This window comes from Tiliqua scincoides, chromosome 1 (genome assembly GCF_035046505.1).
Source record: "Tiliqua scincoides isolate rTilSci1 chromosome 1, rTilSci1.hap2, whole genome shotgun sequence".
NCBI lineage: Eukaryota > Metazoa > Chordata > Lepidosauria > Squamata > Scincidae > Tiliqua > Tiliqua scincoides.
This window is the reverse complement of record NC_089821.1, coordinates 49,672,409-49,733,356: the sequence shown is the minus strand read 5'-3', so window position 1 is coordinate 49,733,356 and position 60,948 is coordinate 49,672,409. Positions and strand designations below refer to the sequence as shown.

Below are 60,948 nucleotides of genomic sequence, written 5' to 3'. Positions count from 1 at the left end.
CTGTCAAGCAGCTGTGTTTGGCCGACCTCAGGTCAGCTGCAGTTGGTGTCCATCTGAAGTCAAATAGTAGGTCAACTTTTTATGGTAAAAATGGCAGGCAGGCATTCAACACAGATTCATGTACGAACAACATAGAACAACCGGCGAACTCTGGTTTTCTCTCTGCCAGGCCAAACTTCTTCCTTTTCCAAGCACTAGCTTGAGGCTTGCTAAGTCTCTTCCCAGTCTTGCATTTTGCTTATTTTCAGGTCACTCCAATCCAGCAAAAAAGGTCTGAGTGCCTAAGCAACCTTCTGCAGGTGTTGCTGATGCAGAAATGTGTCTGACAGAAACCTTGTACAGCTTTCCCAATGTGTTTTGTATTCTGTACAATGCATACTAAGCCCAGCCTTTTTGCTTAATTAGATGCCACTTGCAAATGCATGATAATTCATGCCAATAATCCCCCCCAAGATAAAAATGGCAGTGGGGGGCAGAGCTTATCTCTTTATCTACTCTCATATCAGTCTTCTAAATCACAACACACATTCCAGCTGTTTGAGGTGGAACACACATGTTGGAGGGCTTGAAACAAGACAGGTGAGCAGGATTGGAAAAGGGGAGCAAAACAGTGGTGCAGCTTTAAGCACCATTTTTTTGGAGAGGTGGCACTTGTCACCCTTTTATAAATCAAAACTTAAAAACCACCTTTCCTGTGTTCTTAAGATGAAACTTGTAAGTAAACAAGTGGTTTTTGAGAGTTTTTTCTTGTCTGACCACTGAACAAGTTAGAACAGTTAATAGGCGCAACTTTGCAGATGGATCCTTTTGTTCTTTCAAGGATCTTTTCTACCTTTCTACTTGCAGCATGAAGAAATTGGTTTAATAGGTGTGTATGATAGTGACAAACAGAAGGAATGTATTGCAAAGAAATCAGAAAGCAAAGACACTCAGCCTTGAATACCTTATCATAATTTATACACTTTAGTATATACAGGATGGATATAAATGTACTTGAGAGAAAAAATTGACAATCAGGAAGTAAACCAAATGATGCAATGGCTATTAGTGCCCTGTGATGTTTTAATAAATATTGTGAGTAGGGTGGTGTGAGCTATAATGAACTGAGTAGGAAACATACAATGTTGTACCCACTAGTTGGAGAGAAAAAGAATTGTCCCATCATTGAGTTTCATTTTCCTCCACTTCTTCACTTAGTGTTTTGAATTCAGTTCCTCTTTTTAACCCCTAAATAACATTTGTGTTCATGTGGCTTGTATTTATTTTCCCCCTCTCATTTAAAGGGGCTTTTTCTTGATTTACACACACAAAAGGCTCAAGCCCTAATTTCATCAAGATCATGGACTAGATATATCTGTGTGACAGACTTAAACTGGATTAACAGTCATTCCCTCTCCTCAAGAGCTGGAGCTAAAGATCACTAACAAAGAGGTTTTCAGAATATTCTGGGGAACTCTGAAGACTCCATGATTACGTGTCGAGAATTCACTAATGGGTGGATAAGCTTTCCTGAAAGGCAGCTTGATCACCACCACCAATCTTTCCCCTGCTCAGTGCCATGCTCCTAGTTGCTGCTGCTGTCACCTGGAGCAACAGTGAGGCCAGCATCCCCCGTGATTGGAAAATGTCCCCTAGAATGCTTCTGAGTATTCTTGGCAACATGCAGGGAGTTCACGTTTAGGGGCTTCTTGACAAACTGATGTGGAGAAGGTCTCCTGAAGGCAGAGAATTTGAAAAGCACAGCTCTATTGAACTTTGCAGCACCTTCACTAAAATAGTTCCCAGGGTTCTTTGAAGAGAAAACTAAAATAAATTTGTAGCATGGATACGCCCTGCATTTTACACTTTCATGGAACTTATTAATTTCTTTTAAGAACTTACCTTATTTTTCTTCAAAGTGAATACTGGGAAGCTAACAAAACACAATATAATTAATAAAAACCAAACAAACACACAAATACAGCAACACAGAAATGATTAAAATAGCAACAGATTCTTAAAGCCCTGTGGAAAAAAAACCCCTCTTCAACAGCCAACTAACGACAGGTCAAAAGGGAGTGTGATGATCTTCCTGGGTAGAGAGTTCCAGAAATGCAGTGGCCCTACTGAAAAGTCCCCATCTCTACTGCCTGCTAACTGATTTCAATTCAAGGCAGGCTAAGAAGCAGGGTTTCAGATGCTGATCTAAGGGCTCGTGCAGGTTTTGATGAAAACCTGGCTCCAGAGCATTTAGGACTTTGAAGGTCAAAACAGTCCTTCAAATGAAGCACTTTGCCAATGGAAGCAAATTGGCAACCAAAGCAGATGGCATAAAATCAGTGTGAGATTGGCCAAGTGTTTTGCTTCAGCCAATAATCAAGCAGCTATGCCACTGTTTTAAAATGTATCCCAGCAAACAAAAGCCAGTGCACAAATTGGCCACCTGATTAATGTGCCTTATTCATGAGACACTTTTATTAATTGCTTTATTAACTACAGTTGTGCAGTGACAGGAACTGTTATTGAGAGTAAGATCGGTGATTTGAACAAAATTGCATATTCACGAATACAAATCACTCATCCCTAATTTTGAACATTGAGGGCCTAACTATGCCTAGTTTGATCCTGGTATGGTTTATTTATTTACTTGGTTAGTTTACAAAACAAATAGCAGCCACAGTGGGCCCAATCCAGATTGGGACCACAAGATGGGAAGAGGGGCTTTAGCCTTTTGGCCCTGCCACAGTCCTGATTCAGACTGGGCCACCCTTCAATTGCTATTTTTACGCACACATGGTTTTTAAAAAAAATATTCATTAACGGTCTTGGGCAACTCTCCTGGCATTTCAAAGCATAGGCTGTTGGCATGGAATGGAAATTATTTTAAAAGTAACTTTTCAAACATCTCCAAAGGGACACAAATATCAATGTGCAACTATTTTGGATGTGCATTATAAAGGTGGTACAGAAAAAGGTCCTTCAAGACAAACATTTTAAAACAGTGCCAAAGGTAGTATAGATGAGCACATCACATTCAGTGGTAGAATGCATTTGCTAGCCCTCAGAACACTGCCAGACAGTTTTTGTTCACACAGACGAGCTTTGTGGCTGTGCGTCAAAGTGTAATATCAAGGACGGTGATGATTTCATTTAAAATTAAGGAAATACAGATGATTGCAGGATCAGAGCCAAAGGCTTATTCATTTCAATATGCATTCACATATTTACCCAACTTTAAAACCAGAAAGAACCTGGCTCAGGAAAAAAAAAAATTACCTTCAAGACAGTCGATATGAAAGCTCTTTCTCATTGGAGAAGCACCAACTTTAGACCTCCAAGAAGGTGTCCACAATTATAACTGGCTAAAGTCCCTCCCCTTCTCTTCAGCTTGAAGGACAGAGGCTCTCCTTAACTTTGGATAGAATTGGAAAGCAGCACCTTTTTAAAGATTCTGTCAGATTTGGCTTGATGAAAATTAGTTCCTGCCACCGTACCTAGCTTAGTGCTGGAGAGAAGCATCTGCCCCTATAGATGTGCATTGCCTTCCAAGAGTTGTACAATGTCACCAACAAGACCTTGCCTATCCTCCCTTTTGAACACTTTTAACCCAATCCTATCCCCCAGTAAAGCTGGCGGAATGTGTGCTGCACTACCACATGCTGTCACAAAAGTGCTATAAAGTGCTTTGTGACAGTGCAAAGGTTAGAAGCGCTGGTGGGAAAATCAGAGTCTTTGCACTGGTGCCAGCACTACCAGGACATTTGCAGGATAAGGTAAGTCTGACATAGGGGTGGAGAAGAGTGGGAAGGGGTAGAAGTGGGTGGGGGAGGGCGGATCTGACTGGGAAGGAGGCAGGATCAGCAGCACTAGTACACACCATATCCTATCCTCCTTCCTGGGCCTGATCCACCAACACTGATCAACTTGGACTTGCACCAGCTATATTGCTGGTGCAGGTCCAAACTGACCCACTGTGGCTGCTGGGATTTACACTGGGGCAAAGGGACAAATATGCCCTTACCCTGAGGAGAACTCCAGCAGCTGAAACTCCCCTGCAAGAAGCAGTAGAGCCCATGCTAGCTCAGCTGCATCACCATGTGGGAATTTAGTTAGAATTGGACTGTTTTGAGAGAATTTCAAAATGTTATCATAAATTTCACTGTTTTCCTATAGACGTTAAAAGACTAAACTCCCACTCCTTCAATGCTCAGACCACTGATTGTTAATGAGAACATGATTAACTTAAAAAATACCTGCAGGTTTTAAAATCAGAGCAATACCATTCTGGGTTATGGAATCCAGCTATGTACGAGATCAAGGAGGTAAACTGTAATTACGAGAACAGAAGATAAACCAAGATGCGTATTTAAAGTTGGGTTCTGCATTTTCAACCAGCCAAATGATTATTGTCCCTTGGCTCAAAAATGGCCAATCACACAGATGGGCCTTAATTCTGAAAACTGTTTCGGAGGATACCCTACATAAACCAAGTCTCTGAAGTACAAAAAGTATATAGCCCAACACACAGATTTGGAGGATTGAACTCAAAATATCTGAAATATTTAGCAGTTTTTGCAAAAATGTGCTTTATTTTTTAATTCCAACTTACTTTAAAGTTTAGAAAGCAGAAATAGCAGGTGCTACATGAATGAAGGTTGCTAGCAGCTCTTTTTCCCATGGCTAACATTTTCTAATACATCACTGTGCCTTTCTTAAAAAAACAACACCAACGACCATTCTAGTAGAATTTGACAATGTTCCTGTCTCAATTTGTTTTCAATTATGTTTGGATAAAAAAGGGGGAATGGGCTAGGAATAATTAGGACTGAGAACAAATATTTAAGCAGTCATTTTTTTGCATAATGCTTAGGATGTGTTATGTCAATTTGCACAAGACTGTCTTGTCCTGTTTAAGCAGTCGGGCATTCTTTCGTTTGTTTCAAACAATACGGAGTTTTAGATAAATCAGAGAAAAAATGTGCTTTTATGAAGTCAATTTTTAAACACACACTTTGGTATTCTGAAGCAAATGTATTTATTTATCAGTATGTGTATAACTAATTTGGTATTTTCACATAATTACATTGTGTATGTTGTAGAGATTACAGTATGTGTCAATACAGAAAATCTGCAGAAAAAACAATTAAACTTGAATTTGTTTCGAATAATTGTGTGGTGTTTCTTTACACGTATCATTTTGGCTATTCTAATTATTTTCCATGCTTTCTAAAATTATTCACTTTCCAAATAGCAAGTAACTCCACTTTCAAGTTCAAACTTTTATTTCTGGCGGGGCCCCTGTGCTCTCTGCATATAGGCAGAAATATATCTGGGATTAATTTTGCTATAACCTTCATAATGCATGAAATATCTGCCTGTCATGCAGCTGTAAAGGCACAAGCAGAAAAGAATGAATACTATATACTTCTACCCCAGTCATTAAAAATGCCTGTATTTCAACCCAACGATCTATCACAGTTTTTGAAAGTAAGATTAAACAATACACACATATACCCAAAGGAAAAAATGTGTTGGAATATTATCTCACATTTAAATAACAGAACATAAATAAGGTAAAAATAAATATTCAATAAAAAAAATATGCTTACATTATTTCCAGATCCTATCTTTGAATTGCAAACTATTCTCAAAGTAGGTTGCTGTGCAGTCCAGTCTGGGTCATAAAACCGTGCTGAACCAATGAACAAAACTTCATAGAAGCAAGCTGACAACTTGAATAAAGGAGGGAAGCAACCAAGTCTACCACCCTGAGCTCCATGGAGGAAGGGTGATATAAAAATGAGGAAAATAAAAATAAATAAAACCAGAAAAGTTCCTGTTGAGCTACTGTTTTCTATACTGCTACAGCCCATTCTTACCAGGCAGAAAAGAAACTAACATTAAGTAATTCATCCTTCCTCTCCTTCATCCTTCCCATTTTCCTCTCACAAGAGCAAAGTGTTTTAACTTTGAATTGACCAGGACAGTGTCTACAGATCAGCTCAAGTATTGCTTGCTGAGAGATTTCCAGCTATCTACAAGAAGATGGGTACATCTATATGAAGCATCAATGGCGATGTGCCTGCAGTGCTAACATAGTAAAAGACTGTATTGGAAGGAAGTGCTCTCTATTCCATCTTTCCCTTTAAAATTGATCTCACATACGGAAAAGGAACCCTTACAAATGACAATAAATAACCAAAACTATAACTTACAAATACAGGCGTCCCCCATATCCACAGATTTGGTATCCATGTACTCAGCGCCCCTCTGCTCATTACCTTCCATTTTTTCATTAGCAAGCAGACATGTTTCTCCCTAGCGTGCAGGCTACCTGCCTGCTTGTCATGTTCCTGTTCTAGCCTCTGTAAAAGCAAGAAACATGCCTGCTTGCTAATGAAAAAACAGAAGGTAATGGGCACAGAGGGGGCGCTGAGTACTTCTCTATGCAGTATATATAGGATTCCCTCATATTGGCGGTTTCCATATTTGTGGGGTGGCTGGAACAGATCTCCCATGGTTAAGGGGGGGAAGCCTGTGTAACTAATATAAATATAAATATAACTTTAGAAAAACTTTTTTATATCAGTGGCAAAAGGGTTAAGATCTTCCCTCTCCTGCTGGCAGCTTAAGTTTAGCACTTAGCTAAACAAAAAAACTGAGAAAAACTACACATGACAACCAAGTATCACTTCTAATTTAGGCCTCAGAAAAGAAGGGTTACACTGCCTTGCATCTTTACCTGTTGACTGACCCTTGGATTCCCCTTATTTCCATGGGCTTACACTGGGTTTGCATCCTGGTTTCCAGCAGATGCTTTCAGCTTGTCCACCTGTTAACACATAACAGCCACTGGCTGTCATTTTTATTATTATTATTTTTATTAATTTATACCCCGCCTTTTTGCCCAAACGGCACACATTGGCTCCTTCAATTTTTTTGTTGTTGTCATTACACACAGGTGCACTTACACTGAAGTGCATTTTGCAAATGCACATCTCAAAGTTAAGGATTGCAATGCTGATTGCTTATTCCCCCTAAACATGCATTAGTGTGCAAGCAAAAAAGATAACATTATTGATATTACATATTGTGAAAAGGAATTTACACAGAAACGTCTTGTCTCCCAACCAAGAAAATGAGTTAGTATTTACATGAAAGGCTATAATTTTCTCTTCCTGATACGTGAAACAAATGTGTCTTTGGGCAAAAGACCATCTGAGCCATTCTGGCAAATCCAAAAGGCAGCCCCTCTTGTTTTAAAAATATAATATAAACTTGAAATGCTTTGCCTTGCTCTTTCTAGTGATAAGGCCACTCTACTTTTGGCAAATAAACACAGCAATAAAAGTTGCTAGAACACCAATTAGAAACCTCTATGGAATTACTCTTGTACTTTCCCACAGGGCTGGAAGGTGCAATGAAGCTAAGCTTCAGATCACAAGACACTAAGACTGAAGGAAGCAATTCTGGAAACAATGGGGAAAATATGTTTTCAAACACCTTGGGAGAGACAACAAGCGAAAAAATGGCGCTAGTGTTCTATTCCAAATAAGCAGCAACTGCAGAGGAACCACAACTGGTTATGCAACAGAGAAGTTAAGCCTTTGTCCGCTAAGCAAAGATCAGTCTGTAGAAGGGACAAGGCTAGGCATAAGCCTCAGTGTCCTAGCAACTCCACTCCCTTTGTGTTTCGCTTTCTTAGCATGCCCACTTGATCAGGACTGTCATCGCTTTGGCCCTTGGGTGCCTGATCTTCGTGGTCAGAATCCAGTGATGCCTCCTCTTTGGCCAGCTCTTCTGTTTCACTGCAGCTGTCGGAGTAGAATCCGGCATTCTCTGCTATAACCACAGGATCGTCCTGTTCATAGTGGCAACAGTAGCACTTCTCAAAGTTGTGGCCAGCCCCACTCTGGTCCTCAGATGTGGTATGCCGGCCTCTCTTACTCCCAGCTGTTGGGTCATCGTTCACTATGACGAGAGCAGACAAAAGGGTTTCACTACACAAACACTCCTCATCGTCCACAAACTCCATCCTCTCAGCTATCTCTTCCGCAGAAGGTTGATTTGGGTCAGGGTAATCCACAAGGATAGTGTCCTGTCTGCGCTTGAAACAATCAGAATTATCATAGACAGGATAGGTCTCTTCTGGATAACCTTAGGACATAAAATAAATTGGTCTTAGATGGAACAATAACTCCAAAGACCTGATAACATCACTGGATCTATTCAAAGAATGTCCAAATCAGAATGCCACCTGTACCCTGAACACAAATTCTTTCAATTAAGTGCAACCAGAAGGGAACTGAAATGCAGTCAATAGACTGGAACTTCTGGTTTATTTACAGTGTCTTTAGAATGAGATATGGCTCTCCATGAATGCTGAATCTCTATGAGGCTGGTGCAGGGCTTTCTAACCCTGATTTATCAACTGGAAACTAGTCTTAGAAGTGAATGCTCTCTTTTCAAATCTGTCACTAACTGTGATCAAAGTTGATCAAGCTTTATTTGAACAAGTGAACATAAAAAGCTTCCTCATATGGAGTCAGACCACTACCCTGTGTAGCTAATTACTGTCTACAGTGACTAGGAGTAGCTGTCCAGGGCTTCAGATAGGGTCTTTCACAGCTTCACCTGCAGATGCCAGCAACTGAAACTGAGACCCTCTGCATGCAAATTATGTGCACTACCATCGAGCTATGGTCTCTCTTTCCCTTCATTCAGGATCACATGCAAGCTTATTTTTTTTCTTGGTTTGTGGTAAACTCCTCTAAGAACAAACTCATCTTTCCTTCTGAATAATGGAAAGGTTTCCTTTACCTTCCCAATCCTGCATATAAGGAGCCTCTTCTGCTTCTTTCTCTGGGGAGATACCATCTATGAGTTTGCCTTCTTTCATGACCTTCGTAATTTCCCGGAGTTGCTGAAGAAGACGTTTCTCTTGATCCGTAGTGACGTTTTGGGCCCTGCTACAGAACATGCATCAAAACACAGCTCAGCCCTATCAATGTTCAATGCATTTTAGAGGACTGAATGGAAGAAAGTATGGACAAGTCTTTGAAGGTGTGATGATTCAAAACAGAAAGGCAGACAAACTGAGTAGTACTTACTGCTATTCTTTGCTTAGAGGAGAACAAATGCTTGCTTAAACTTGAAGCAAAAGCTAGACAGCAAATCTATTAGAGATGTTGGATCTGTGGGCAGCCTGTACAGGCAGGGGGTTGGACTTGACGATCCTTTCCAACTCTTATGATTCTAAATTAAATGGGAAAAAGGCATGGGGTTTTTAAATTAAATTAAAAATTCTAAATTAAATGGGAAAAGTATGCAAAGACAGGCATACTTAATAGCTCCCATGGAAAGACTGCCAAAGTAAAACTCTTGACCTATAGGAACTAGCAACCACAGTCACATCCAACAGTCCCTTGCAGTGGATGCAGGCTGTCCGTTTGCTCCAGCCTACTCTCCCCTAATCACAGTGTCAATATGCACACTGACAGAACCTGCTTTCTCTTTACCACCCTGGTTATTTAATACTGTCTCCCTAGTAACCACTGTTTCAGAGGAATAACTGTGCACTTTTTCACCTCTGCATTACAATGTAGTATGATTATCCGACTTTTTAAATCAAATGGTCAAATATTTTTAAAAAACTACCTGCAGAGTGTCCATCTCATGATACTTCCAAGGTGCTAAAGTGCTGAAGAACAATGATCCATCTTCTGGAGTAATATCTCAAAACCTTTCAGCTGTGGGCAGAGATGTCTTCCAAATGTAATGCAGTTTAGCATAACAAAAAGGAGAAGCAGAGACTTCACAACTGCACGCTCTCACCCCTCCCCTCCTGTCCAGTGTTGATGAGCTTACTATCTGGGTGCTTGACAGTTTGCCACTTTCTCTGAACCTGGCAAAGTAAGGTTCAGACCAAAAGGCAATCACAGTCTGTCAACAACCCGGAAGCAAGTTAAGAAAGTGATGCATACAAAGTGCAGGAGGGAGTTGGCAATCCAAAGCTCACGCCTGTTCATTCTTAGAACAGCAAGCCATGCTTTGCCATTGTGCCCTGAACAGACCCATAATCTTGTTCACAACAGCCTGTGAAACAAATACATTAGATGCCCTTCAGCTGTTCGTTGTCTAACAGAAAGAAGAAACTCAAGATTATGGTTTTATGCAACTTTAGTTTTTACACTAACGTGGTAATAAGGAAATATGGGTAGTTTTAGATTCAATCTCAGTAAATAAAAGTCCTTACAATACATCATATAAAAATAAGATTAAACTGATGTGATGGTTGCCTTTCATCTCTACCCTCTGACCAAAATATTTTCATTTCATAGATATCTTCCTTCCGAGGTGAAGGTTCAGTGGTAAACTGTTGAGAAATAGCAGAACTTCTGGAAGAGAAGTGAAAGGTCAGAGAGCCAAGGGAGCTATAGAAGCCAAGGTCCCTAAGAGGAGGGTGGTTGATTTCCATATGGGCTTGAAATAACCAACCACATCTCAGGCTGCCGCATCCCTCTGTCTCTTGTATTTAGTGCTTAATTTTACTGCACACAGTAAAATATGTTTTTGACACTAAGCAATAATAATTATACATATTTTTATTATATAATAGACTCAAACGCATTCGTGGTTGGAAATAAATGGAAACCATGACCTTCTCCATATTTTCATCTGTTGAAAAGGATCAAGTGACACATAATTTTTATCATTTTCTCCCATGCTGATTAAATATCACAGAAAAGAGGAAAGCATTCAAACTACTTATGTAATTTTCTTTCAAATGAAAAGAGACCAGCAGATAGCTCTAAAGCAAAGGGAGCGTGTCTGCTTCTGATCTCACAGATCTGGAACAAAGAAGACAACCTATTGGTTTTAACACAGTCACAGGCTGTAATTCACAGCCCCATGTCAAAAAACTGTGCAGACTGAGAGGTTCAATTTAGCTGAACTGTGAGGTTCAGGTTGTCTTCCCAACTGAAGACTCCACCCTGCTCAAACTGTGTGGCTTCTCTTGAAAATGTGCGATTCCCCTCTGTGAGGAAATGGAATAGTGAGCTTGGATGGAAGCGAAACTATCCTCAGAAAATCATTCACTCTCACTGTGTATAAATGAATGTACAAAGAGCTAAGGGAGGTAAGTATGGATATTTATCTCTCCATAGGACATCTGGCTGTTAATAAGTCTCCTCATTTCACCAACTGTTTTGCTAGTGTTAGTTCGAGGAGAGAATTGATCCAGGTCAGGAAATAGGGATAGGAACCAGCATGGGCTGCTGCTGAGGAGATACATCCCTTCTACCTGCAAACTGCTCCCTGTCCCTCATCCCAACCTTACCCTGAACTGCTCATGGCCTACCCTTACCACCACTTTACCCACTCTATTGTAGCCTGGGAGGGCCATTGGGGGGCATGTGGAACCTATGGCCACTTACACCAGTGGCTCCAGAGCTCCTGAAGGCAGCACACTTTTCATGCTATTGTAACTGGACTTAACAGCAACAGATCTTGTGATCTGTTGCCATAGACCCAGGTTAAGATTGGATTGTTAGCTGATTAAACCAGTGTTTCTCAAACTGTGGGCCGGGACCCACTAGGTGGGTTGTGAGCCAATTTCAGATGGGTCCCCACTCATTTCAATATTTTATTTTTAATATATTAGACTTGATGCTCCCATGGCATGTGACTGTATTTGGGGAAATGTTACAGACATGTACTTTTAACAGGCTGCCATGTATATGCTTTTTACAATAATGGTCAATGGGGTTTTCTCCTGGGTAAGTGTGGGTAGAATTGCAGCCTAGGGTTGTTAAAAATTTTCCTGCTTGATTATATCATTTCTGGTGATGACATCACTTCTGGTGGATCCTGACAGATTCTCATTCTAAAAAGTGGGTCACAGTGCTAAATGTGTGAGAACCACTGGATTAAACAATCCAGTTTAAAGAGAACTAGATTAAGAAGGGCCATTTCTAAAGATATTGCAAACATATTTAGTTTAAGAAGCTCATATTTTAAAAAGTGTTATGATGGGGAAGGAGACATCCCAAAGTACAGAATCTTTTAACCAAAAGCATTCACTGAAAAGGTTAAAATGCATATATCAAAATACATGTGCTCATAGGTTTGCATTATGCTTTTTTTCCCTGCTGGACCCAGTGAGAGGCTAATACAATGACTCTTCAATGAAGCTTTATCATAGAAATCATATAAGAAAGAGAACAGTAAGTTGGTTGAACTTATTAACCAGGAAGACTCTACTCTTGGAAAACCAGTGGGGATTTTCTCTCCAATCTTTATAATGCATACCACTCTTAACCAGCACATTGACTGGTGGCATGTACATTTAATTTTCTCTTTATCTAAATTTCAGGCACACTACATAATATGCAATCCCAATGAAACAGAAAAAAGGAGCCTGCATCCTCTTTAAATTCTTCTGTTTGTAAATTAGCATCTCAGCTAACTCTGACAATTTCTAAGGTAATGTGCGCCTTTGCAGAGCCTGCAACTTCCAGACCTAAGCTATTGTATGGAGGTCTTTTCATACCACATCATTAGAGAGGGAGAAAGCTGCAGGGCTGGCACGGCAGAAGGCACAGCTCCTTAAACAAAATGCAGCTAAAGAAATGAGAGAAAGCGGTATTCGGGTTTTCAGGAAATACTAAAAAGCTGCGTTTTCTGCTTATGGAACTGTTCGCCTCTGACCCCAAAAGAGAAACTGTGCTAATCTTATCAAAACTCTTCTAGCTTTCCTTAAAATTCTTCACATGTTTCTTCTGAACAAGAAAACCACAAGTGAGTCTAAAAATTCTTTTGGGGGCAAAATCTGATGGCAACTCCAATTCCAGACCTTGTTAACTTTGCAGATGATGCCTATGCCAAGTTTCTGGGAATTCCTCCCTCCCACTGCAGATCCCCAGGACACATTCCATGCTATTTCTGAGCGTTCTTCTACCCACAGGAGTGGTTTTTCAGCAGGCTCAGTGTATTGAGGAAGGGAGGAAGCAGACTGGGAAGACTGCCCGCTTTTTGGAAACCTAAGATGAAAACCACTCAGAAAAGTGGAGCATGATAGAAATATTTGTAGTCTTTGATCTGTATGCATCAGGTATGAACATTGCTTGAAGGCAGATCATATTAATCTAATCCCCCATGAAAAGGTAGCAAAATAGAACTTCATTTATATTCCGCTTTCTCATCAGTGTGTAACAGAAATGGGAAGGGGCATCTGAACTTCTGTGACCCATCTGTAATACAATAGGAAAATGTATTTCCTGCTAAAAAATGACATTTCTGTGTGTGTGTCGACGTTGTCCCTCCTCTTTCAGACCAAATAGAAAAGACAGACAATGTTTACTTGGTTTACATTTGTTTTCAAACCTTGGATTCAGATTGGGACGCATTCCCTAACTATGGTATTAACTAAACCACTGTTCCCTAGGTTTGTATGTAAGATAGCAAGTAGTTTAGTTAAAAATGAAAGTAAAAGCTTTCTCTCTCATTTCTGAGATAGGAGTGGAGAGCATGCAAGCCTGCAGGGCACACAGGTTTACTCTCAGAGCAGCAAACCAATTTTTCCCATTGTGTCTGAACCAGACCTGTGTGTATTAGTATGGTAGGTAATGCAAGGATGGTTTAGACATCCTTAGACAAACATAAAGCCTATGGGACAAATATGGCCCCTGGAAGCAATTTAACTAGCCACTGTTATAACTGGGGTCTCGCAGCTTGATAATTGGGCACTCTCATATTCTGAAAATATGAACAAGATTTGCACATTTTCTCTTCTGTCATTTGCAGCTAATGAGTTTCTGTGTGAGAACAAAGTGCTTATTTTCTGGCCATCATCTGTCTAATAATGTCACTTCTGGCCCTCAGCAGGCGCCATGAATGCTAATTTCTGCCCTTTGCATGAAGTGCGTTTGAAATCCCTGGTTTAGTCAAGAGCTTAGTTAGGAGTATATTGGAGTATCACAGTTTGGATGTCTCTAAGGTTGCAATCCAGACAAGTACTTGGGCCAGCGCAAGTCCCTTGTGCCAGCCCAGGAGGGTCCCAAATGTGCCGTAAGGCACAAGCCTCCGCACCGATGGAGGCACCGGGTCTTGCGTTGGCCAAGCTCGGCCAATGCAAGACTCTGGGGTGGGCAGGGAGAAGGTGGGAGGGAGATGTTCTGGGGTGGAGGAAGGGCAGGCAGGGGCAGCCTTGGGGGCACAAGCCTCCACGCTGATGGAGGCGCTGAGTCTTGCATCGGCCAAACTTGGGCAATACAAGACTCTGGGGTAAGCGAGGAAGAGGCAGGACGGGCGGGGGGAGGGTGGGTGGGGAGTGGGACTGGGATCCAGCAGTTATGTTGGATCCCAACCCCCATTCCTGGGGAGCTTGAAGTCGCTCTGCTCTCTTGAACCTGTGCCACCTCAGGAGGTGGCGCAAGTCCAAGGAGACCCATTGGGGCCAAGGTGCCTTACGCAGACGTAAGGGGAAACGTTTCCTCTTACCTCTGACTGAGCTACTTTGGGCCCCTATCCTGCACTGTATACAATGCAAGCCTCTTGGCTTGCCTGTTCCAGCGCAGGATAGGATTGCACCCTAACCTGCATATTGCCTCTCTTTTCTTCCTCCACCATTAAATTCTTAAGATAAGTTCCCCACTATTTCATATACCCATTTACTGTGCACAAGCTGAATACTGGCTGTAGATAAAAGGATGGAATTCTTCTCTGAAATCCAGTGACAGAAGTGAGTATAAAGCCTCAGAAGTGTATCTACTTACAAAGAACATAATAAGAGAATTCTTATTTTCTATTTACAATCTCTCTTATCAACAGGAACCACAAGTTAGTAAAAACAAATATCATGGGTGTACATTTCTTTTGGGTGTACTGAAATCCAACATTTTGATTTACACACAGAACTGGAAAAAATATCAAAGATAAGCAAAGCAAACCATGACAATGTCTCCAAAAATGAAGAAAGAAAAATAAAAAGAAAAGCCTTTGAAATATTTCTATACTGATTTGAAGTGTTTGGTCTTTGAATTTTTAATTTGTTTTCAATTCAAATAAAAATATATAATTCATCTTCTTTTAAATATGCTGCATTAAAAACACATACCTTTCACAGTTGGGTCCCACTCTGTTGATTAATTTTTCCATGGCTTCTTCTGTCTCTTTCAGTTTATCTTGAAGCTGGGCAAGCTCATAGTCAGCTGCAATAAAATATACCTGATACTTGATCAAGAGGTATCAACAGTAGCAGCTCTGAAAGTTCACTCCATTTAATCCATGTTGCCTGTCGGAGTACATACCGAGCAAAATGGACTTTGTTCCAATGGAACCAGGGTTTTTTTAACCAATAAACAACGAACAGAAATAATCCCACACACTTCCCAGGTAGAATGGGAGAAAAAAGAAAAAAGCCTCCTTAAGGCTAGGAGAAGCATATCTAATGTACAGAATGGCTCTAAACCAGCCACCTGCAGTGTGACTGGCTGCTTGTAAACGCTTAGAGACAGGCAAGGCTGTGAACACAGCATGCCACACAATTTAATGACTTTAAAATATTCAGTACAAGAGTGAAGCTGTTATCCCATTCTTCATCAGAATAATTTTGATATTAAGTAACATGAAAAATCAAAGCAGCTCAAGGATTCTTTATTGTCCTGATAACATATAGACTGTTTGAGTTGCTGAAGAAGTGGTTTCTACCACTTTCAAACCAAAGTGGTTTGGACCAGGATCCAAAAAGCATCATCCCACTGAGCATGTACAAAGGATTTCTGACTTCTTTTCCCTTTGAAGCACGTCTCCGATCCAGATCAAGCTCCCTCAGATAGCGTTTTGTCATGCAGTGGAGGGTGAGAGTGCTTTGGTTCAAGCAATGCAACAGTGGTATCAGCTCTGTATTTGGCCCCTGTTATAACTGGACTCTCCCAAGCTCAACTGCTGAGCTGCAAAGTGATGCCTCAGCAGAAGTAGCGCTGCTGAAAAGGTGGCCACACTCTCCCATATCTTGAAAATATGATCAAGATTTACATATTTTCTCTTCTGTCATTCGCAGCTGATAACTTCCTACTTAAGAACAAAGTGTTTATTCCTGGCCACTATTTCCTTAATGACACCACTTCCTGCTAAATGATGGCACTTCTGGCTTCAGCAGATATCATGAATGCTATTCGGCTGCTATATGAAATGAGTTTGACAATCCTGAAATTCAAAATCTCCTTAGATATGCAGTATGGGGTTAGGAGCTCCAATATTTCCATACTGGAACACAGAGTATGAATTCCTTGTCGCAGCTCCCCTCTCTTCCCACCCCATATGTGGTGAATACATCACAAAGTAGACTTGTCAAGAATACACAGTGAGAGAGGAAAGAATACAGAACTCCATTGCATCTAAATGGCAGATCCTTGCAGTGAGAGGGGAAAAAAATCAAGCAAGAAACAAAGACCCTGGTTCTTCTCTGCCTTTCTCCAAATACATCTGTGATTCTTCTGTCTTCCAGTGCACTAGCTAACACACATGCAGGAAAAGACGTGCCCTACAGTGTAAGCAATGGGCAATCCAGTCTACCTGTTTAAATTCATTATTTAAACTGACATTGATCTGCACTTGTAGGGAGCATGTCAATGTTTTGAAAAAACTCAGCTATCTGGAACCTAATCCTATATGCCCTCTGCATAGCCAACATTCAGAATCGCATCTTAACGAGTGATAGGCAATGTGAATTGCCTATGGCCATACAGGTAGGTTTTTGTAAGGTTTGTAAGGTTTTTCATCTTGTTGGTTCATTTTTCTATTTGTGTGTTCAATGCTCTTAATATATTGCATGCCATCTTAGAAACAGAATAAAAATGTAGATTATACTGCCTCCTCTACAATGGTGAATTTATTCTTCACATTTCAGTCAATTTTGGATGCAATTTCAACTCAAACTTGGAAATCTTACTTACTGATTTTTCTGTTCATGTTTCCAGATGGTGGAAGAGGACATTTCCGCTCAATTGTTGTGGTTTTCCCCTTTGAAGAAAGCTGTTAATTAAAAATAGTTACCACTATGACAATGCTAGCAAAAGTGATAATCAATAAAACTCATCATGAACGAGAAAAAGTGTTCAAATGTGAAAAACAGTAATAGCACAATCCTAACCTGCTCTGGGATAGCCAGGCCTCATGGCCTGTGCTGTATCCAACACAGGTTAGGAGGCAGCTGGAAATCACCTCGGGGTAAGGGAATGTATTTCCCTTTAACTCACGTAAAGCCTCAGTTGTTCTTATGGGGCTTCTTAGTTCTGCACCAGCTAAGTAGCTGGTGCAGATCCAAGAAGCCCAGTATAATTCCAGGATGACTGGAAGCAGGGTTATGATATGGCAGTGGCCTTCTCCGCCAATCCTGCCCCCCTCTTGGGCCCAATCCGTCTCCCGTTCCACCCTATCCTGTCCCCAAACAACCCCTCCCTGCCTCCAAACTCCCTCCTGCCACCTTCTCCCATCCCCGGTGATGGCTGGCACAGTTACCTTTGTTGGTAAGTGCAAGAAATGGATATGATACCAGTAGACTTGCACATCTTTGTGCTGGCGCTGCCAGCTCTCGAAGGAAGCCTTCATCAGCTCAAGGGCATTAGGATTAGGCTGTCCATCTGAAAACTCTACCACAGTGAAAAACCCACTTGCCTAGCCTGTGGAAACCAGTGGAATTCAGGCTAAAATCTGCCAAGCAATGCTCACACTACATTTTAAAACTAGGAATGTTTCAGGGTATCCTCCCTATGCAGTGTGACCAGAATATCAAAGGTAAGGGGAATATAGCTTATGAAATAACTTTCATCATAAATCCTAGTTTATTTGTTTTTCTTAGTGTGGCAAAGATGGATTTTCTGGCTATTCAAAGCATGACCTCACAGCAGCAGAATCTGCCACAAAGTCATGCGCCTTCCACTTGTACAATGGCTTAGTGGTGGTGCTTTAACTGCGCTTAAACAACCCAGCTTGGTTCCATAACCCATGCCAGTAGCACATGCCACAGCAAAGGTTATTAAAAGGAAAGAATCAATCTGTTGCTCAGCCATTTCATTTTGTCCCATGAATTTTCAGCACACTGAAACATATATAGCCTTTTCATAATGGCTTTTCCATTAAAGATAGTTCCAGATTCAACACTTTCAAAAGACTGTAACTTTAAGGCTTAGGTTTGTGCTCTTACCTTAAAAAGAATGTACAATATGTATAAAAGGATCCCAAAACCATATATTGGTATGACTTGTCCTACTAGACCTCTCCCACTGCCGCCGCCACCTCCACCTCCGCCTCCGCCACTAGCACCCTTGGCCTTGGCAACTGCTTCTGCAAGGTGAGATCTTGGAAACTGAGTAGCAGTCAGTCTGACTTCTGGAGCTATCTGATGATGCATTGTGGGAGGATACTGGCTGGTTTTTCCTGAAAACAAAGTGAGAACTTTTCTGAAAAGGAAATTTATTTCTATTCTGTGAAGATAAATCTTAATGAACTGTTCACAGAATCATGTTTTTCCACAAGGGGAATGCAAATATTACACACGAGTTTAAATGCCTGAAACTTGTCCCATCACATGAACTAGTAGCACCCAGAGAGATCATGTTACAAGATTACCATGTAGTAATCATCTTCTGAATTGGTGGCATGAATCCATTTGAACTATGAGATAACTGAACATACTTAGGAAATCTTAATATGATGGGATGTTACCTGGGACAGTTCGCAAACGCAAATGTTCCCAGGTCACTATATCAACACACCTCCTTGGCTTATGTAGCAGACTGGGGAAATAAACCAGAACTGAGGAATTACAAGTAGAATATCAGCTAGGAGGTTTAGTATGTGGAGAGAAGAACCACTGACATTGCCAAACTTTCATTTGGTGTCTTGAAACTCTGAAGGACCTACTGATCAAAAGACAAGGCGATGTTAGTAATTAAATAACTTGCAAGTGAGAAAGGCTTTGTCAAACACCACTAATGAATCTTTGGCTAGGAAAGCAGTCCTCCTCTGAATTCCAATCACAAACTGTTAAGTACTGCTTTTCTCAGAGGTGGTAATGTGAATAGCTTTTTACTGAATACAAGTAGCAGCCAAGTTCTTATGCCAATGAGCTTTACAATCTGCTTCCAAAATGGGTTTATCATTTTTACAGGGAAGTCACTAAAAAAAAAAAAATTACTTATGTTTATAAGAATTTATAAACATGAAAAAATTTCTGTATATTAGAGAAAACCATGGAAAAACTCTGGGCCAGTTCAGAGGATACTGCCTGACTGGTCCTTTACTCCTCCAAAGAAGACATGTCCACTCACATAATCTCACAGGAGTGGATTTACAACTTAGATCACACTGGGAGGGGGAATTCAGGCAAATCTCCTCAAGACAGAATGACAATGCACCCAATGGGAGGAGAGATGGGCACACTTGCTCCTCCATAGTGTGATTCTGAAGAATCAGCAGATGTATAAACCAAATTAGTCTACTACTGTCTTTCACTTGTATTTGGCTGTAGTAATTCTAAACCATGCTTTGCAAGAAGTAACCACAGAATTATAGGTTCCTGTACAATTGCTTTTATAAATTTTGTTTTTGTAGCGTACATAACCTAGGGGGCCGTGGCAATATGCCCAGACATGAAACATAATGCACACGTATAGAAACATTACATAATTTGTATGCACATATCAGGCTACATCAGAGCAATGTAATGATTAGAACATCAGATTGGGACTTGGATCCAGCAATGGGCTTGGGCATTTCAAAAGCAAGTTGTGATATGACATGGGGAATCTATCACTCAACAGGAAGAATGGTATCACTGGGCATGCCCATTCTTTTTAACACATAGTAGCAGTGGTTACCAAATGTTTTAACACAGGGACTCACTTTTAAAAATTACACTCTACTGGGATCCAACTAGCTTTATGAGAAAAAAAACAAACCCACAGTTTCACTTTCCCAACTCAGTTGTTCCTATGGAGCTGTCTGAATAAGTTTGTTCATGTTACTAAAGGGGAGGGAGACCACCTTCTGGAGCATTATATTGAGCTCCACATTCACTGGATCAGGGCCATTCTAGTGGCCTTGCCATTCCCCTTAGCCTGGCCTTCAATAAGAGCCAGGCATGGTCATTTATTCATGAGTAAACACACATGTGGCTCAGTTTCATAGGAATCAGTACATTTTCCTTGTCAGCTCGGAGGGTGGGGACTGCCTTCTCAAGTGTTTTTGGGGGCGTGTGTTCATCAGATTGGGACCATTCTCATGGTGTTATGTTCCTCTCAGCCTGCCCTTCAGACTGAGGCATGGTCACCTACTCATAGGTAAGCACCCATGTGTGGCTCTGTTTCATTTTTCATAGTGCTCAATACATTTTCCTTCTCAGCCATCGGCTTGTCAGTTTCGGTTTCATGACCTACCAATCAGGTCGTAATGCACAGGTGGGTCCACAGTTTGGGAAACATTGCTGTAGAAGCAGGGAAACTAAGAGGGAGTTCACAGAAAAAGGCCACTCCAGCTGTCATACTGGTCACATACAGAATGGTTTCAGAGCAAATGTTTTGAGCACTTTTGGGTAACGGGTTGGGGAAACCGAGAGCCCAATCCTATCCCACTTTCCAGTGCTGATGCAGTTTTGAATAGTCAGACATTTCTAGGTAGAAAGGCAGCTTATAAATACTGCAAACAAATAAAACCAATGGAAGATAAGCCAATGTTAGATTTCGGCTAAGACAGTCTCCTGAACAATTAGAATGGAAAGCTTGCTGCATGTTGACATCCTTATCAACAGAAGAAGGAATCCATGCTTCTCTCATCCATGATTATACAGAACACAAGTCCTCTAGGCAAAATAGTTACACTACAGTTTACATACTACAGCAGGTCAAAACTTTTCATGAAATGGGAGAGACATTTCTTCCAAGAACTAGCTATAAAAACTAAATGGAATGGAAAAACTAATACTCCATCTTTCGAATTCCAGAGAAGATTAATCAAACCCCTGTAAGTCAGATATTGCAGTGTTCACAGCCAAAAATGGCAAAGGATCTGGGCAGACAATGGTGTGCATGTGCTTACAGCATAGTCAAATCCTTGCTGTTTTGCTGGAGAAAGGCATTCCAGATATTCCCAGACCTACTGTTCTTTGCACAGTTATCTGCACTTATTTAAAAATATTCAGAGAACATATTTAATATATACTTGAATAAATCATTGCCTATATCTTCTGCAGTAAGAGTACAACTGTAAAAGATGAAAAAAGAAAGTAATGATACTGTGAGGCTAAATAAGACAAAAAGCTGCAAGTACTAAATATCTAAAGGATGTAGATATGTTTAGAGAACTAGGATAAACCAAAAACAGAAATATCACAATGTTATCCATTATAGAAACTCTTCCTGGACATGAAAAATGTTTGGTCTTTATGTACAGTTACAGAAATCAACTAAATGACACTTTAAAAAGTAATGACAATGGTGACTGCAATATATTGAACACAAACGCTGATGGATGTTGGCTGCCCAGCAGAAATTAGGGAAAAGGAAATCACAGGAAGGAGGAAAACACAATACAGGTAATTTAAAAATGATCTTTTATTCAATGAAATATTCAACATAATGTCTAAACAGCAAAAGAAATGATGAAAATGGACATTTAAACAAGCATGTATAACAAACATCACAACTACAGACACAGCAAACTGATGCTGCAAGTATTAAAAAACTTACAGTATCAAAATAAAAAATACTAAGACACCACTTTAAAATAAATCCAGTTGTGATCTGGTAACTGTAGCAATGCTAAAATCTTACTTTCTGCATATTCTCACAGTATGCAAACCTCTCTATAAGCTCACATAATACAGAAAAACCCTTTGAGTACTTAAATTTCAGTTCTACAGAGTGGGAAGTAGCTGCAACATACTAGTAATAGATTTGTTCCATTTAACTTACTACACAACCACTAAATAGCCATAACAAAATTTAGCAAGACAGACCTATTCTAACAAAAGGGAAACCTGCATTAACTTTAAACATTCTTAAACCAAATTGTCACAGAATTTCTCCATTAAACCTTAGGCTCACTGGGTAACCTTAGAAAGTAGCATCAGTAGCCTATCTGTAGCAGGGATGTGGGGTGGGTGGGGAGGCAGGTGAGGCAGAGCCTCCCAATGGAGTCCTTTGAAAAGTGCTGCCGCCATGTGAGGTACCCAAGCATCCACAACCCATGTGCAGGGCCACCACCACAGAGCATGTGGGTTGTGGGTGCTTGGGCACCTCACATGGCGGCAGCACTTTTCAAAGGACTCCATTGGGAGGCTCTGCCTCACCTGCCTCTGCACAAAAGCAAACCTCTTTTAACTGCATTGTTCCAAGGATGAAAAGAGGGCTGTGCTTTTAATGTTCTCTGTATGCTACTCCAATTATTTTACTCAGTTAGAACTACTTATCCATTTCATCCCAAGAACATCTACAGCTGGCCTTGGGGGCAAACCCCACAGCTGATGGGGTACTGTAATCTCAAACTTCCTAGCTGCTTCCCAGCTCCATGTGGAGAGCCAGGGTGGTGTAGTGAAGGTGAACTCAGACCTGGAAGAACCAGGTTCAAATCCCGCTTCCTGGGTGACCTTGGGCCAGTCACCGTCTCAGCCTCACCAGGTTGTTGTGAGAACAAAAAGGAGGGGAGCAGAGCAGCCGTCCACGCCACCCTGAGCTCTTGGAGGAAGGGTGGTATAAAAATGTGAAAAATAAAGAATAAAATAATAAATGTGCCTTTCAAAATTTAACAGGGCTGCCAGTGGGTGCAAACCTACTCCTATACTCACTTACCTGAGAGCAATCCCACTGAAATCAGTGCCACTTACTTCTGAGTAGACATGAACAGGGGTTGCACTCAAAGGCTCCCAGGTGGGTGGGGAGGAAGGAGAGTGCAAGGACTGACAGGTGTCCTGCCAAAGGACCTGCTGGGTGAAGCGCCACTAGGAGTGGCAGGCATTTGAGAACAGAGCAGGCAAGATAAAGCATCAACCCCTTTCTGCCCAGCCCACATGCTGGGTCCCTGTTGCGTGTATGCAACGCTGGGCACGCGCAGCTCAACTTCACTGCCCCCCCAGCGCTCCACGGGCCGCCTCATGCGCTGCCACCTGGGCGCCAGCAGCAGCCCTCAGAGGTGGAGGGAGGGGCGCTGGGTGGCCGCCGAACCACGAGGCGGCCGCTTACCCTCGGGCGCGGGGGAAGCGGCGTGCGCGGGCTCCTGCTGCCTCCAGGCGCGGGAGAGGAAGGCCTTGGGCAGAAGCAGCGCCACACACAGCACCAGGCACGAGGCCAAGGCCACCTTGCGGAACGTCGAGTACGCCATGGCCACCCTCGAGCCGGAGGAGCCCCGAGCGGAAGTGACGCAGCCTCCTCCCACAAGGCCACACCCCCTCTCTCTTCCGCCCGCCTTTGATGCTAGGAAGGGGTCGAAGACCGGTGGTTTGCAACGGTCACAACAGCTGCGCGCATGCGCTTTCAAGGTCACTCCCCGCTCTCTGTCTGCCACCGCCTTTGGAATGGGGGCGGAGTCGGAGACGGTTGGTTCGCAACGGTAACCATACTCGCACGCATGCGCTTTGCAGCTCTCGAAGACACGCCGCTCGAGGCTTGCCCGCGAAGGAGCAGGCCAAGAGCGAGGCAGAGAGGAGTGGAGTGCAAAAGGTGGGCGGGGCTGTTCCTCAGGAGCACACGCCAGCGACCCCCTCCAGGTTGGGCTGGGTTGGACTCGGGCCCCGCCCCTGAAGCAGTGACGGTTGCTCGCGCCCACGTGACTCTCGCCCCCTTGTCTGCCTGACCACGCCCTGCCCCTCCCAGCTTAGCCTTCCGAGCAGGTGAGCGCAGGTGGTGATGTACCTGTGCGCTGAGGTGGCTGGGGGGCACACTTGTGCGGCGCCTCGCGCTCTGGCCAGTGCTGCAGTTGGTCAGGGATGGGTCTAGGCCTAGGCTAGGTCTGCTGCAGTGGCACAGATGAGGCTGCAAGCCTACCCACACTTACCTGGGAGGAAGTCCTATTGACTAGAATTGGACTTACTTCTGAGTAGACATGCATAGGATTGGGCTCAGAGTAGCCCCTCTCTGGGTTGCTTGGGACAGGAAGGTGCTTGGATTTCAGATTGGTCTGGATTTCGGAGTAATTTCCTGAATGGGGGGCCTGCACTGTAAGTCAGGGACATGCAGTGGGTGGGGAGGCAGGTGAGGCAGTGCCTCCCCTGGGGAGTCCTTTGAAAAGCACCAACGCCGCATGAGGTGCTCAAGCACACTCGCGTGGGTTGAGTGTGCTTGAGCACCTCATGCGGCGGCTGCGCTTTTCAAAGGATTCCCCAGGGGAGGCACTGCCTCACCTGCCTACCCACCCACCACAGTAAGTACATCACACTCTGCAGTGCACAATGCGAGCAGCCCCTCTCCCTCAGCATCAGAGCCATTCAGGGCAGCAACTGTTGCTGCCCAGAATGGCTCTGACACCCAGGGAGAGGGGCACGTACTGTGCCCCCCTCCCCCTCTCCACTTCTGACCGTGATCCATCTGGGTGACTACTGGCCTTTTTGACATTTTTCAACAGTGTCAGTACAGGTACACATCACAGAGCAGAGAACAGAATTTATAGCCTGTGCCTGCACTGCATGTGGGAATAAGCAGAAAACTTTCAAGTGTTCGCACCACAGGAAGTTTTAAGAAAAAAAGTCTTGGACAAAAATGTCTGAATTTTGGAATAGTCCAGATTTCAGTTGTCCAGATAAGAGGTAATCTACCTGTATACAGAGCAGGTAGAAGACAAGCAAGAGAGGCAGAGAGGTCATTACCTTTCTCAACAAGGTGGTGTGGCTAGAAGCTGCACTGCTGCTCAGTGGGATTCTGGTCACCCAGTGAGGATGTAGGTTAGTGTGCAGAGGCAGCACCTGCTCCATTTGCAGGCAAGCCTCAACAGCTTCTTGGGACAATTTTTGGCAGAAAAAATGGCAGGGGTGCAAAGGGTTAAAGCCTCCACCCACGGCATGGTCCCAGTTCAGATTGCTCCCCAACCCTGCTGCTAATTTAAAGCAGGCCCTGACCCTGCTGTTAATTTAAAGGGAAGCAGAATGCAGGAGGGCAGGTGTGTTGAACATATCTTTAAGATTGTGATCCCTTTGGGAACCATTTGATTTATATAAACTGCTTTGTGAACTACTTTTGTTGAAAAGTTTTATATATATATATTCATAAGTTCTCTGTGGGGTCCAGTCCTTATGTTGCTGGACTGACCTATTGCTTCAGCTCTGTATTGGAATCTGAGGAATTATTGGGGAGGGTGCAGTCACATAGGAAGAATGGTACAAATGAGTGTGGCTCAAGAAGAATGGAATTTGCGTGGTTCTGCCCATGTGATCCTTGCTCTTCTTCCTTGGTTTCTGTGTTTCTTCAGTCACCAAATAAATGGAGGGTGAAACCTCAATATGCTGCTGTCCATAATGTAATTGTTGCATGAGCTCTTGAGATTTTTTTTCATTAGTCATGGAGAAAAGTGGTGTTTGAGGTGTAAGAGTGAATTAAGCAAAGGTCAAGACTGAGAATTATTTATTTTTTACCAGATACTTTTACCCTATCTGTCTGCCCCCAAAACCTTTTACAACATGTGATACAATGGTCAATTAAAAAAAAAATTAAATCTTCAAAAATCAGGCCCAGGAGAGGATAGGAAATCAATATGTACCCTTAGACACTTGACTGCTGTGCTTCATTGAAGACCATCAGTCAGCACTTTCTGAAGAAGTACTATGTGCAGAGCCTGATGATATAATCAAATATAGAGGTAGATTCACAACTTTTACAAAGGTTGCCACCTTCTCTTGAGAAATCTCCATAGCTGCTACTGGCATCTAAAGGTTACATACCTTTGGTGCAAGTAAAGACTGCCAACCCTCAGAAGTGGCCCCATATACCCAATGCCTTGCTTCTTCCTATCATAAAGACTATTTCATTACCTTAATATTGTTTTGAATTCAGATTCTCTTGGCTTATTTTTAACCACACTGGAACGGTTAGATGTGTTGCATAAAAACGGGAAAATAATTTGAATTCAGCAACATACAATTAGAACATATGGTAATTTTAATGTTTATCTGGATTACATTCCATTATATAGGTTTCATCTACAATCTGTATTCTAGCAGCACACCAAAAGTCTATCAGATTCACTCTCTGTTTCACATTTTGGGTGCAGAATTAATTCTGAGGTAATAACATGAATTAATTATCCCAGTATGTCATTGACAAATATTGCAAATAAACTTAGGCTTTTGATAAATCTGGGATTTGGGTTTTTTTGGATCATAAATTTAAGTAAAAAGGAAGGACCTATGAATGAAAACAGCCCAGGAACCTTTGAGATTGTTTTCTGCCCACATTGTGGGCAGAATACTCTCACCGTTGTGAGAGAATTGTATAAATGTGACATAAAATAGTGATGATGCTGGGCAGCCCAATCCTGAGCTGCCCGGGGCGCCCAGGCTCGGCGGCACCAAGAAGGCTGCCGCCGGATCCTGCGTGCCCTGGGCTACCGCGGGAGGCACCTCGGGAGAAGGGGACTTTCGTCCCCTTCTCCCAGGTAAGGTAAGCAGCTCCGCAATGGGAGCCAGAAGGTCGGCAGTAAAGTAAAGGTGCTCGTGTAGGGCGCGGAGCCCAACACAAACGCCTTGGATCCTGTGGAGCAGAGCTCCGCGGACCCGCCTCCCTCCCACCCTCTCCCTGGCACGCCTCCCGCCAGCCTCCCCGCTCCCTGGAACGTCTCCTCCCCGCCCCTGCTTACCGTGCCGCGGCTCTGCAGTCTGGGAGACCACCACACCGCGGAGGCTGGTCGACTGCCCCGTGCTAGCTCAGCACCGGCTGGCGCTGGACTAGCATGGGTGGGAGCCCTGCGGTGAGGCTAGCAGATGTGCCTTACGGCAAGTTTTGACAGTGCTCAGCAGCACAGAGATGTGTTTTCAAGCACAGGATTGGGCTCAGCCTACTACCACCATGCTGTTTTTCACAAAGGGAAAATGAGTCTTTAATGAATTTCCTTGAAAGTAGAAGAAATTCTGTCTAGCCTTTCCTGCTTCCTGTAGCAGTCATTACAGGATCCTTCTTGCACCCCAGAACTGATCAAGTACAAACAAGCTGAATTATATGTTCTTGAACAAAAAGTATGTTGATTCCATTAACATTATTCAAGGAAATAATAAATGAATTACTGTACAGTACTCCTGCCTTCTGATGCAATACTGTACAAGCCAGAAAGATACACAGTTCACAGCCCAATCCTTAGGTGTCTGGAGCACGGGGCTGCTGTGGCTGTGGCATCCACTGTGCCCCAGTCAGCCGCCGCCATCTCCTTGGGCGAAGGGGACTTTTGTCCCCTTCCCCTAGTAAAGGATGTAGCACCGCAATGGTACTACTCGATTCTACAGCAGCCTCGGAGCTGCTGCAGAATCAAAGAGTTACGTGTCTGGTCGTCTGGTCCAACATGGAGCTCAGGATCCAGTGGAGCTGAGCTCCTCATGTCCTGCTCCCTCCCCCGGCTTGCCTTCTCCTCTCCCTCCCCCACCATGGAACGCCGCCTCCCCCATGCCCACACCTTCCTCTTTGATGCCTGGCAGTTCAGGCAACCACAGACCAGCAGAGCACTGGGTTTTCACAGGCACTAGCCCAGGACCAGCTGGCACTGGGCTAGCTCTGGTGCTGGGCCGGCGCTAAGCCTCACAGATGTGACTTACGGCACATTTATGACAATGCGTACCAACAGTAAGCTGGTGCACACAGCTCAGGATTGGGCTCTCATTCCTGAGGATTAATATGACATTTCTTCCAGGGTCAGAATCAGCTTTCTGGCCTAATAGCCCCAGAACTTTGGCCCATGGTAGCCCTGCAGACAGCCCCCTATAGTAGCCCATGGGATCCCTTCAGGCAATGATCCCACAATGTCAGTTTGCCATTTCAGCCCTGTAGGCTATGCAGCCTCTGGCCCACTCCAATGAATACAGTGCATATGCTATATCTCTTCTGCCCCCTTGCCAGTTTTGTTTGCTTGGTTACTATTGAGTAAAAAGGGGGCACACACTAGAATCATTTTGATGCAAAAATAAAAGAAATGGACTGCTCCAATTAATTAAACAAATTGATATAAAATGCCCCTGCTTAAATTGTACTTTGCATATCCATAATCTCTGCAATACATTTTATGTATACTTTACCCTTGGGTAAAAAATTGTGAGCATATAAATGCTTTCTCACATAATCTTGCTAAAGCACATTCCTGCCTATAAATATTCATACTACTGCCAAAACATTTACAAGGTTTCCCCAAAGGTGAAATATGTGTAATGTACTTTGCCTTCTGGGTATAAATATTATCCGATATAGTTTGGTTAATATGAATACACTAATTATTCTTGTAACCCTTTTAAAAAGGGTCATCCTCATGATGTGAATTTTTAAAAAAAAATGTAATTACAGTAATTGGATACTTAATCTAATTAAAATTGGCTTTATCTTTATTGGGAATTTTTCTAAAGACATAGAATGACAATTGACTTTTTGATAATCACTGTTTTTCTTTCTGCTGGAGGATGCATTTAGGATACTAGAAAGCAGAGAACACAGCCTTCATACCATCTGCCTATTGCTTTTAGAGGCAGACAAACGCTGTTTTTATCTATTGTAGGAAAAACATTAATGTTAATTATGAGATAGGGGTATTCTTAAATGTTATGATGCTATTGATTTTCCCTGAGACACAGCTATAGTTGATTAAAAAGATCTAGGTAATGCTCACTGCAATACATGAGATTTCTCAAAGTACATGATGGCCACGCCTGGGATCCAGTAATGGCCTAATCCTATATGGGACCAGTGCAATGGCTGCAGGGCCACTGGCACAGCAGCCATTACATCCATCGTGCCTTCCTGGGGGACTGGGTGAGAGAGGTAAGAGAGAATACACTTACTTCTGTTTTGCTGCTGTTTTGGCCATTGTGTCATCAGCTCTTTGGCTGGAATAGCTTTGAGGATATTTCGAGGGACATGTCTGGCTTGGGATGGGGGTTTAGAATGCTGCAGACATGGGTGCTGCCACAACCTGCCCATTCTGCTCTGATCTGTTCTGGGCTGATCTATGCCTCCCCCCACCAGCAGAACTCCACTTGCAGCTACTATGTGCCATGTTGCTGTCAGTGCATGGCTTTCCAGCTGTTGCACCAGTGAAAGCGCTGCACAGACCGAGCAGTTGCTTTGCCAGCTCGTCTTTGCCTGTGCAGTGGGCTCCTAGGATTGGGCCTTAAGCGCAAGTTCTCATTCAGAAAAAAACAGGCATTATTCATCCAACAGACTTCAGCAGTGTGCAAAAATATTAACACAGGAGTTAGTGACTAGGTTCAGACATCAGTCTAAATTGTGATGGTGTTGCCAATATCTGGATTGAATCTTGGGTTGATATCCTGGCTTGTTCACACAAACTGTAGTTAGAAGAGGCTGGAATTTGCTGTGTTTGGATGCATTGGTCATTCTCACATTGTTTTAAACCTAGGCCAGAAATTACATATTTCTCATTCAGATGGGAGGGGGAGCACGAGAGCCCAAGATTCATGATAGTAATGCTAAACCATGATTAAACTATCATGTAGTGTGGTAACTGAATTCAGCCAGTGAATAGTGATTATATGCCACTTTCCCATGGTGAGCTTGCATCTTTATGAGCCCAAAACAGTTTACATGAACATAAAATACTACTGTATTAAATAGCAAAATACAACATCACCTTAAGAAACACTTCAACTAGCAATTCATTACCAAATGAAATTATCTTCCAACAGCTGGATAAACGTACCATAGCTAACTGCACTTCAAGGCCCCACAGCAGTCCAGTTTAAGAACAGTTTAGAGTTTCAGGGGTGAAGTTTTCTCTTTTGGTTAGCATAGATGCTTTACCATCGGCTCCATCTCTTCTCCAAGGCTACACTAACAGCAGAAAGGGGAATATTCCTCCCAGGTGTTCTGGATGCTAGTACTGTTCTATTAGAACCTCTTGAAACATTCAGCCCAATTTTCCCCAACCACTGAAGACAATGCAGAGCTACAGCCAATGGTGGTGGTGGGGTGACCTGAAGACCAACCAAACCAAACTTTTTACTTACCTCTGGGTAGGCATCCTGGCTGTCTGTGAGTATCCTCAGATCTACTCCAGCTATGTAGTGGTCATAAATTTGAGGAGAGAAAGGGGGCAGAGTGGAATGAAAAATTGGGGGTGGGATCTGGCATGCACTTTTGCCTCTGGCCATTTGCATCAGTGACCTGGCTTTTGCACTACCACAAAGGGCCTTGAGATGCCAGATCATAAGTTCTGGCAGTGCAAGGCCTGAATAGGATTAGTCTGTCTGTCTTCAGTAATATGACTAGCATGCTTCCTAATATATAATCTGTTACCCTTACAACAATCCAAAAGGTAATCTAGTATTAGTATCTTCTTATTACAGATGTGAGCTGTTCCATCAGCATCATAGTGCAAACCACATCTGGAATACAAAGATTTTAATACTGGGCTACCTTACAGGTTGAATTTGTGGCTGTCAGAGAGGAGATTCAAACCAGGCCCTTCTTAGCTCACATCTCATTTTCTCAAGCATTATGATACACAAGCTCTGGAATTGCCCACTTCTGTGAATTGGCTTAAACTATCATAGCACAATGATTTAAATTTCTATTGCTAGATATTGCAAAGAGAGTCCTCCACTCATGTTGGAGTGCCACCTTGTCTACGTTTTAATTGGTATATCTCCAAACACTCAATGAAGATTCTGCGTTATTGTGAAATGATCTGTCATTAGTTCTCTAATGAAACATACACCAACACTGGTAATTTTAGGCAGCAATCCATCCAATCCAGTAATGGTTGAACAGAAGCTGAACAGATTAAGCAAAATTGGAAGCTACCTCTTACTGAAAACTGAAAACTAGTTAGTCAATAAGTAGAGGTGTTTGTTTTCAGTGAGTAAGATAGGATTACAGCCTAAGAGCCCAATCCTGTGCCAGCTCAGTGCCGCCGCACACTGTCGCAAACATGCCATAAAGCACATTTGTGAGTCATACCACCAGGTGAGTGCTGGTGGTAGCCTAATGCTGGCTGGCGCCAGGCCACCGCCAGATGGGCACACAACCTCCGCCGCTCAGTGGTCGCACAGACCTCTGAGCAGCGGAGAGGTAAGTGGGGGAGGTGGGGAGGAGGCGTTCCGGGTAGAGGGGTAGAAAGTGGAGGACAGGGAGGAGGAGTTCCGGGGAGGTGGGGAGAGGTGGGGGGAGGCGTGTCGGGGAGGGGAGGGAGGGAGGCAGGACCGGTGGAGCTTCTCCATCAGATCCAAAGCCTCCATGTAGGGCTCACTGCTTACAGAGAGGCTCTTGATTCACCACCCACCTGTGGGTTGGCAGTGAATTGAATAGCCTGTTGTGGGGCTACTGCGCTTACCGGGGGAAGGGGACGAAAATGCCCTTCTCCCGAGGTGCCAACGGCAGCTGCCTTGGGTGTGCAGGATGTGGCGGTAGCCATTTTTGGCGCCGCTACAGCTGCGTGCCCTGGGAAGCTCAGGATTGGGCTATAAGTCTTACTGAACGCAATGGGCTTCTTTCTGAGTAAAGTAAATAACACCATTTTCAAACACCTCTATGAATAAAAAAGAGCAATAGGAAAAAAATAAACTTACTTTCCAAGTGGAGGACATTGGTGAGGTAAAGGGAACAAACTGGAAACATTTCATTATAGATAACTGAAAATGCATTCAGTAAACAAGAAAAAATTTATCTGAGGTATATATTTACATGGCCACCATGACTACCACCACAACATTTTATTCTCAGAACCATATGCAGTAGTGACAGTTTATCTTCTCTATTTTGCAGAGCAAGAGATTGGACATGGAGAAACAAAGTGTGTTTGTCAAGAAAATGGAGGATTTGCTGGAAACAGAATATAGGACTCCTTTTAATATCTTGATGCCTTTTAACAACTCATGTGCAGACCTTGAATCTGTTTTGCAGTGTAATGTGGACCATATTCTTGACCCTTATATCATGCTGTTCTGTGGCCAGAATCAGGTCTCTGTTTAATTTTCAGTTCCTGCTGTTCATTGTTGTTGCCCCCACCCCAGAAGTATTATCTTCATTGCTCCAATGAGTGCAGAGAAATAAATTCAACCCAGCTTTGAGGGAGGTACCGTACTAATTTCTTCATCATTTCCTTCTGAAAAGTTTGCCAGAGTGTAACTTGATAAAATCTTCCCCAGCCCCTCATATGCACATCACTTGAATTGTTTCAGATCCACTTGTTTTTAATATATGCATGGAAAATGCTATGTTATTTTTACTATTCATTTTGTACAGGCCCACTATTATCTTCATTCATGTGCCTGTAACCCACAATAATGGAAGGGTTTGCTGCTGTCACTGAAAAATTGAGACTGCTCCTTAAGACATAAGATGCTGTAGAAGTGCCTATTGGTGACCTTGGCCTTACCCAAAGTTCTGCAAGTGCCCTGTATGGGAACTGGAAGGAATTCTGGCAGTGGTGAATCAATACTGATACCTGCTGCTGGTGCTGAGGTGTTCCATTGCTCTGGCACTGAGACCAAAGTAAGGTCTAAGGTAAGGCAGCAATCCTACACGCTTGCCTGGGAGTCAGTTCCATTAAAATAAATGGAACTTATTTCTCAGTAGCCATGCAAAGACTTGCATTGTAGGTCAATCAAATGGACTTACAGAATAGCAGGATCACCTTGTAACTCATATTGTCCCAGTATCGCTTAGTGTAGGAACAAATGTTGCTCTCATCTGGTGCAGTGCCATCCGCCTTGATAGTTCTTCGTTGCTTACTGTCTATCATAGGCTGCAATCCAATTAGCATAGTAAGACAAACTTCTATGTAAATATGCATAGGATTGTGCTGCCTTTGGGGACAGGGACTTTGTAATTTTGTGAAGCATCATGTTTGCTGATGGTGATAATAAATACGAATACCTGAGCTACTTTTCAATTTTGCCATGAAAATTTCTCTGTAGCTTGAACCCTTTCTTACCCATGCACAAGAAGAACTTGGTCTAATAAAAGATGCTCCTTTGCTCTTTTTAGGTTCCTTCAGATCTATTCACATTCCAAGTTTTGCTAGATTTCCATTTTTTCAGTAGTCTAGCCACAGAGACATCTGTAGAAATGGCTACCCCGGAACAGTCAGAAGACACACAGAAGCAAGGGTTCTGGCTTCCAGAAGGTGGCAGCATCCATCTAGAAAAAACAGCCAAGACCAGCTCAGTCTGTGATTTCCCTTCTATAATCATTTGCCAGCAAAGCGCTGATAATTTTTTGTAGAGAGACAGATGATCAGATAATGATACGTCAATGATTGTCAAAAGCTATAATGATAGCACTCATTACAACTTTTGGAGTGTGCCTGCTTTCTCATGGGTTCATCAGTTATGTTAATTCATCCAAATGGAAGTTGGAGATATTCTTTAGCACGTGCTACATTTCCAGTTGCATCATATATAATAATTACAAGAATTATCAATTTTAACAAAAAATCTTCCAGTTGGGCATTAAATCTCTTTTGTCACATCTCCTATATCTGCTGCATTTTCATGTCCTTTAGAACTATGTACAGTAGTAATTAAATGGGAATCAACATTCAGCATCATTTGGTAGAATGGACTAGCACTCCTTGGCACAGCACATGAAACTTGTAGCAAGTTGGCCAAATGTACTGAAAATAAAAAGGAATATAGCATGACACCAGAAGCAGCAATATGCAAAATACATTGCTAAGTAGACTGCAGGACTAGGTAGAATTGTCTGAAATTCTTGTCTGAAATTTTCTATTTGCTTTCATGAGCTGTACAAGCTTAAATCCTTTCTAGCCTGATTTCTGATTAGTATGTCACAAAACTTATCCATGATTTTGTATACACTTATATGCAATTGAGTGAAGTTAACTCATCAATAAGAAGGGACAGAACAGCCTAGCCTGCTCTGCCCATATATTTCTTTTTATTACCTTTTCTTGAATGGTCCTATTCATGCTGACTAAAGTTATGTACCACTTCTTCAGATAAAAGCTATGGAAAATGTTGATTTGTAGTCTTCACTACCATGTTCATACCAACCAGTTTTTTAAAACATCTTTTAATCACAAATTAATTAATTAAATTAATTATTTTATTAATTTAACTTATTTTTTATCTTTATATACTTTTATTTATTTAATTTTATTACTTTAATTAATTAATTTTGTGTAATTGATTAATTACAAATTAACAAGTGTTTTATCTCTTAGTTGACCTGAAACATTACTCAGATATGTTTTAGTGAGCTAGAAATGTACCTTTTTCAATAAGTAAGTGGGGAAAAAATTAAGAGGACTCTGAGCCAATTTTTCCTCTGCCTGTTTGTCATGCTTCCATCTCAACTGAGTTCGGAAGAGTGTGAATGTGACCAATGGTCCCCATTGAAACATAAGCATGTGATGTATAATATCTGACAGCACACTTGACTGTTCCGAACTGTGCTGACATCACACCCAAGCCTGGCTACAGTGCAGCTGGATGTCAGACAGTTTTGGCAGGCTGCCACTCATATTGTGGTAATTAGATGCATGTTGGATTTACAGTGAACTTGCAGGGTTCTGCAGGGGCAGACACAACCTCATAGGGCGCAATCCTAACCCCTTATGTCAGTGCTTTCCAGCATTGGCATAGCGGTGCCAGTGGGACATGTGCTGCATCCTGCAATTGGGTGTCACTCACGGAGGCCTCCTCAAAGTAAGGGAATGTTTGTTCCCTTACCTCAGAGCTGCATTGCCCTTATGTGCTGGAAAGCACCGACATAAGGGGTTAGGATTGCACCCATAGTGAGTTAAAGGTACAGCACCTTCTTGGCCTTTCAGCTCATCCCTCTTAGTATACAAAGTATCCCAAAGAGAATGATTATGATGATGATTGCAAAAGCAGACCTTAGACGGCTGTGAGGCATCACTTCAAGCAGCAATGATAGTGGGAAAACAGCTCTCAGGACAGAAGTGCTCCATGAAAAAGGCATTTGTGCTCAGGATCTTTTGGTCTAGTCATTGCTATTTAGGAGCTGATCCAGCTAGTTCATGTGGGCTGGTAATAAACTATGTGCATGGTGATTCAGAGTGCTGATCACCCACAAAATGTAAGATATGGAGAGCATTATTAGGCTAGAAACCTACACACACTTACTGGGAAATAAGCCTCATTGAATATTGTGGGGCGTACTTCTGAGTAGATAAACATAGGATTGTGCTGTTAGTCATGTTACAAAACCTATGAATCTGTACTCCTTGGCTCATGTTAACAAGCCTACCTAAGCCTACCTGACTCCCAGAATGACGATGCAGCAGTGCTGGTGTGGCTTCCTCTGTATCCCCTGGGGTTTTTTTTTTGGTCACTGGAGACCTCCTTGGAGTAAGGGAACATTGGTGTCCTGGGGTAAACCCCAGCAGCTGCCATGGGTCAACTTGGACTTATGCCAGCTCAATTACTGGTACAAATACGAGTTGAACTGTGAAGACAGTTCAGGCCCAGAAAGGCGGATCAGGCCTGTGTGCCACCACCACCAAACCTGCCCCACTCCTGGACCCAGCCTCCCCGTCACCACCCCATTCCACCCCATCCAACCTCCTTCCCATCTCCCTCTTCTTTGGATTACCTGCACCAGCAGGTATCTGGTGTCCATATTTGTGTTCCCAGCTTCTTGTGACAGCATCCAGGCCCTGCGCACTGGCCTAGTTGTATTGGTAATGGCCATAAAGCAGTTTATGCGGGCAGATCACGTGTTTTGCCAGCATAAAGGCCTAGGCTAGAAGAACCTTTTGCTCACTGAAGTAGGAGTAATTATATGCCGATAATTGGGGACATCTTTTGCTATGAGACTTGCAGATTTCAGTTCATACAGTAATAGTGTTCCGTAAAAAACAGGAGAAGCCAGTTAATTAATCAATCCATCAATCTTTTGCATTTAAACATCTGAGGGTGCTGTGCAAGCAATTAAATAAAAAAAACAATTAACATGCAAGGTCAAAAAGAAGCCCAAAGCTATTCAGATGAGCCTAGCAGAATGGGGATATCTTTAGGGCTTTATCTCTGCACCTGGGTCACTGTCTAGGACTGTTTTTGGTCCAAAGCTTCAGACCTTACACAGTGTCAGGTGTGTTTACCACAGCATGTTTCGATAGTTGGAAGCAATAGCACAAGTACTGCTTCCTTTCCTTGTATTACACTACAGTTTTTGCATACATGTTAATTTTCACTTGTGCATGTGAAAAATGTAATGTATGGAGCAGCCTTTAAAACTAGAAGTCTCTACCATGCAAATGGAGGCAGTGATTCAATGCCTGATGAACCAAGGATGAGCCTTTTCTTAAATTTGTTACTTGACTGTCTAAAAGTTCAAATTTACAATATTGATAGCATGTTCATAACTATTGCCAACTCCTTATGCAACTTTGCATTATGCATTGGCAATGCACAAAGGTTCATTGTGCTAGTGTAGTCAGGAATGTATATTGGTGCAGCGGTGTTGTGTCTAATCCTAAACATGTATTTGCCCGGGTACCAGCTCACATGAGCCAGATACAAGTGACACAAAGAAAAAAAATGGAATATGACCCTGAAGCAACAATAATGGTGATGATCTGGGAATGGGCTGGGACAAGGAACCATGTTGTAAAGATAGGTTACAAGTAAACTTGGAATGTTACACATTGACAGTTGCCAGTAAAATAAGAGCAAAGCTTCAGAACATGAAGTTTTGTGAGGCTGGAGAATCTGAGTACTAGAAGCAGGTGGGTTTTGGCATTGGTGATAGGATTGCTTTACATGGTGAAAACAGATGCTGGAAGGATGGCACAATGGAAAAATTATGAGGGGTATGGTGGCTGATATAAGCTTGGTTTCTTGAGTTCCATTTGAGCAAATGGGACTTACTTAAAAAAAAATATTCAAAACCAATAAAGTAACTCTCTGGAAATTGTTAAAAGTCATTGTGTTTAAATCTAAGTTAAGCCTGGTCAGGTTAACCTAGTTGATATAAAAAACAGGTTTAAAGCCTCTATGAACTCCAAGAAACTGTGAATTCTGAGTCATTTGGCATGAATCTCATCAAGACCATCAAGACCTTACCTGTCATGATGCCTTTCCATGTTCACCCTGTATTCATGTTACCTTTCTGCATCACATGAATGGGGCAGTCCCAATAAGAGATAGAGTAATGTTTAACTCTCGCCCGCAAGGAAACTACTAGGCCTTGAAGATACTACATGAAGGCTGGTTCATTGAGCCCAGTCCTATCCAACTTTCCAGCTCTGATGCAGCTGTGCCAATGGGACGCTTGCTTCACCCTGTAGTGGTGGTGGGCACTAACAGAGTCCTTTTGGGAAGGGAACATTTGTTTCGTTGGGGCTGCATTACAGTTGTATCAGCACTGGATTGGGCTCACTGTCTCTTTGTATTGTGCATCTAGATCTTGTGTGGACTGCAGTGATTAGATATGTATACCCTAAATGAATTAGCATCTGACACCTCTTGTAAGATGTGCCCACAGTGCTATCCATTGGCTTCTGGCTTCCTGTTTTATCTAATTTATGAGATCATCTTTAAACAAGTTTCATGACTGACACATTTAGATATGTAACATTATTTAGATGTAACATTTTTGTGTATGTAGTTCTACTAGAATAAATCCAAAAGCAGTTCTGTGAACACTCAACAGTGCAGTGGAAACTGGATAACAGAACAGAAAAAAACTCAGCTAGTGTTAAGGCTCTGAAATGCTTTGAATAATTTGATGAGCTTATTTGTGTAAATATCATATGATTGATGACAACTGATGAACATTTGCAGTATCAAGATACACAAATTAATAACCTTTTAAAAATCTCATAAGTGTAATGAAAAACTAAGAATAGCATAACACGCATGGTACAACATTTATTGTTACTGGGAAATGTTATGTATATGGTCTGTGTGCACATTTTTCATCCATATATAATTTTTATGGTTTCAGAATGTAATCGTTACGTTTTCTACAATATTTGGTAAAGGCGATGGGTAAATTGCAAATCTGTATGATTTGTTAGAAAATAATCCCCTTTGGAAAATAAAATTTAAGCTTGTCATAGTGTTAACTAACAGTTGCCATACCCCACTACCCCTGACTCCCCCATGAGGATATTGTCTATATATTGTTGATGGAGTGCTAACATTCCCCATTAACTTCTGAAGCAGCTACATTTTTTTTAGTTGCCGTTTCATTCATGAAATCCTTAAGGAACCTATCCTGTGACAGCAGAAATAATATTGCAAATACCCGTAGCTGAAGTGGGTCTTTTGAACTGATGTCTGAAAAAACCCTGGGAAAGTGTTTGTGGGCAATTTTCTGGTGCACAGAAGCTGATGGGTCATATTATTACTCTATTACAGGGGTGCCCAAACCCTGGCCCTGGGGCCACTTGCAGCCCTTGAGGCCTCTCAATGCGGCCCTCAGGGAGCCCACAGTTTCCAATGAGTCTCTGGCCCTCCAGAGATTTGTTGGAGCCCACACTGGCCCAACGCAACTGCTCTCAGCGTGAGGGCGACTGTTTGACCACTCGTGTGAGCTGTGGGATGAGGGCTCCTTCCACTGCTTATTGTTTCACGTCTGTGATGCAGTAGCACCAGCAAAGGAAAGGCCAGCTTTGCTTTGTGCAAGGCCTTTTATAGGTCTTGAGCTATTGCAAGACCTTCATTCATTCATATAAGTTCATCTTTAATATATTCATTTATGTAAACGTATGTAAATTTATTCAAATTTTAAATGTAAATTAATTCTTTTTCCCCCCGGCCCCCGACACAGTGTCAGAGAGACGATGCGGCCCTCCTGCGAAAAACTTTGGACACTCCTGCTCTATTAGAACGGTCACCTCAAAGTTACAGAGATATGTCAGCTGATGCAGGTAACAGAGTGGGAAGGCAAGCAACTTGCTGAGTTGAGTGGGTATGGATGGTGGGGCTGATGTCCTGTCCTGTTTTGTAAGTGAGATCCACTAAGATTTGATGGGGCAAGGCAAGGCAGTCTATAGAACCAAGGAAAGATCCATGTGAGGAACTAACTTCACAAAGGGCCAGAGGTGAATTAAGACATTTAATGCCTCCAGGTTTACCCCTCCCAAGCTCTGCCTCTCTGACAGGAGATTTAAAGGGGTGGGCCTCTGGTCTAGGATGTTGCATACTACTGCTCCATTACATTCCTCCTGGTTTGTTTCTGGCAGTAGTGTGCAGACTTGGGGGAACACGAGATTTTTGAGGAGCTCAGCCTGCCCCTGGCATCTCCAGGCTGTCAGATATAGGCTCCTGCCTAGTGTTGGGGCCTAGCTTCAGGGCTGGTCCTTCCAATCCAAGTGTCTGCCCCCCTCCAATCAGGTTCAGACTCTGAGCTATTGCTCAGGGTGAGGGTCATGACAGCGGATGGTGAAACTCAATTTACTGGAAATATTTAATTAGTGTCTAGATTTGTCTGGTGATGGGAGGAGCCCAGAGAAAGGTCAAAGATGTCCTCTTTGAGAAACCTGTTGTAATGCTGATCTTAGGGCTGTTGTAAGGAATACAGAGATAATGTGTGTGAAGTGCTTTGAGCAACTGAAATTGCTGTATAAATGCAACATATCATAACTTAACAAACAACCCAATCCTAAGGGGCCTTTATGCTGCTGAAACTAGCATTCCAGCAACATACACCCCTTTACAGCTGTTGCAAAACTGACAGCACCAACAGACATGGCCTGGCTGCTGCCTCAAGCGGTAAGCAGCTAGGTCCATGTAATGATGGACCAGGACAACCCCTGCCACAAGTAAGGCTGTCAAGGTGGGGGGAGGAGGCGGGGAGGGGTGGAATGGGGCAGGGGTGGGCGGAATGGGGTAGAGATGAGGGTGGATTAAACCTGGGAAGGGTGCGGATTTGGTGGCAGTGGTGTCTGCCAAATCAAAACCCCCTTCTAAGGCCTGACGCAAATCTTAATGAGTCGATGCAGATTTGCGTCGGCTATAGAGCTGGCTGCTGGAGCTTACTATGAGGCAAGGATTTGTTCCCTGTACCCCTCAAGTGGCTAGAAATCCCCCATGGGATACAGCAGAAGTGACATTGGTGCAGGTGCATCACCACAAGGGGAGTTACATAGGATTGGCTGTTAGAAAGTAGAGCTTAGAATCTGAGCCAGATGAATCCAGGAGAAAGCCAGATTTCAGTTCAGCAGGGAACCCTACAGCAAACTGTTACCACACTCAAAGACTCGTTCTCACACTAAGGACAAACCATGTGCTTTTGAGAATGCTAACAGTGGGGTGATCATCCTATGTGATCAGCTGAGCTTCAATCCACTATCAGTGGTTGGCAACCTTCAGTCTCGAAAGACTATGGTATAAGCCTACAGCACCTGGTATTCCCAGGCGGTCTCCCATCCAAGTACTAACCAGGTCTGACCCTGCTTAGCTTCCAAGATCAGACTATCAACTAATTTGGTAAAGTGAATTGGTCCTTACAGGTTGCCTGCTGCAGTTTGTAATGGAGGCCCACATAACAGCTTACTTTTAACTAAACTGATCCTATGAAGAGCCAAATGATTTTTCCGCTCCTTCAATGTAGAAGGGCAATACAGGGGCAGTACTAGAAGGATTGTACATATGTATGGTAAAAGACTGGGGAAGGTGACTGGAGAAAGAGGTAGAGGATCTATGAGTATGTATGTGTGTCAGCTTGTCTACCAGGCAGTGAATGCATATGCACAAAAGCATTTGTGCATGTTGTTGTTGTTGGCATCCTTCAGTCTCGGAAGACTATGGTGTCACGCTCTGAATGGTGGTTCTGGAACAGAGTGTCCTCTCCATTGCGCGAAGCCTGGGTGAAGTAGGTATGGAGAATAGGCTGTTACCCATGCAGCAAATCCCCCCTCTCCACATCGCTGAAATGGTCCAATGGAAAGGCAGAGGCCAATACGGTTGTTTTGACTCCTGAAACCTTTTCCATAACTGGATGTAGCCACAAGGCAGTGGAGGTTTGGGATCAGAGTTTTCCTTCTCTCAGATGAGTTGCCTTCCCAGGCTGACGAGTCCCATCTACCTGGTGGCTGTTTAGTTGCCTCTTACGACAAGTACAGCCAAACTGAGGGCCTATTCTTATCCCCAGCCCCCAGGACCCCCCAGCCCCCATGCACCCTTATTTGTGCATGAGAGGACTGATTTCTTGGCATAGCAACCAATGAATATGAGCACAGTCCTAAACAACTTTCTAGCCCCGAGGTAATGCAGCCTCGAAGTAAAGGAACAAAAATTCCCTTACCTTGAGGAGGTCTCTGTGAGTACCACCCAACTGCAGGATGTAGCACATGCCCCATTGGCACAGCTATGCTAGTCCTGGAAAGTTGGTTAGGATTTGGGCCTATATCTTCATATGGGCCAATATGAGGTTTTGGTAGGACGAGTAAAGGAAAATATGCAGAATATAGGTTGACTCTCTCTTCACGACTATACTGTACTTTTCATTGCTCCCTGGATTCGTTTTATCCAGTTCACCAGCTGCAGAAGAGTACTTGTTTTACTCCATAGTGAATTTCACTGGGGTGGTGCTCCATTGTCTGTTAAACTGGCATGTGGATGTGCAATGTCATAGGCATTCCCATGAACAACAGCTGGATTCTGGATTGTTGTCGGCAAACTGTGGGCACATTCTTTAGAGAGTAAACTTTTGCAATACAGTTTTATCAGTACAAGATGATTCCATCCTTGCAAAATATTGCTTTGGGAAGGAATGAAGGATCTTTATTCTTTCTTATTTTTCTGTCCACCCAAATGTTCTAGAACGAACTCTCTATGACTATTTTACTTTTCAAGTAAAGTTTTTTTTTTAAAAGAACCATTTTAATTATATTTCTTTTGCGGCTGGTAACTGTCATGAAGGCATTGTTTGTAAAATTTCAATCTCTTCCCCACTGTTCCACACTCCACACTTTCTATTTTCCTGACATGATTTATTGTTAAGCAACACATTCTCCACAGTAGAAAAAGAAGAGGGAGGAAAAAATAATAATAAACACCCAAACTCCAGTGACTATTCAAAAAAATGTAATGCTTCTTATCACAAATAATTTAAAAAATGCAAGCACCCCAATTTGCAGCTAGGAGGCCCACTTGAGGGATCAGTTAAAATTTAGTCCTTTATACACATGCCAACTCTGACTTCAAAAAGACTTTATTCCCAAGGATAAACAACCCAATATTTGTGTAATATAATTAAGTGAAGGCATCTTTTAAATGTCATACCAGCTTGTGCCATACTTTAAATTGTTATGCATCAACAGAATTTAACGAGATGGCCAAGGATCCTGCTTCCTGCGTGAATGTGATAAGCCACAAATACTGTATAGCTCTTTAATAGATTGCCAAAATAAAGCATTTTGTATGCAAATTATTCATAGAGTAGCAGAGCTAATACAGTGCCAAAACGACGCCCACTGGTCCCCTGCAATTAGCAGTTAAGTTGAAGTATCTTCAAACTGCAGAATTTCTTTCAGTGTCTCCCAATACTTAAACATCTTTTCATTTATGGAAATGCAAAAATGGAGCTTTCATTTTCTTGTTAAGGTTTTGGGTGCTTGAGCTTTACAGCAGAGAGGTAGCAATTGGCATCTAATCTGAACAATTGCACATAGGCTCTGTCTGAATTAAACACAACAGCTCGGTAGCTTGCAAGGAGGTGGGGAAGTGAGCCCAAGTTTAAAAAAAAATTGAGTTGTGCTGAGGAGATATATAAAATAACTGCTTTGGAGTGGCAAGAAGAAAGCAAATAAATCAAAACAGCTGGATCTCAATTCTTTAAAAAAAAAAGTCAATTCCTCTCTCAATTCTTTTTTAGTTTCCTATTTTCCTTGCCTAAGAAGTGTCTGTTTGCTGGTAAGTTTCAGAAGAAAAACCTCTTTTTGTGTACACTGTATTCTCTCACACTGAGAGACAACTTTAAGATCAAGGATCCACCTAGTCCAGCATTTTATCATGAACAGTAGCCAAACAGATGTCTATGGGAAGCTCACAAGCATAGCCAGAAGGAGCCATCCCCTCTTGCTTGCCCCCATCATCTGGTAGTTATACATCCTCTGACTCAGGAAGTTGCACTTTGTGGTAATGACTAACAGCTGCTCATGAACCTGTCATCAACAAATTTATCTAAACTAGTGGTTCCCAAATTGGTAGGTCGCAACCCACCAGGAGAATCGGAAATGGGCCATTCCCACTTATAGGGAGTGGTCTGGGAATGGATGTCCTGCAGCAGTTGCGGCTCCACAGGGACCCAGTGAGATTTTAATGTACCTAGGGGGCTGCAGAAACCTCCATGAGGGACCTGGAGGCTCACAGTCCCCTCTGCAAGCCTCCACGTGGCTGCCCTGAGCTCCAATTGCCTATAGGAGCTCACTTCTGGTTTGTGCGGTCGTAAACCAAAAGTGAGGTCGGATCGGCAATTGGAGCTCCAGGCAGCCACACGGAGACTTGTGAAAGGGGCTGCGAGCCTCCAGGACTCTCATGGAGCCCCCTTGGTATTTTAAAATGTTGCTGGGTCCCTGTGGCGCAGCAACTGCTACAGCACTGTTGGGGACACCTCAGTCCCACCCACCCTTCCTGCCACTACTTATGAGGTTTCGAACTCCATCAGAAGAATTTGGGAACTTCTGGTCTAATCTTTTTTTTAAAGTTGTCTAAGAGAGTCCATCGCCAACTCTTCTGGCAATGGAATCCATGGCATTATCAAACTCCAAAATCTCCCACTCATTTAAGCTCTCCAGAGTTATCCCTTTGGAATCAAATGGTGAACAAAGATGTCCTCCATCTTGAGTTTGGCCTAAAGTTAAACTGTGCTGGATATCAGTGACCACAAAGCCTGCCATTGAGGGAATGCCTGTACATTCTCACAATGATTTTTTAAGTTATTCATGTTTTCTCTTCAACATTCGCATTGGGAAAAAAGTGTTCAGTCAAATATATACTGTCTCCCTGACTTGTTTCCTTTTCTGCATGTCTGAAAACATCTTTAAAACAAAGTTGTTTACCAAGAGTTCAGAAACGTGAAGCAATCTCCAAAAAGCATAAAAAGACGTGTGCCTGCAATTGCTAAGCGTTGTAGTCTTTAAATATCTTTGTTGAAGGGCTGTCATTTGTAATACTGAGCTAAAATTAGGGCTCATAAAGGGACTATACAGGCAGGTAGGTGAGTACAGTAGACCCTGTTCATTTTCAGTGGTGTTAATGCTGACTATATTTTTCATTTACAATCTAATCATCAAAAGAGTATATTACATGTCAAGAAGCTGTGACAGTGATTTAAGGAGACCATGTCAAACTGCTTGGACCTAAATGGCCTTCCTAAACTAACCTGGAGGATTTACTGCCAACTAAACACAAATCTAATTCTGATCACAACTATTTTATAAAATTTTGTGGAATGCCATAAACAACTGTGTACACTTCAGTGAACTCCAAAAGTTGTAATAACAGTCTTCAGATTTCTATTACATCTTTTACACCCAACTTTTTCTGTTTGATTTTCAGACGAGAAGATAACATCTTGGTCTCCTGCAAAATCGGTAATCCCTCAGATTTTTTTTGTATAGCCATAACTAGATTGCATTTCCTGCATTCTTAGGACCATTTCACACTTGATATTTTCCCCATATGGGTAGACATAGGGAGAAAAAGTCATATATGTTTCTAACCAAGTTTTGTTGCCAATTGCAGCTTCCCAGTCCCAGTATTTACAATTGAAAAAAAAGTCATAGCCCTAATCTAGACAGCTGTGTATGTCCCATTGGGCAGCCCAGTCCTATCTCCCGTGGTGCCTCTGGGTGCGACGACACCAAAATGGCTACTGCTGCATCCAGTGACACCACTGAGGCTGCTGGAGGTCTCCTTGGGGAAAGCCCCAAGCCCCACAATGGGGCTTCTCAAGTCTGCGCCAGCTATTTTACCAGCACAGATGAGAGAACCTCTGTGTTGGGCTTTTTAGCCATACACAGAGGATAGGATCTGGCAGAGCAGGTCTCCACTGGTCCCACCCCTTCCTGCCCCAGTTCCAGCCCCAACCCTCCCCTTGCTGTCACCCCATCCTGGAATGGCTCCCCTGGCCCCCAAGGTCCTCACCACTACCCAGAGCTCTTACCGTGCTCCAAATGGCGTTCCTCTAGTGCTGGGCTCAGCACTGGTGCTAGAGGCCCATGTGATTGGAACCTAAGTCAGTGGGATAAATTAGTCATGACTAACTGAAATACTATGAATTTCAGAGGGATTTAAGAGTGACTAATGTTTTCTAGATCCACGGCCAATCCTGAGCTGCCCGGGGCGCATGGCTGTAGTGGCACTGAGAATGGTTGCCGCTGCATCCTGTGCTCCTCAGCCTGCCACAGGTGGTGCTTGGGAGAAGGGGACTTTTCCCTTGGGTAAGGGAAGCAGCCCCATAATGGGGCTACTCACTTTACCACAGACCAAAAAGTCGGCAATAAAGTAAAGGCGTTCATGTAGGACGCCGAGCCCTGCACGAACGGACAGGATCCAGTGGAGCTGAGCTCCACTGGACCCGCCTTCTGCCTCCCCACTTCCTTCCCCGGCACGCCTCCCGTCTGCCCTCTCTCCGCCCTCCACCTGCCTCCGCCCTCCCCAGAATGCCTCCTTTTCACCGCCCTCCCCACCCCCGCTTACTGTGCTGCGGCTTGGCGGTCCATGAGACCGCCGAGCAGCAGAGGACGGGCGCCCACCCGGTGCTAGCCCAATGCCAGCCAGCGCTGGGCTAGCACAGGTGCTGGCCTGGTGGTAAGCCTCGCAGACATGCCTTATGGCACGTTTGCGACAGTGCACTCCAGCGGAAAACCGGAGCGCCGAGCTCAGGATTGGGCTCTAAGACTTATGTAAGCAATTGTAACATGGAACAATGTGCAAGCTTTTTTCCCTTATGCCTATGTCTGGAAACTATCAAACATGAAGCAGCTCTTATTGCAAGGGCTCATATTTGTAGTCTGACTGTTGTCTGCTGTCTTGGGGGGGAGGCAGGATGCATGGCACCTTGCAGAACACAAGTTGCATACAGCAAGTTAAGATGAGATACTGTGACATGGGGCAAAATTCCTTCCTAATAGCAACCTTGGGCCCGGTTCAATCGTGTCACTGGAACTCTTTATAGGTGTTCAGTTGTCCACATATTGTTGGCATTCTTCAGCATCTCCAATTCTTGTAAATCATGGGACATCATGCTGACCAGTCCTCAGTAGTCTTCACAGGAGAGCAGAATATGGGCAGGTCCATGTGGTAAAAAGATACACGAACCCCTCTGCAACATGTTCTTTTTCTGGATGTTGGCTTCCCTTGTTCCCAGTTATTCCCTAAGGTACTAAACCAAGAATATTGGGAACCTTGTTCACATAAATATCTGATGCTAAAAATGTAAGGGCTATCCACATGTTAAGTTGGGTGTGCATGCTGGTACCTGTATGAATTTGTATTTTTGTGTGAAAGACTACATGTGTTCGTTTTGTAAGTCAACCTGGGGACTGATCTCTTGAAAATGTAGAGCACAGGTTTTGTATGTACTGCTATTTATACTATGGCTATAGCATACGGATAACTGCATATGTATAGAGGTCAAAAATCACATGTCTTATAAACAGATTGTATGCATGCTAAATGTAATGTGTGAATAGGGGCTATAATTTTATAGAACTTACTTTTGTAAATTACAGACAAAAACAAAGACTAGGGAAGAGAACATGAGGTCCCTGCTGAATCTGCACCTCAAAGTAAGAGTTTCATGGTCACACCAGATATACACGTATGCTCTTATTATCCTGTAAAAAATGAGCTTGAGCAGTATTCCCCTCCCCACCCCCCCGCCCCAGATCACAACAGACAGAATTCTAGAAGATGCCTGCCTTGGCCAAGGTTGCCCGGCCAAGTGTAGCCATTGTTAACAAAACATTGCTAATCTCCTGCCAGACTAATTTTCAGAAGTTGCTTTTCTCTGCACAGATGAAGCTTCCCAGTTCCAGCCGGACTGTCAAGCACACATGGGCTGGCCTGAGTATTGGATGCATTCTATTGGTTGGACTCTGGCACTGACAGGTTGTCCCTGACTTTGTGGAGGAAAAAAATAGCAGCCAATGAAAATCAATCTTCTGATGCTCCGCTGCTTTAAATACCAGTAGAGCAAACAAACAGCCCTAAACAATATAGCAGAAACCATATATCAATTACGCTAAATGCTCATGCATTTTTACTTCACAGCCTGCAACATCCAAATGTAGTATTCTCACCCACTGCAATGAGATGATAATGGTCCTGTATTGTTCTAAGACATCTGGCAGCTAGATAAGGGCTGCCTGCTCTTAGATGATAATGGAAGTGGGCAGACTTAACATTGTGATTTGAAAATTTCTTGGGTCTCAGAAAAATGTTATATTAAGCCCACTGACCCCAATTGAATATTAATTAGCTAATTAACGGATTTATTGTTCCACGCAATTTCTGGAGAGGCAATTTTTTTTCAAGTGCCATTATTTTTTTTAAATTATTTTTTGCATTGTGTATAATTGAATCTTTGCAGCTGCCAGCATCTTCTGCATGATTTGGCAAAAAACAGAAAGAAAAAGCACTTACAATTTTTTTTTTTTAAAAAAAAGAACCCACAAATGTTTCCAACCCCTTTGGTTAATGTTTGAGAGGAAAGAAAGAAAGCAGAAAAGGTAGTTGATTTATGTGGTACTCGGCAATTTAATTTTTTTTTTAAAGCTTAACTTTAAAATGTCTGCAATCTTTTTTTCACCCTGTTATTACAATTCACTGGATTGGGGTTTTATTTTAGACTGTGGTAACTAGGGAGACATTCATTAATCCTAGTAAAAAAAGACAAGGCAGTATTTCCTTCTTTTTTACATAATGTCATTTTATCTTAACTTCCCAATTGTAATTCTCTGTTATTTACTTTTTGTTAACCACTGTTCAGTCATACCCAGATTGATGACTATTATGGATTTCTCACTACTGTGACAACATTTGCTTGCCCATCAGGAGGTGCTCTTTTGTGACATGATCGCCTTTCTACATAGGAACAGGACAGGAAGACTAGAAGAATGGACAAAAGTCATTAAGGATTTAAGGGAATAATAAGGCATAATTCTCTGGAAGAGAGAACGATCCATGATATCCGAAGATTCCTGAGTGTTTAAAAAAAACAGAGATAAAAGCAGGAGCAAAGGTCATACAGACACAAAACATTCAGCATTTGTTTAGCAGTTTCTGAGGGTGAAAAGCACCTGTCTTGGATCCTCTTGATATTATTATAGCTACAAGTGTAGATGTAAAGATCAGTAGCCCTATATTGCTGCTGGGGAGCTGAGTCGAAGAGGGAGATGCTTTCCTCACACCACCTAGTTAGGGGTGGCCTCAGAGGTTGCCACTGGCTGAGGGCCCACACCCCTCAGAAGGCCCATCCAGCCAGAACTCCTGAAACCTCAGTACTAGTGGCAGAGTCCAGTGCATTCTCAGGGGACAGATGAGATGGGTGGGGGTGTTCCATGAGGGGCCCAGAGCAGGGCTTTGCCCCATGGCTCCCAGTAACCCGCTGCTGGTACTTTACATAATGAGTTCATGGCAGAGACATGAACTGGGGAAGTCCTGATTCACCCGTCAGTCTCTTACAATACAAACTGAAGCATATCGACTCAGACATTAGCCCCATCCAATTCAGTATGGCTTGCTCCCAAGGAAGTGTACTTAGGATTCCAGCTATAGTACAGCTCATTTGCTACTCCAGCTCTCCATACCCACAGGGCCTATAGCAGAGTCAGCCCACAGATGCAAGGACGTGAACTCATCACATCAAGAAGCAACTTGGAGGGAAACTGGCAAACTGAGGAGGAGTCCGTTTGCTGCCCTCCTCCAGCCTGCCACTGATGGAGCCCCTCCAGTTGGTGCTTGTAGCCATTTCTGAGACCAAACAAGAAGACGGCTAGGGCAGCAGCAGCTCCCGTCTCCCTCCAGTAGCTGAGTGGGCAAGGAGAGGCATAGCATGACCCTACCCCTTTCCTTCCACATCTTCTCCTCCTTGCAGGTCCCCCCCCCAAAATGAACAGGAACCGTCCAGCATGCTCTCCTGTTCATTTTTAAAGAGTCTCATGAGAGGACAAGTAAAGGACAGTGTGGAAGGATAAGGGGCAGTGGCCTCACCACTCACTGCAGCTCCAGCAAAATGGGCAGAGAGAGTGAGGAAGCAGCAACAGGGGCACCTGTGGCATCTTTCTTCCTCCCTCCCTCTAGCAGTGCTGGAAGGAGAAGGAGACTGTCCAGAAGGGAAGAGGATTTTGCTCTCCCTCTCCATCCTCCTCACATGAGGGGTAGCTCAGTCAGGGGCAAGGTAGCTTATGGTGGCAGGGGTGGGGGGTGCATTTGCCCTCTCTCTCAAGCAGCCCTTGGGATTGGTTGCGGGCATATTGTTGAAAGTATAAACAATGATTAAAATGCTTAGCATTATTTATATAGCGCTCATATTGCTTTGCACACATCATTTCAGTAACACTTACTGAAGGAACTCTGCAAGATGTCCATGTTCTTATCCTCATATCACAAACAGGGGTTTAGGAATGGTGGCATTGCAAGGCCATTGATTGCATTTTGGTACCAACAAGATTTGAGCAAGGAAGTCCCTGGTTTGTACCTCAGTGTCTGAGCCACAGTACAACATAAGCTCTCAAATACGCAGCCGTGTTTTGCATTTATTATACACGATAGGTAGGAGCTGCCTTTTTCCTGGGTTTCTTTCTCACAGAGAACAGAATATGCAAGCTTGTATTCTACTACTAAACACTAGAAAGAGAGAATTCTAGCTCTCACAACAACAGTCAGACAGGCCAAAGATTCCACCTCTCCCATTGTGTGTGCTACTCATGCTCTGGGGGCCGCACATGAATTATGTGCAACCTTGAGTCACTTGTGAATGGTGCATGCTTGTTTAAATTCCCGCTTTTTTCCTGGCAAAATATATGAAGTGATCACGTATTTTCCTTCTTCTAATTAGTCTCTGTCCTTCATTTAATAATCCGATAATGGAATTGATCTTCCGAGTAAAATAATTGCTACAATCATTTTATAAAGAAACAATTTAAATAACTTTTTTTTTTTTTCAAGAAAAAAAGGAAGACTTTCCATAGCTGGAAACTAGAAAACAAAATGTTTGATTGAGGTCATCTTGACATCCATTAGTGTGATAAATGAAGTGGAATTCAAGGTTGTTCTATTATCAAGGTTCATTTTCGTTTGTTCAGTTCTTGGTTCCACGCTCCCCCCCTCCATTTTTTAAACAACATTGCCTCAAACTCAAGGCTGATTACAGTAATTATAGTTTCTACTCATAATAATACAAATGATTCTAAGAGTTATTCACAATGTTTCAATGTCAGCACTTAGATAAATGCCCATTCTTTCATGGGGATTTTCATTGCTTTCTTTCTTTTTTTTATATGCAGAAGGTTAGTTAGTAACTACAATAACATTCAAGCTGTCAGAAAACCCTGGATTTACATGGCCAGAAACTCTCCTCACAATTGTTTGGTTCTCTGCATGGCAACCAGGCCAACTGGGATACTAGATAATTTATAACTACTCCCCAATACAAGAAGAACAATTATAATGTGTGCCGTATAAAATGACCATTATTTAGCTCAATTTTAAAAATTATTTGAACAAAATGCCTATCCTTTCCAGGGCTGTTTTCTTCCCAGCTTCTAATTAGATACCCGAGGAATACAGGATGTGTAAATTTTTGCCAGAAAATATATTTATGGAATTTTAATTTGCTTCTTGTATACCTCGGCCATAAAACTTGTGAGCCTCTCCCCAAAGGTTTTTAATCTGAAAGGCAAAACAACGTGGAAATGCAATTGCTTTATAGCAACAAGACATACCAAATGTCGCTCTGATGGTAATCTCTGGTCTACACTTTCATAATGAAAAAGCAAACAAAACTGAAACCAGTACATCTCTGGGCTGTTCAAGATACAGACCAGAAAACAAGAGTTGAATCTGAATTTGAGAGATTTGGATTCCAGGCCTATTTCTGTCATAAGATACTAAGGCCTTGCTAGCCTCAGTACTCCATTTTTAAAGAGAAATAATACTAATTTAGCTCTTTCTCCAAAAACCGCCCCACACCCTCAACATATATTTGATGCTCCTATTTGTCATGTTGCATTTGTACCCTTTGTCTGGATGGCATACAGTAGGAGCTATCTCCTTTTATCCTTCACAATAAATCTGATAGGTTGGACCACATGTGAATGACTGGCCCAAATTCACCAGTAAAATCCATAGCTTGTCAGACATTTGAACTCAGGTAATCCACGTCACCCACTACACTACACTGTCTCTCAGCTGTGATTTCTTTGGTTCTCAGTACTATCTTACTGGTGCATGGCCACATCTGGTAGGAGTCCCTGAAATGAACAGACATCAAAAATAATTGCAGGGCCTCTTTTGTTATCTGGTTTGAGACTGACTGTACAGGCTTATTTATGAAAGTCACTACCAACCATGGAGGCAGAAGCGACTGTGCAAAAAAAAAGTATGAATATCATTTCCATCAAGCTTTTCTCTTTTTTGTAAAATACACAGCCTATTATGCAAGAAGAAGAAGAAATAAAGTGGCCAGTATAAACATAGCAATATCTGGCGATAGTACAATTAATGAATAAGGTCATGAAAAAATTGTGAATATCACAATTTAAATGAATATAGTGAATATCAGGATTTAAAAATTGAAATCTAAAGATTATGGTGGAAACCAGCAGTGGTTATCCCAGTTATGATTGGTATACTAGGTGCAGTCCCAAAAATGCTTAAAATGCATTTAAAACATCTGAACATTGACAAAATTACTATCAGTCAAATTCAGAAAGCCACCCTGCTTGGTTCAGCACGCATTATTTGTAAATACATTACAATGTCCTAGGCCCCTGGGTGGGGCCCAACTAGTAATTAATGCCAAGTCCAGCTAAAGAACAGGCAACTGTGATATACAAGATGATGATGATGGTGATGTTGATTACTCTGTACTTTTCATCATTGAAAGCCACTACATTTCAGTGCAGCCCTAATAAGTAGTGGGTGTTACAGCACAATCCTATCCATTTCTACTCAGAAGTCCCTCAGAAGTTTGCATAGGATTGCAACCTTGCAATACACACTTTCCTGGGAGGGAGTCCCATTGAACTCAGTAGGACTTACTTCTGAGTAGACATGCCTAGGCTTGGGCTGTAAGACTCTAGCCTTGGAGCACAGAGCTACCCTGTTACTGGTGAGAAGCAAGGCTCTTTTTCCATACTGGCTAGTTTCAAAGCACCAATCCCTGCAAAAAGGTCTTGTGTGCAAAACTTTGTGTAAGAGTTAATGCCAGATTCCTTATAGTTGGATTGAGACAATGAACAGGCAACAAGTGTAAGTATTAAATTTTACTGATTCAAAATACTTGTGATTGCAAACTCTTAAGCACTAGGCCAGCAGCTGGTAATAAGCTGGTCACTTTGACTCTGCTGTGTATGAAGGCTCTCTGGCAAAGAAACAGGCACAGAACAATCATAATTGTTTATAGTTTCCTTCATCAGTGTCCAGTAACCTCCTAGTACCTTCCTACCTCCCCTCTACTTGAAGGAATGTTCATTGAGGAACTTGAGCCTTCGAAGTCACACGGGCCTCTCCCTTTTGGCCTTCCATAAGCTTAATACTCAGCACACAAGGATCTCTCTGCCTTTCTGCCCATCCACCATCCCTGGCAACAAAAACTGAAAAAAAGAATGGAAATGAACTTCTTAATCCTGAAGACCAATGGATTAAGGAGCTCAACATTCCCTGAAGCAGGCTCATCAAATCAAGGTGGTGTCCTTAAGAGATACTGTTGATGAAGCTATAAATTAGATCAACATTTTAGGTAAAGGCAACTACTGATATTATACATAATCTATCACTAAGCTACCCTGTGTCATCAGGAATGTATATTGTAGCCATCACCACAGTATTCAAATATGGGAGGGCTGTATCCACGGCTTCCACATCCACTGATTGACTTATTCACATCACCTCCCTGGGGCTCCCCCTGGCCTCTAAATGCCTTATCAGGCATTAAAAATGTCACTTCCAATTTTACGAAAAAAACTGGAAGTCACTTTTTTTGTTCTAGGAGTCACTCTGAGCCTGGCAGAGGCTGGGGGGGGGGATGTGTGTGACCTCTATTGGGCTCAGAAGACCTTCCAGAGGTCTGGTATCTGTGTTACCCACTTGTATCCAGTTATCCACAGTAGCTGTGTTATCTTGTGTTACAAGTTATTCTGGTATCCATGTTATCCCTGGTATCCACTTAACCACAGGGGGTTCTTGAACGGAACCATCGCAGATACCGGGGCACGTCTGTACTGCATTTTTCCTTCAAACAGAGGTTAAGCAGAGTGCATGATTAAAATTAATTCCAGGGCATAAGCAATGGTGAGAAATTGCTTTTAGGCACAGTTTTAGGAAGAAACAGTCCAATTAAACCATTTTGTGAATACAAAGGTGAGCTTTGTTGACTGGGTTTTAGTTTCAGGTTTCATTATGCTACTTTGATATCAGCTTGTGAGGTACCTTGAGAATTCCAGTGGGGCTGCATAGAGCTCCGCTACCATTTGTATACCACCTGCAGCTTGCTGGGCAGAGGTGGGAAAATCTAGACTGCCCAATGGCTGCCCAGTGGATTTGGGGGTGTGGCTCAACTGTTGGCTGGGCAGTTCTTGCTGCCCGGTCTCAATTTGACACTGTTTTTCAAGACCACCCACCCACCCTATGTACAGTCTGAGATTAGCTAGTCGCTCTTTGTGACCAGGTCAGAATTTTTTTTGCTATTAACCTGATTTGCCTTGGCTGGCAGTTTTTTTTGCCTACCTCAGACTGACATTTTGGTTGGGTGTGTTGAGGTGTTTCTGTGGTTGAGTTTTGTTGTTTGTGTAGGGAGGTGGGTTGTTGGCTGGGTGGTCAGGAATGGGGGCAGCATACATGCTGAGTGAGGTAAGCAGGGGCAGTGGCTTAGCTAATAAGGTGCAGGTGGTAGCAAATGCACTAGGCAACAAGCTTTAGGGAGGCAACAACCTGAGCTTAACACTAGTGGCCAAAATGGTGAAAACCCTGGTATTTTTGAATAATACATATTTTTGAATATGTGTTATATATACAGAATTTAATGCAGAATACAATGAAACAAAATGCATCAAAATACTCTATTCTAAAAAAAGTTATAGCCAAATAACTTGAAAATAAAAACACAATTGCATTATGTAACAAAAATGGATTTTCTTAACTTAAAACAGACCAATGAGACTGATTGTTCTGAGTGCCAATTAAGTGTTATTATGATACAGCAGGGAACCAATAAGATGTTAATATGTAGGGGGAGCCTAGGGGGAGGTGGCAGAGCAGGTGGGCGGCAAGCTGCTGGGGGAGGAGGCAGATTTTCCCCCATCACTTTTTTGAAAGCCCAGGCGTGATGTAACGTTGGGGGCATCATTTTGACTTACACCAGGCTACACAATTACTAGCTATGCCACTGGCCAAGGGGTGAGCCAGGACTGCTCTGACACTTGTCTGGGTTGGTCATGCTTTCTGGAGAGCCCCCTGGCTAGATCAAGCAAAGACCGATACAAGGCTTGGCCTGTATGAGTCGGCACTGACTGGCTACCTTGACCTTGAGGGGATGGCAGTGATAAGCTAACTCACAGCCCAATCCTATCCCCAGTGGCACCCAGGGCTACACCAATGCCAAAGTGGCAACTGCTATATTGTATGGGCGCTGGGCTAGCACCAGGAGTCTCACTGAGGTAAGGGAGCATTTGCCAGGTCCAGCTGGCCAGGCTGGGAGGGAGCACAGGATACGGCAGCAGAGTCTGCTGCCATCTCTGCCCCCTCCTGGGCCTGATCCTCCCCCCTTCCTTCTTGATTTTAGAAGTAGGCTACCAATGCCAGATGCAAGGGAGTGGCACCAGGATGCAGGTGTGCTCCCTGATGTATCTAGCTGGCCCCTGTTAGATTCAGGAAACTGGACTAGATGGGCCTTTGGCCTGATCCAGTGGGGCTCTTCTTATGTTTCCCATGCCCCTAGAAGCTGCCCAGCTGCCCAGTGGTGCCACTTACCACCAGAAGCCGTGCAGAATCCTTTCACTGTTGCTGAGGCCCCATGCTCCTTACTCTACTGGTGCCACAAACATGCTTTACGGCATGTTTGCCACACTCAGTGCTGGCACTTAGATCTTATATTCTCTTAACTGTGTACCTCTTTGAGCCAGGATGTGACACCATGTGTCTGAAGGAGGGAAACAGCTAGTGCAGTTTCCCCCAAACAATTAGTGCCAGCACGCTGGCGAGTTTCTTAGGGCCTATTCCTATCCCAGTGCTGATGCAATTGCAATGCAATCCTGAGGTAAGAAATCAAATGCTCCCTTACCATAAGGAGGCCTCCATGACTGCCCCCACTGCAGGATGCAGCGTATGCCCCATTGGCATGGTTGCATCAGTGCTGGAAAGTTGGGTAGGATGTGACCCTTTGGTTCCCTGCTGCAGGTTTTCCATCGTTATATTCAACAAAGTTTTTCCATCCCAAGCCGCTGTCTTGTATGCTTCTTGGGGGGTGTTCATGTAATGTCTTTTATAAACTAACCTTCAACATGGCCTCATGACAGGTGCTGGCATCTCTCTTTCTTCCTTGTAAAACACTATCATTTACTTGTCTTCAGGAAGTGGTCAAGCATAATTTCATCATTCAATATAGTCATGATAGCTATGCCTGCAATGCCATTTTTTGGTAGTGACATAAAAATTCATTTCCAGGCAGAACAGGAAGCCACTGGTGAGCCATCATGGGAAAGTATAATGGCAATGTGAGCAGGAACCTCTCTCACTATCTCAGTTCTGAGTGGCCCTGTTGTATACTTACTGCTGCCATCTCGTTGCAGTTTATTTCTCAAAAGTTTAGCCCTACATGGCCCTGGTAGGAAGGGAGAAAGGAGGAGTAGGAGCAAGGGAAAGGCAGATTGGACAAAAGAGAGAAATGCAGCAAAAGCTGTGTCTCGGGTTGTCAACTCTCTCGGAATGGAATGAAGTCTCAAGGAATCACCATTTAGGGTTTGAAATAGTTGGGCAGCAGGTGCTGCTGGGCAACTTATTCCAAGTTCTGACCAGACAATACACCAAGACTCTTTGAAGATGGATGCTATGGGTAATGGGAATGAAAGAAGCCTTGTTCTACATCAGTGTTGTGTCTGTTCAGTGTCACCCAACATAACTGCAAAGAAAAAATCTCTTGTGCTTGAATTGACTTGGATACCTCAGATAGTACAGAACCTTCACTTGAGTTGAGATTGGTCCCAGTTCAGTGAGGAAGGCAGGATTTGTGTGAGCACAAATTGGACTGAGATTCTGGGGCTGGGCTGTACTAGCTATCCCATGACCATGTCTGGCCTCAGTCTCTGCTCAGATTTCTCTTTTGGATTCTAGGAACCAGAGTGACCTTTGCTACCTCCTTCTGCCCTGGGCCCCCTTTGCCTTATCATGTCACTGTTGTTGGTTTTATCTTCACCATTTGAAATACTGTGCCACACATCCTGCTACCTCTCTAGTGCTCTGAAACGGGGCCCTGCTTTCTCCCCTTGCATTATTCTGTCTAATGTAACTCTGGTTTGTGGCTCTTTATAGAGAGGAGAACCCCAGAGTAGCTCATAGTGGGTGAGATTTTCTTTTAGGGTGTCCTGGTTTCACATCTTCACATATTGTTAGTGAAAACCCTGGTCCAGTTTTGAGAAACAGTATGGATAACATGGACAACATGGGTAAACTTAATCCACTTGGCTAGGGTAAGATAAGGATTTAGAGTTAAAAGGTGCCATTACAATATTTGACCATTTGAGCAGGCACATTATTTTTAATAATTTTCTTTTTTAATTGTTGCAAAGCTTCTGTACCTCCTAGTGCTGGGGGAAAGCCAGTGCTCCGCTGCTCAGTGGTCGCCCGAACTGCCAGGTGGTGGAGAGGTAGGTGGGGGCATAGGAGAAGGTGGGGAGGAGGTGGGAGAGGGCAGGGAGAGGGTGGGGAGGAGGCGTGCTGCAGGAAAGGAGTGGGCCGGAAGAAGGGTGGAACAGGTGGAGCACAGCTCCACCAGTTCCTGAGCTCTGTGTCTGGCCCTGAAGCCCAACACAGAGCTCTGTGGCAGCTCCAGAGCTGCTGTCAAATTGAATAGCCCCATTGTGGGGCTACTTCCTTTACTTGCAGGAAGAGGACAAACATCCCCATCTTCTGAGGAGGTGGCGGTAGCTGCCTGGGATGTGTTGGATGCCTCCGCAACTGTTTTTGCCGCTGCGGCAGCCCTGTGCTCTGGGCAGCTCAGTGTTAGGCTGTTAGTCTGCTCTGTCACAGGTCCCTAATTCTTCCTGTGCCAGGTTAAGCTTGCCACATTTACAATCTAGTTGTTGGCATCCTTCAGTCTTAGAAGACTATGGTATTGCGCTCTGAATAGTGTTCTGCAACAGAGTGTCCTCTCCAGTGCGCAAAGCCTGGGTAGGGTAGATATGGAGGATAGACTGTTACCCATGCAGCAAATCCCCCCTCTCCACGTCACTGAAATGGTCCAATGGAAAGGCAGAAGCCAGTACGGTTGGTTCCAGCTGCGTCACAGGAGTTGCCAGAACGTGACTGTGTTCTGCCATGAACTGCCTCAGGGACTCCGGCTCCGGATTTTGCCTCGAGGTTGACTCCTGAAGCCTTTTCCATAACTGGATGTAGCCACAAGGCAGTGGAGGTTTGGGATCAGAGTTTTCCTTCAATCCTATACAATCTAGTATAATTGAACATTGTATGAAAAGAAATATAGCAGGGCATTGAAAGGGAATATGAATCTGCTCCCAGTGCCATACTGAACAGCCCAGTCTTAGTCTATTCTAGGTCTTGTCTGAAGCCACTTGCACAGCCTTATTCCAAAGTCAGTCGTCCAACCTCAAGTGACCTTTGTTATCTTTAACATTTTGTATATCATTCATAATTCAATTATATATCTAACAGTGTATTCTGTTTATTTGTCCAGTAGGATTTTTCCCTTCTTACTTGGGAAATTATGGACAAATCTGTAAAAAAATTCCAAAACCAAAATCTAATCAAAATGGGCTAACCAAAGTGACACAACGGCTTCTGGAACAAGGTTTCAAGGTAAGTATGAGTGAAGTGGAGGTGTGTGTGTGGGGGGTGAGATAGACCTTCATGCTTTTTTCAGAGGATGAGTGTGGGAAGGAATGTAAGACAGAATCAAGGTCCAATTTTAAAGGGGATGTGTGTATGTTTGTGTGAAGATATTAATTAGTAATGCTACTTAACCATCATGAGAATCACCATTTCATTTGCACATAAGTAGCTTACTAAAAAAGCAATCCTTGTAGCATATGAGGAATTGAGAATAATTCTTAGCTTGCTATTCTCTTCCTCTTCCACTTGAAAGTGCATGATAAAACATCTCTTTGCCTAAAAAGCACATTTCAGCCTAATATTTATATATAGAATTCTTGTTTCCTGTAATTTCAATATCATCATCTTGCTCCTTTCTTTTTTTCAACATCGGAGTCTCATTATTCAAACGAGACCTTTCCTTTTTACAATCTATCTCCTCTCTTCACCATTTCAAGCGATAGATTCATTATTCTCTGCCTGTAATGTTAGAGTAATTTCCATGGCATCAGATTGTAATGATACAAACACTGAGTGGATGGGTAAAAGGGAAATGAGGAACAAAGCCCCTGTTCAAACAGGAATTGTTCAGTAATTAGCATTAATGGGAAGAGAAATGCAGCACATTTCACTTACAGGGGGCAGGGTGGGGGGGAACAGGAAGCTTTCGTTTTTCTTAAAACATTATTTTTAATCATACTTTAAATATGATTGAATCCGATGTGAACTGGCTCACTTGATGCACTTTGGAGTGGCTGAATAATGAGCTCTTTTTCTTAAGAAAGCTGAAGAATGGGTAAGGGAGTCATTTAAGAAAATGTAAAGAAATTACTGTTGACAACATTTGAGAACAAGATGTTGGCTAACAGTGAGATTCCATCATATCTTAAATATAGGCTGACTGGATTTATATCTGAGTAGCTTGAATTTTCCCTCAAAGCCTCACCTTGGTTCTAAATTGGAGAGGGATCTGACATCACGGAGCATATCTTTAACGCTTGTAATTTTGCTGTGCTTTCTGCTAAGCCAAGCAGTTCACCTCTGTGAGGTCAAATGAGGTCGTATTTTTGGCTCAGCAGGTTGAGTGTTTGTTTCAATTTTGAAATAAAAGCTGTTTTATTGTTGCGTAAAATGTATGTTAATTACACAGATATTTACCCATGAATTAAATCATTTTATTACATCTTTCAGGCAGATAGTGTACAGGTCATAAAGAGGACCAATTTCTCATAGACACTGAAGTACTGTATAATGCTACTTTTAGGGGTGTCTCATAAATTATGCTATATGAAACCGTAATGATGCAATATATATCTCACTTGAAGAATTATGTCTTATTTTTTGGTTAAATTTGCAGGGACTATTATCTCACTCATTGTTTGGGGACAATAACATTCATAAGGTCAAGCTGAAGGCCTGTCAGAGCTTGACAAAGTTCTGAGGACACATTTACTAAGGCTTATGCTTTCTGTGATCATCTGGAGCAATTGCACAGTGGAATCCTCATTCCTGGAAAGGCACAATTCCACAAAGCATTTGTCTCCCTGCACCAGCAGGCTCCAGATACCTGCCAGCCTTGGTGAGTATGCATAGGGGCTGGGAGGGAGGTGGGGGGATCGGAACCAGGAAGGGGGTGGATTCAGTGGAAGCTGCATCTGTCAAATCATAACCAACTTCCTGGCCTTGATCTTCTTTCCCAGGTCCGTGCGGACTTGTGCAAGGCAGTGATATCTCTGGGGCAGGTCCAAGTAGACTTGACAAGCTGTCATGGGCTTACCTCAGGGTAAGGAAACAAATGTTCTCTTACCCTGAAGAGGCCTCTGGAGGCCAAAACGTCCCTATAGGGTATAAAGAGAGCGACTAAGATGATTACGGGGCTGGGGCACCTTCCTTATGAGGAAAGGCTACGGCGTTTGGGCCTCTTCAGCCTAGAAAAGAGACGCCTGAGGGGGGACATGATTGAGACATACAAAATTATGCAGGAGATGGACAGAGTGGATAGAGAGATACTCTTTACACTCTCACATAATACCAGAACCAGGGGACATCCACTAAAATTGAGTGTTGGGCGGGTTACGACAGACAAAAGAAAATATTTCTTTACTCAGCTTGTGGTCGGTCTGTGGAACTCCTTGCCACAGGATGTGGTGCTGGCGTCTAGCCTAGACGCCTTTAAAAGGGGATTGGACGAGTTTCTGGAGGAAAAATCCATTATGGGGTACAAGCCATGATGTGTATGCGCAACCTCCTGATTTTAGAAATGGGTTATGTCAGAATGCCAGATGCAAGGGAGGGCACCAGGATGAGGTCTCTTGTTATCTGGTGTGCTCCCTGGGGCATTTGGTGGGCCGCTGTGAGATACAGGAAGCTGGACTAGATGGGCCTATGGCCTGATCCAGTGGGGCTGTTCTTATGTTCTTATGTTCTTAACAGGTGCCATGTTGGTGCCATGGCATCACTGCACTGGGTGTTCATTAGGATTGGGGTGTAAGATGTTGGACCAGAATATTTTTGGCCAAATCCAGCCAGGCCCTTCTTATGTTCTTATGGTTATACATCCCCATGAT

General features: G+C 43.0%; 1 protein-coding gene across 4 annotated transcripts; it reads right to left on the bottom strand.

Annotated features, from left to right (window-relative positions):
* Positions 1 to 4,559: 4,559 nt before the first annotated feature.
* Positions 4,560 to 23,375, bottom strand: RIC3 (RIC3 acetylcholine receptor chaperone). 4 transcript variants are annotated; one of them, XM_066640156.1, is made up of 6 exons: positions 23,220 to 23,375; positions 18,188 to 18,420; positions 16,938 to 17,016; positions 15,098 to 15,191; positions 8,800 to 8,948; positions 4,560 to 8,136 (listed from the first exon to the last, which is right to left on the bottom strand). In XM_066640156.1, exons 1-6 carry the CDS (start codon positions 23,356 to 23,358, stop codon positions 7,640 to 7,642), a joined length of 1,191 nt encoding a protein of 396 aa, XP_066496253.1. In that variant the 5' UTR covers positions 23,359 to 23,375; the 3' UTR covers positions 4,560 to 7,639. The 4 variants fall into 4 exon arrangements, with proteins under 4 accessions (XP_066496253.1, XP_066496276.1, XP_066496262.1 ...); XM_066640179.1 differs by having other exon boundaries at positions 4,560 to 7,950; XM_066640165.1 differs by having other exon boundaries at positions 8,800 to 8,945.
* Between the last annotated feature and the right edge of the window lie 37,573 nt (positions 23,376 to 60,948).

What these genes read in the sequence shown, in the direction of transcription:
- RIC3 (XM_066640156.1), bottom strand. Translation starts at nt 23,358, where the DNA reads ATGGCGTACTCGACGTTCCGCAAGGTGGCCTTGGCCTCGTGCCTGGTG. An exon ending in TATTGTACATTCTTTTTAAG is followed by an intron (nt 17,017 to 18,187) that starts GTAAGAGCACAA and finishes TTTAATTAACAG; the next exon opens with CTTTCTTCAAAGGGGAAAAC. An exon ending in TTATATGCAGGATTGGGAAG is followed by an intron (nt 8,137 to 8,799) that starts GTAAAGGAAACC and finishes TTATGTCCTAAG; the next exon opens with GTTATCCAGAAGAGACCTAT.